Below are 72,089 nucleotides of genomic sequence, written 5' to 3' on the forward strand. Positions count from 1 at the left end.
TGTGTTTTCACTATTTGTTATTGAGGGAGAATATCCGTGTAGAATGTTCTACAAGGTGTGACGGACGGCTACACACATTGTTCCCCTAAAACCAATTTTGAAAACAATTTCTTCTAAAAAAACATTATTTTAAAAGTAGAAGCGAGAATTAAAAATAGAAACGACAGAGTGAAATTCTATAAAGGATATGTTTGAATTGATTTCACTAATTAGTCATATTGTTAGAGAATAAAATCACTGTGAGAAAAGAATATGCTTCAATAAGAAATCCAACAACTATAATAATTTAGTTTACTAAAAAAAACTTAAATTAAATCTTATTAATTGAACAATTAAGCTAATCACTAAGAGTTTATATAGTCATAATCGCCACAAAGAAGATTCAAATGATTAAAACTATCACAAATTTATGCATGATTACACAATAAATCACTATAAACAAATAAAATATAGAAACATGTGATTCTAGAAAGTGATGAAGCATAATTCGTGCAAATCTATACTAAAATTTTTAAAAAGATAGGGAAAGGGAGATCCATGCATCGAGTTTATATGGTTCAGTGTATTCGTCCTCATTAACGATTAGTCCTGCTTCAGTGGAGAACCAATGAAAATTCGTTAGGTCTTCCACTATTTTGCAAATGAATATACAAGAGTTTTGGATACGAGGAACAATCAAGAAAACATTAAACACTTCAACCCAAACGATGCTTAAGCCAATACAAGTTTGAATCTAGATTTCCCTTATGTTGTAGTAGAACAATAAAAACTACCGAATTCAGTATATTTTCACTCGATTTGGAACTAACTTCCTTCAAATACCTATATTCACTCAACCCTATCGGAACTCCCTTGTTTAGGTGTGTATTTTACTAAAGAATCTTGGAAACTCTTGGCTTTGTCCGCACCATGATCAAAAGTCAATGATCTTTAACTTAATACACACAAAAATCTACACAAAAACATTAGATTTCTTAATGTACCTTACCATTCACACTCAATCTTTAGAGTTCAGTGTGACACTCTAAAATCCCAAATTCTATTTAATAATTTTTTTCAAAAAATATGACTTGAAAAATATTTATTTCATATAATAAAATAGGGCATCACATTAACTTAAATAACATAAACATTATCATTTATGAGTACTTGATTAAAACATAAGCCAAACATAATAATTTGAAAAAACATGAATACCGACCTCGATGTCACAATACCAGAGCACTATAACAAACTAAATGTACTAGCTCATTTGACAATTCAACATACATAAATACAAAAGAAAACCAACGAAGTGGTCTTCGATACCATCCTTAATAAAAATAGTTCACTATGACTATTCCTCAGTCTCAACCTGAGGATATCTGGCACATGACTCCCATCATAGAAACATAGAAATAGAGGGTGAGAATACATTCAACAAAACATAAGGTGTAATAATAGCAAGAGGTAGCACGATTCATAACACATAATCACCATCATAATCATATGACATCATAATAAGTCATACAACAATGCAAATGTTATACGGTGTTATGAAATATACACGTAAATTATCATGCAATGCACTATATTATTTACTCCATATGCATGTGGTACCAGTCACTAAACTTATGATATATTCTAGAAGTACATGCGGGCTATGTTCTGTAGCACAACACTCTTCCTTAGTTCTATAGTTTATGAGTATATATGAGCTATGTCCCGTACCAAAAAGATCTCTCTAAACTCAATAGTTTAAGAGTACACGAGAGCTAATTCCGTACTACAATACTCTCGCAAACCTTAAGCCTACTCCTACTCTAGTATGATGCATGATCACACATTCGTCAATTCCACCCGAACCTTATTCTTCTTTTGAAGCACACTTATTTTTATTTCCACATTAGAGCTTCACAATATTTTACGAAGCTTGTATTGCAACATTCACATTAGGGTTTCACATTAGCTTTACCAAATGTTGGACCCATGTCTTACTTTACCTCATAAAAAAGTGACTATGGGACCTGCATGTGGTTTTATAGATACACTCCTCTCAACACCTCGAGAGAGAAAATATGGAAAGAATATGCCAACATAAAGTTCAAGAAAACAGGAATAAAGAAACCTTTCCTGATTAGGGAATCCTCTCGGTCTGACAAGTCAAATTACTATTGTTTCCATAAAAGTAACGACCACAACACGGAATACTACATGCAGCCGAAGAGCGCAATCAAAAGGTTTATCAAGAGAGGTTGTATAACCGTGTACACTAAAGATGACAAAAGAGATAGGATGATTTCCCAAAGAATAGGTATTCATCGGCCAAAACAATTGATGTCATGATCAAGAGTAAGGAAGCAAGCAGCGGAGAAGAGGAGGTGCATAAAGAGATGCACCAACTCATTGCATTCATCACAAGAGGCGCCGCACGAGCAAATGTCTTATTCAAGGAGACGATCAAATGAAAAATCATTGAACTATTGGTCAATTGAACTAATGGTGCCGCGCGAGCAATTACACTATATACTTTTGAATTGTTCATATTTGAAAGGAATGAATAGTTGGAAGTTTTGTGGGATTTCAAAAATTCACTTGTACTCAAATTGATCTGTAACATTTTGTTCTTATATTCAAAGTGTTGTAAAATATTGTTATTCATGGTTGTTGGAAACAAGTGTGAGAGTTGAGAAAGTAGGGTTCTTTCTCATTATGTTGTAAAATAGAAGAAGTGGGGTGTACTTATTTGTTGTTGTTATAAGATTGTTGGAGAAGTCTTGGTGTGAGTCTTATACAAAGATCTAACAATAATGAAAATCTCTCACAGTATGTGAGGGGACTAGATGTATCGTTGGTTGATAAGGGGAACTAGTATAATTTCTTGTGTTCATTTAATTTATGTACTTTAGTTTTTTGTCATACTTTATTCAAAATTAGTTGTGAAGATTTACTCATAACCAGAAAAATTCAAAAGAAAAAGGAACTTGCATAAAACCGTAAAAGTTCGGCAAGTCTAATCCACCCATTCTTGGATTACAATCCAAACTAACAAAGCGTTTATAACTTTAGACGCTTTACGATAGACCCTTCGCTACATCTTTAGACGCGTTGGGATCCCCAATTCACCTCAAGCTGAAGTTTCTTAATATCCATGTTGAACCAGTCACGATAAATGCCAGTCTTTCTGGAGCAAATAAAATATACCAAGCTTTGCAACATGGCCTGAAAAAAGAAGAGTGCAAGCTCTGGAGATCGATGTAACCTCCTTGACCGGTCACTTAAGAGACATGAATATTTTCCCTCCCATAGGTAAGACATGTCACTTTACCCAGACAAGAAAAAGTTATTATTGGAGAAAACTATAGGTCGCGGGTGCTCCTCGTAGGCCAATAAGCGTCGGTAAGTCCACTTGGTTATTTTAATAGTTTTGTATGAAACTCAATTATGTCATCATAATGTATCATGACTATTTTGATTTAAAAAGTGTTAGAATCCAAAATGTGGATAGTTTGTTAATAACTTTTGTGGTATTTCGATAACTCTTTTCCTTACTTTTGATTCAATTACGGTTTATAATCGTGTAAATAAATAAAATCGAGTTTTAGTAGTAAATATGTTATTTACTAGTTTTTTTCTTGTGTTTTGTAGGTGTTTAGCATTTTGGGAAAGCTTTGAATGTTATATGGACAAGATGTCACTTTGGAGCGAGTTTGAAGTCCTTTTTGAAGAAGTGATGTTGAGCAAGGGCCGCTATGCGGCGGTCTAGCACATAGAAGAAGAAGAAGAAGAAAAGAGCAACAAAGCTCCCAACCTACAAAGCATGGGCAAGGACTTGGGGGCAATTATTTTTGGCCGCCCAAAAGGCCCAATAACTACAACCAAGAGAGCAAAATGGCTCATCGGACTGCGTTCGAAATATGGGCACTATCCTAGACGAGAAAATAATGAATTTGAATCCAAAATAAATCAAACAGATGTCCGCATCTCACGCCGATAAATTAACAAGATGTTGTAACCACCCTACTATATAAAAGGGAGCACGTGCAATTTCACAGGTAATTTAAAACAAATCTCATTCACTTCATCTTACCTCTCATACTGACTTAGATGTTGGAATGTTAACCTTGTTTGTCATCCTCTCCTCCATTGTACTGGAAGCTTGAGTTCACCGTTGTAGTGTCCGTTAATAACTCACAAATTAATTCTAGTTCATATACGAAATAGAAAGTACATCTACTATCTATTCATTAATAATAGATTGACCAAATTGCCTAAATTACCCTTTCACCAAATTTTATTTGCACTAATAAAAGGTCATTTTTGTAACTAACAAATTAAGTATTCACTCTTTCAACTTTATTGAATGGATGCACCAAGTGTTAGCTTTTCATTGGTCCAAATTAAATAACATTTTCCCTACAACTTTATTGCATGAATGATGACATCACATGTAAGCCATGGATGATGGAAGTCATATTTAAATTTCTTTTACATTTCATTTTCCCACACTTTCTTACTTTCATTTTAATTTTTCTTAATTTATTTATTATCACAAAAAATATTAATAATCTATTTTTAAATTTTAATCTTACTAAAAATTTCAAATTTCTTTCGCATTTCATTTTTCCATACTTTCATTTTAATTTTTCAACATTTATCTATTATCGCAAAAAATACTAATAATCGATCACTCAATTATTATTCCCAAAAATATTTAATTATTTCACGGGCCACTATCAACTCAATATTTAATTTTTTTTAATCGATCATTACACATTTTCTCTATCTTAATTAAAATTTCAAATTTCTCTCACATTTTTTCACACTTTCTTACTTTCATTTTAATTTTTTCTCTATTTATTTATTTATTTATTATCTCACGGGTCACTATCAACATAATGTCTATTTTATTTTAATCAATCATTGTATTTATTTGAGAGATAATAACTTTATTTTTATTTTTTTCTCCATCTCACGATTTTTTATCATTATTTAATACAATTAAATTTCCATGATTATTGTTTATTTTACATTTGTTTTTAAATATATTTTATATCGCATCAAATTATTTTTTTATTTCACGGGTTATTATCAACATAGTAGCTATTTTATTTTAATCAACAATTACTATTAATTGAGAGATAATTTTTATTTTTAAATGTTAATATTTCATTTTTATTATCTCCATCTTATTGTATTTTTTATATGATTATTTAATATAATTGAATTTATACGATCATTTTTCATTTATAATTAAACCATAGTGATCTATATCATTTTCTTTTAATTGTTGTTGGACCGTCAATTATTAAATTATCTGACCCAATTTTGCTATTGTATTCTTAACCTATCTTAAACATTTTTTTGTGGATCATTGTTTTCTATATAATTATTGTTAAATTTTCAATTAAGTAAATTATTTTATATTTTTCATTTATATTTAAAATTTTACATTTGCGTTTGTTAAAATATTATTTTTTTCTCCAACTCACATGTTCTTTTTTATATGGTTCTTTATTACACACAAAATTAGCACATGAATACGATAATAATGTTTAATCTTAAGGGCCACTTTCAATTCAATGCCTATTTTATTTTAAACAATAATGACTTTTATTTGAAAACTAAAGTATTTATTTTCAAATTTCAAAACGATTCCTATGGATATTCGGTTTTCAAAGAATTAGGAGTATAACAGAGCAATCAATAAAACTCAAACTCTATTCAAGTAAAACAATTCCTTTTAATTATGCATATTGCTTATAATTTCTTTTATTTATATTATTCATATCATTACAAAAATACTACACCAGAAAAAAAATCACCCGTGCGGAAGCACGGGTCTCTGACTAGTAAATATATTGTAATTATAAATTTTAACATAAAAAAACGGAAAGAAAAAATGAAAAATTCGATTGTATTATTACTTTACAAAATTAGTATCCATGTTTGAGAGACAAGAACTATCTTTAATATTATTTCTATAAAAGATATTAGACAAAATAAATAAAAATATAATATATATGAAATGACTCAATAAACCATAAAATTTAAAAATTCTTAAGTTCCCAAATGGAACAAAAAAATCAGAAATTTTCAAATAAAAAAGCATTAAAAAGGATTGAAACTAATTAAAATGAACAAAATATTCAAATCTAAAAAACTTAAAATATTGAAAACTAAAAAGATAAGTTTTGCGATGATAAACAAGTTCCATGCGTGGGTTTCAAAATTTGTGAATCAACAAGAAGAAAGAGTCGTTCACACACACAAAAAAAAAAAAATATAAAACATAATTGAAAGAGATTAAAGTCAAACAAAAAATATGAAAATAATGACTCTTCTCTAACAAATTAATATTGGTAAGAAAAACTAAAAAATCAACATTAAATAATTTAAACTAATTAAAAAAAACAGAGTCGTTAAATGAAGAAAGTATTTAATTAGAAGAAAAAAATGAATTTAACGAGAAGAGATAGAAGAAACTATAAAAAAAGAATGATTGTGAAAATTTTGCAACTTAGAATTTTGATTAAACTTAATATTATCTAAAAGTAGAACTAAAATATAAATTCATAAAATTAAAAATTAAAATATAATTAATTAAATTTAAAAATAATAAATTATAGGGTTAAATATGTTTTTAGTCCCTGTAAAATTATCCAGAATGACTTTTAGTCCTTATAAAAAAATATTGACTTTTAGTTCCTATAAAATTACTTTTGCACTCAGTTTTGGTCCCTATAAAGAGACCAAAAGTGAGTGCAAAAATAATTTCATAAGAACTAAAAGTCAATATATTTTTCATAAGAACTAAAAATATTTATAGTGATAAAAACATATTTAACTCTAAATTATATTAATTTAAAAATAAAAGTTAATTTGCATATTTGAGTTGAAAATGGAATGCACATGTAATCTTATTATTATCTTATTATTGGTGCCATATCACAAAAATATTTTGCCTCCAAATTATGTGTAGCCTAGGAAATTAAAGAGGAAAAAGAAGAACCTGTGGAGAATTGTCATACGGCTACCACATTCATTATCATCAAATCATTAAATAAAAAGGTAGGATATTGAGACAAGTGTCCAATACAACATTAATTCAACCAACAACTACCACCCAATTTTGATGCACATTCACCAAGAATTCATCAATCTTCTCATATTCACACTTTATCTTATTTTCTATATAAACCCCCACCCACAAAGACATTACACACAACAATCAAACAAACCAAGAAAAAGAATTGAAAAGAAGTAAAACAAAAATGGCAAGAAGCATGAAGCTAGCATGTGTTGTTTTGGTGATGTGCATGGTAATTATTGCGCCTATGGCAGAAGGTGCAATCTCATGTGGAGCTGTAACTAGTGATCTTGGTCCATGCCTTACTTATCTTACAGGTGGTCCTGGTCCTTCACCACAATGCTGTGGAGGAGTGAAGAAGCTTCTTGCTGCTGCCAACACCACACCTGATCGTCAGGCTGCCTGTAACTGCTTGAAATCAGCAGCCGGTTCCATTTCAAAATTGAATACTAACAATGCAGCTGCTCTCCCCGGCAAATGTGGTGTTAGCATTCCTTACAAGATCAGTACCTCTACCAACTGTAATGCGTATGTCTTATCATATCTTTCACTCTTATTTTTCTGATGCTTTATTTTGAAGTATTAGTTACTGACTAGTTTTTTTATTTGTTATATTGACAGCGTTAGGTTTTGAAGATGATGGTGCGGTTTCAAGGTTATCATATGGAAACATCTCAATAGTATATGAGAGTTTAATGTTAAGAATAATAGTGATATAGGATCATCTTACATGTGGTCCTATTCTCTTGTACTAGATACTGTCTCTTACTATGTTGTTGTATCAATATACATATATAGTGACGTATTTTAATTTGAGTTTTTGATTTTAAATTTCTGAATATATATCAACGATATTATATTAAAAAAAATATTTATTACCGAGGGAGGGATAATGCATAAAAACATAAAAACAAAAAAGGCAAGAATAAATCTCAACCATTCATTATTACCACCACCCCATGATTCCTATTAAAAAAGAAATTAAATTAAAAATAAATTAAAAACTTCCCTATAATATAGTAACATGTGGACATTCTTGCATTTCTTCTCCAATTTCCTTCGTACTAAATAGCATTACTCTTTTAGGAAGGACAAATCAGAACATTTATTTTGAGAGACTAGACAAGGAGTATTTTATTTATAAATTCTGAAATTCAGAGATAAAATCAAAGGCACATGAGAATAGTATTACTGGAAAGAATAACATACAAGTATAAGAGAGAGTAAAGTCATAAGTAACAAACTCCTCATAATTAGCTAAGCTTTTACGGTTTGTTTAAGTTGCAAGTCACATTTGCAACACTTTTAAATTGTCACTAACAACAATGTTCACAAAAGAATTACATTTGTTATGCACTTTCTAATTCAAATTTCTTAAGTTCCTCATTTATATTAATCTTTTGAGGCCTTCAATTCTAGTTTTATTCATGGGTTTAGTTAGATGCCAACTAATAACTATTCAGTCTTGCAATACTCATTCTTCAACCTTTCTTTACAAACTTGATCTCTTAGAAAATGGTTTTTTTTCTTTATCTGCTTACTTCTACCATGATTCATAGGATGGTTTGCTAAATCATTAGCCGACAGAATTGTTCACTAGCATCTTGATTTTCACAATATCACTAACGTCTAACTCTAACTACAACAAATGATATATTTTATGACAAAATTATCAACTCAACCAATAAACAACTGAGATATATATCATAGGCATACCACATTTCAATTTATTTAGAAAAAATACTAGCTATTTTCTCGTTTGAGCTAGAAACCGAGGAGGAATGATTTGATCAACCCCATTCAAATCCCAACAACTGTATTTTATCATATTTTATTTTATTTTTTTTATTTATGACCTATTCCCTCAGTTAAGTTGGCAACCAAGGAGACAGATTTTGATCAACCCCTCGAATCTCGGGTCAAGATCCTCTCCATTTTTCTCTTTCTCCATTTTCTCCATTATTATAGTTTTGTAAATAAATAACACGTATTTTCATGACATGTGACATTTAGTTCACATTTATTTAATTTTATATACTTCAAACTATAGTAATGGAGTCTTCCATTTCTTTTAAGAAATGGAGAGGATCTCTACCCTCGAATCTCAGCAACTGCATTTTAGAGCATTTAATTTTTTAAACATTCTACTTATTCCCTCTTTTCCAAAATAAATGTCACATTTGAAAGAAAAAAAATTTGTCCTAAAATAAATGTCACAATCAACTTTTTATTCAAATAGTTCAAATATTACCCCTAATAATTATTCTATTTTGTTTTTGTAGGATAGCTTTTTTTTCAAGATATAATTAATAAAAAGAAATAAAAAAGAACCTTGAGCAATGCACGTATTTATTATTTGTAGTCTTTACATGTAAGGTACTAATTACATATTTCATTGTTTTTTGATATAGAGTAACGTTAATTTTTTGGTTTCTATATAATTAAAAAAAATTATGAATAGTATACAGCATCCTTACTCATAGTTCTTGAATTAAATTGAATATGAAAAAAAAAATGAAAATCATGAAGTTGAAAGAGATGCACATGAAAACAAAGAAGATTTTGAAGTTGAAAGAGTAGAGGATTCTCTAGATTTTGAAATAGATGCAGAAGAAGTTAAAGAAGATTTTGAAGAAGTTGAACAAGTGAAAGACTCAGGTGAAGATAATGAAGGTTTTGAAGTTGCTATAGCAGAAGACAATCCAAATTTTGAGAGAGAATATGAAGAAAATAATGAAGATAATAACATAGCACTCTTGAACATTGATTTAAATGTGCTGGCACATCCTGATTTTGATTTGAACGAAATCCCAGAAGAAGAAGATGAAGTATTTCCAGAAAGAGGAGTATTTGATCCAGAAGCAGAAATCAAAGAAGAGGTGAAGAAACTTATAAAAATATGGGTTCCAAGATTTTAAATTTTGCATAATCGTGTAATTTGGTTTTCATTTTCTATTGCTGCTAAGTTATAATTAATCCTATGATTTTAATTGTCTATTTTTTGCCAAGTTATAATTATAATTATGATTTTTATTTCCTATTTTTGCCAAGTTATAAGTATGATTTTTATTCTAATGTCAAATCCATCTTGTGACGCTACTCGACAAAATTCTTCATCATGAAAATCAATGCGTGTTCTTGCATTGTCTTGTTGAATAAATATTGGAGATCCCTTTTCTTCTATTGGCCATTTTTCCTTGATGGCAGGTAAGATTTTCTCAATCAAGAATGTCCTTATCACATGTTTATTAACTGAAGTAATCGGTTTAGTTTCTAAAGTTCCGGCAACTCTATTAATACTATTCCTTTTAGTCGGCTCTTGTGTGACCAAGGGAAATATACCAATCTTTCCAGAAAAAACTTCTTTTCCTTGCGCATCAATCCTTGGACGAGCTATAGCAGCTAAGAACATGACTTTTTCAATGAAGTTTTTGCTTTTACATGTACGTAACAGAACTTCTTCATCTTGTAGTAAGTAGTAGTTCTCTGATTTCTTTGTCATATAGAACCACTTTTCGTCGATATGAATGGTGTTATACATACCTAAAAAAGTTGGATCATGTGTCAAGCTTGAACTATCTAGCATTGATAAACAAAAACGCAATCTATCTTTTTCGTTTTCTTCCTTTAAAAAGGCTTAATGGCATTTGAATGTCTCCATAGGACTCCTGACTTTAAATATCTATGCAATGTGCTCTTACTAACTTTTGCTGCAAATGAAAGAGATCTAACGGTGGTTCTTTGACGTAAAGGAGTCTCACGAATTCGGTCATAGTCAACTTCAATTCTTTTACGACCACATTTTTTTGTTCTTTTATGAGACACGTCGACATGTATACCACTATTTTTTCCTTGCAACTGAAAATTGAGATGCAACTATTTTAAGTACCCCTGGTATCAACCTTCCTTCAACACTCTTATCTAAAAGAAGATTGTATATGGCCCTTCTATCCATATTAGATAAATTGTTTTTTTTTTGTGTTGTCAGAACCTCCAAAATTTCTCCATCATCAACAATATCTTCTTCTTCTTCTGTACATAGTCATATATTTAATGAGTTAAATTAATGTGTAAAAAAGAAAATATTAAAATTTTTAAACTTAATTACCTGTGTCTGTTGGCCAAAAAATATAGGATGATGAAGAAGTTGGAATTTGATTGATATCACCATCTAAATATTCAGTAACACCAATAAATTGAATTAATAGAGTAATAAATTCCTCCATTATAAGAAAAAAATATTCTACCATAATTAATTAATGGAATTGAATAACGATAAAAAAATCTTTAGTACCAACAAATCAAAAAATTAACTTGCATGACTATTTTTCCATTTATTCAAAAAGAACAATGAATAATGAAACATCAATGTAGCGTTAAATAGAGGATTAAATATAACGTACCAAATTGAAAATATGACAACAAATAATTATTCTTTCATTTATAAATAGGAGAATGATGAATAATGAAACAATAAATAGAAAAATAATGAATAAAAAAGAAATGAATCATTCCATTTATAAATAGGACAACAATAAAAGATTGAGTTGAATAGAGGACATCATCATGTATACCAGCATTTTCTTCTAAATCAGTTGAGACCATATTTTCTACAATTATATCATCTTCCATGTATATCAACTGTCAATGAGATGTTTTAATTTTGTTTATGTAAATAATGAAGTCTATTATCAACCCACTTTAATTTTTATAGAACAAATTTGGTGGGAAATTTTAATTATTTGGAGGGAGAATAAATGTTTTGTTCTTTTAGTTTCCCTCTTTTTCCTTTAGTTACAAATTTCAATCTGCTAGCAGCCGTAAAGTGGTATCCTAGAAACTAGGAAAACATTTAATGTGCGGGAATTGATAACTAGGAGTAATAACAATAATTACAATTATTAAAAAAAACATTAAAATTTAAAAAGAAAATAAATATAATAAGGGTAATTTAGTAAAAACAATATTCTCTTTCTTCACTTTATCACTTTTTCTTAACCTGTGTGAACTGGTCAACTGCGACATATATTATGGGACGGAGGGAGTATGACCTATCTCTTGGTTGAGCTGAAAACATAAGATAAACTATTTTAGTGCCTTTTCTTTATCTTTTTATTCATAAGTAACAAATTTGTTTCGTTCATTTATAAAGTAACATCAGTCAAGGCACTGTCAGCTCATGAATTCACATGAAACATTAGTGATATGCATGAAACTCTCACAAACCAATCATAACGTGAATACCACAACAATTTATCTTTGATGCAAATTGTTGAAATATAAATTTAATATACTGAATGTGGAACTATGTGCTAGCAGGTATAAATAGAAAATGATCAAAGCTCATAAATAAGAAAAATATGTTGGTGATTGTGTTTGACTTGAAGATATCTCAAGTCTCATCCATAAGAAGATTAAAGTAAAATGCTTATATGATTAGTATATCCAGCAAAAAAGACTTGATGGTTTAGAATGTGATCTACTGATCGTGTATAGTAGAGTGATTAGTGTTTTGTAAAAATATAAGGTAGTTTTTGTAAAGTAGTATGGTTAAGTCACACACGCTCACACTAAAAATGATTTTTGAAGCCTCTTTTTTCAAATAAAACCACCTAAATGTTTTTGGATGATGAATTAAGACTAGGCCTCTATAAATATCCAATGTCATCTTTCTTCCCCTTATTTTTTACTTTTCTCTTATTTTCTTTATCTTTAATTTTTCACTACATATCCAAACGTTTTTTAGAAAATATTTTCAAACTCTGATTTAGAAAATAATTTTTTTAAAACTATTGTTGTTCAAACATACACAATTCACCCCCTCTTGTGTATGGAGTCACATGTTCATCAAGTGGTATCAGATCCTAACTCGTGTTCAAAGAATAATCGTCTCAGGAGGAGAATGACTTCTAACAACGCTTTTAACAAAAGAACTTTCCTAAACACACCTCCACCATTGATTGGTGATAGGTTTGAACTATGAAACTCTAAATTTAAAATATTATTTATAACCTCACGGAGAATTAAACCAATGTACCCAATTCTTCGGTGTAGAACCACTAATTTACACAATAATTCTCTAATTCCGTAGTCCAATTCAAAGTTAAACCATGAGTTCTAAGTTCGTTAACTCAAAAGCCACAACTTACAATTATCTATTCATAGTTAATTACTAAGTTAAAATAGTTTTTCTAATTCAATTCGGTAAACATGTATAGTCATTAGGGTTTCAACTTTTAAAAAATTTATTACATGTTTATGTACCAAGGAGATGGGAATTGATCAGCCATCATTAAAGAATCATCCATAATTAATAGGCTAACTACAAAATATCCAAGCAACACGAAATTAATTGCCATGGAGTTTAAACGCCTCAAACCCTGAAAAGCATGATTGCCAACGAATTTAAACAACCGGGAATACGAAAAAGGAAAATTAAGCCTATGCAATGCTTGCGATACTTTGGACTGATATTATATTACTAGACCTAAAATGAGAATGGTCCATGATGGAACTAATGGTCGAGCACTATAATGAAGCTCGGTCACTCTAGGAGTCCTAAGTTTAGCAAGTCGGCCAAAGCCCATAAAGCAAGGTTGGCGCCTAAAGAACATTCTAGGTTCTCAATTGTGTTTAATCTCGAAATCCAAAATTTGTCTTAGGTACGCATTTGGTTTATGGGGTGGCTTTGGAGAAACAAACTAAAATGTTAATAAAGAAGGACAACCGTTTCTTCTTAACGATTTATGGAAGACTGAGCCTTCTCGACTCCGCATTTCAAAAAATGAAATGAGAAAACCTTTTCTCACTTCTAGCCAAAACTCAAAGAATTTTCAATGAAAGTCAAATCGAAAAAGCCATTAATTAATTCCACAAAAATCAGAATAACAAAGTCTCTTGCAATCCTCCCAAGTAGACTTTCTCTTATAATTGTACTTTAGAGTACAAGAATTTTTAATATATATACTAGTAAGATACCCGTGCTTCCGCACGGGTAAATTTATTTAATATTGTATAAAATTTAATTAGATACGTATAAATTAAAAATGAATGGTTTAATTATAAATGAAAAATGATCATATAAAATCAATTATATTAAATAATCATATAAAAAAAATACTATAAGATGGAGATAATAAAAATGAAATATTAACATTTAAAAATAAAAATTATCTCTCAATTAATAGTAATTGTTGATTAAAATAAAATAGCTACTGTGTTGATAATGATGACCCGTGAAATAAAAAAATTATTTGATGCAATATAAAATATATTTAAAAACAAATGTAAAATAATTAATAATCATGGAAATTTAATTGTATTAAATAATAATAAAAAATCGTGAGATGGAAAAAAAATAAAAAAATAAAGATATTATCTCTCAAATAAAGACAATGATTGATTAAAATAAAATAGACATTATTTGATAGTGATCCGTGAGATAATAAATAAATAGAGAAAAAAATTAAAATGAAAGTAAGAAAGTGTGAAAAAAATGTGAGAGAAATTTTAAATTTTAATTAAGATAGAGAAAATGTGTAATGATCGATTAAAAAAATTAAATATTGAGTTGATAGTGGCCCGTGAAATAATTAAATATTTTTAGGGATAATAATTAAATGATCGATTATTAATATTTTTTGTGATAATAGATAAATATAGAAAAATTAAAATGAAAGTAAGAAAGTATGGGAAAATGAAATGTGAAAGAAATTTGAAATTTTTAGTAAGATTAAAATTTAAAAATAGATTATTAATATTTTTTGTAATAATAAATAAATTAAGAAAAATTAACATGAAAGTAAGAAAGTGTGGGAAAATGAAATGTAAAAGAAATTTGAAATTTTAAGTAAGAGAGAGAAAATGTGTGTTTGGGAGAAAAAGTTGAATCATAAACATGCAATTGACACTTGGCAAAAAAGTTGATTTTCATTGGACAATAGAAAAGTGGTTGAGTGATTTTGTTAGTTACTATTTTGTCCAATTTGTAGTGTAATGTTTTTTAGTGGGAAGGGGTTGAACAATTTTTTAATATATTTTTAATGAAATAATTTTAATAGTAAATATGTTCCCGTGAATTATAATTTATGAATATTTGACTGAGTAACTGTACCGCCAAACAAAAACTAGTCTGCAAAATAGTACTCCCTCCGTCCCATATTATAAGCAAATTTCACCTTTTTAGATTCATTTAATAGTTAATGTATCTAGTCTGTATATAGCCTAGATACATTAATTATTGAATGAATCTAAAAAGGTAAAATTTACTTATAATATAGGACGGAAGGAGTACGTAACAGTGTGAATATGAATGGGTAACACAACATGGTAAACCCCCAACCCTGGTATTATGAATTCGGTGCCGTAATTAAGGAACACTTATGGTGAAATTTATTAGCTTTGCCGACGACACACACTATGGTCGGCAACCTTCCACATTGCGGTGCCTGTTTTTTTTATTATTTGATCTAAAAGGTAATTTTCAAAAATAAGTGATGTTCAAACTCCTTTTTCATCTTTTGAGTTTATAGTTACGATTAAGTTCATATTTAAATTTACATTTACCGGCGAAGTGAACACGCCAACATGAAATTGAACTTTTAGTTCTACTCTTCTTTTTGCACTCTCCATATTGTTCTTTGCTAAAATTGAAAATGTTAAATGAAATTCTTCATGGGATGAGTCACTCTTTCATCACCACTCCACAATTTTAATAAACACTTAAATCACCACAACTCATATGATCTGATGATAGTTGGTCAAAATACGATTTTACGCAATATAGTTGTTATCGATAAGATATGTTGATCAAAATACATATATTTGTTATCATAGGAAACTAACGAGATTGTTAGAAATAAAGTGGGTTAAAAAAATTACCCCTAATTTTGATCTCAATGATAATAAGATATAAAAAATTCCTTTTTTTTTTTTTTTTTTTAAATAAGAAGAGACTAAGCTACATACGAGAAAGAAACTGAATAACTACAATATGAGGTGAAAAACATTCTTACTAAGAGTCTGTTTGGTAAGACAAAGAAAAGAGCTTTTAGCTTTTCAGCTCGTATTAATAAAAAAGCTCTATTGGTAACTCTATTTTAGCTTTTAGTTTTTTTACTAGCTTTTAGCTTTTTTTTCAAAAGTTATTTGAAGTAGCTTTTGAGCTTGTAGCTTTTAGCTTGTGAGTTTTTCTTCCATTAATACCCTTATTATTTTAACTAAAATATATTATTACCCTCATTAATTAAAATACCATTAATGTCATTTTGTATCTATCAGCTAATGAAACAGCTAATTTACCAAACACTCACATTAGCTTATCAACTATCAGCTACCAGCTACCAGCTACCAGCTAAAAGCTATCAGCTATCAGCTAGTTTTACCAAACAGAGCCTAAGTAACACGGCGAGATCCTCGAGACAATCTTCATAAATCCGCAATTATTTTGAAAATTTCTTTACCCACCTCCCTATGGGGGTCACCCCCAGCGAAATTCGCAAACTACCCCTGCTTCGGAATAGAACTTCCGAAGCGGTTTTTTTTTAAAAAAAATTTCCTTGATTCGGAAGTTCATCTCCGAAAACACCTCATGGGGGGTGCGTTCGGAGATGAACATCCGAAAACACCTCATGGGGGGTGAATTCGGAAGTTCATTTCCGAATTATGCAGAAACTGTGTTTTTTTTTATGTTTTTTCTTAAACGCAACCGCATTTTAATAAAACGTTACCGGCAAATAAAATAAACAATAGATAGACTGAAAACACTAATATGATAAATAAACAAAAAAAAAATACTAATATGAAAATATTATATACAAACCGAAATAAATAAAAATAGTGTGCTAAATATACAATCCAAAATCAAAAAATGAATAAACCCCACCACTACTGGGTGTGCCTAACCCGCTCACCCTGGGCCCTCCTCTGCCGCCTGTACCCCGCCGCACGGCCCGCATCAGTGACGATGATCTCCATCACGGCGACTGCCTCTGGTCCGCCCTGATGAATGACACCTCGATCCAACGCGTCCCGCCCAAGCATCTCTATCCGCTGGCAGATCGGAAGGAGATCAATGGCGTGGTCATCCTCCGCCTGCCGGTTCTCCAGGATCTCCTCGTGTGCTGGCCTAGGAGCGCCGGGAACATCGGGTCTCAAGAGAGGATGGGACACCCGGTAGAACCATGTGACGTACCCCTCCACACTGTGCCAGTCCTGGGTGACCCGCATGCGACGGTACTCCTCCGGTACCACATGATGCTGCCACTCCTCCCATATGGCAGTGAGCTGCACTCTGGTCACTGTGTCAGGAGCAGCCTCGAAGGGTGACCTGGGTATGATCTGCACGAACCCAAACGGCCGCATGCACCGCTCCGGGAGATACCGGACCATGATGCCGGTCCCGCATGCCAACCAACCTGAATATAGAGCAACCCTGTCGAAGGGGACAACCTGAGCATAGTCGGCGAACGGCCTCCAGGTGACGTCGTCGTGCATCGTGCGGTCCAGGTACAGGCGGTATGGTCCCACCGCATCGTTCCCCCTCTGGAGGGCGTATCTGGCGGCCCTGGGCATGGCGTCAACGTACGCAGGATCGATGTGGAAGCCGTGGATGCGGGAGAAGTAGGAGATGATCCAGCTCTGAAACACAAATACGATAATGTATTAAAAATAAATACGAAACATAAATAAATAAATAAATACGAGAATGTGTTAAAATCAAACGTACCGTAAGCAGAGTGCAGGATCCGACCAGCTGCCTCGTCCTCCAGTTGGAGGCCTCATTCAGCTTCTGGTAGAGATATGCCAGAGTAGCTGCCCCCCAGTTCCACTGGTGAACGGTATCCAGGTCCATGAAATAGCGGAGGTAGGTCACGTCGACGTACCTGGCGCTCTTGTCCACAAAGCATGCAGCGCCTACCACATGCATGTACCAGCACCGGAGAGCGCAGTCGCGGTGATAGTGTGTGAACAGCTCGTTATCCGCACCCTCAGCCTCGGCAGCCGCGTCCAGATGATGCTCAAAGTAAGTGCTCAGTGTGGTGAACCGGACATGAGGCCCAGAAGTCGTGGCGCACTCATAGTGAGCAACCTCGTGCTCCATGCCCAAGTAGAGCGTCATCCACTCAATGGCCTCCACCCTCTGGATCTTGGAGTGGGTCAACAGCGGCCCCCTAATCGGCAGGTGGAGAAGACACTGCACGTCGTGCAAGGTGATCGTCATCTCCCCAACCGCCAGGTGGAAAGATGACGTCTCCTTGTGCCAGCGCTCCACAAATGCCCCCTGCATGCCGGTGCTGATGGTGGTGTACCCGGTCATGCAGAGCCCGCTAAGCCCTGAACCTCGCACGTGGTCGTTAAACCACTGAGCTGCTGGTTTAAACAGACCGAAAATCTTCCTGGAGTGGTTCACCATTTTCAATGGCTCTCTCTCCTGTTAAAAAAAACAAATAAGCGAGAAATAAACGGTAAAATTATAAAAAATGGTGACAAATAAACTGCTAAGTTAAAAAAAATACCTCTCCCTCCCAGATCCGCCGAGCGACGTGATCCTGGTAGTGAATCAGCAGGGAAGTGTCTAAAGGCCGTCCCGGAAAGCTATCCACCTCCTGCTCCTCCTGCTCCTCCTCCTCCCCGACTGGAGGGTCAACATCCGGTATGACCTCCTCCTCCTCCTCATCCTCATCCTCCTCCTCTCGCTGGCGGGAAGAAGATACCCGAGCCAGCCTACTCCTAGAGCCTGAAGCAGATGAAATCTCCACCAAGTCCTGTGGAACGCGGACACGGCGTCCCCGTCCCTGGGTCGACGCCAGCTGCGCCGCCGCCCGCTCGCGTCTAGCCGACGCAGTCTGGGACTCTCTCCCCTGTCTGATGCGTGCTGGCTGGTCTGACATGATCCTGTAAACAATCGAAATCGATTAATATGCGAGACAAATGAAAAAACAAAAAAAAATGAACTTCTGGTACAGTTCGGAAGTTCATTTCCGAAAACTGGGATGGAGGTGTTTTCGGAAATGAACTTCCGAAACACCCCCACGCAGAGCTTCTCTGCAACCTCCAATGGCAGACCCAAAAACCTAAACCAAATCCATTTTTTTGCCTACTAAACATCCTAATATCAGTACTAAGCTATCTTAATGTCATTTTTTCAGATTCTAAACACCCTAATATAGTTTAATCAAATAGATCTAAAACTTGAAAAAACAATGATAAACTTACCAATTAGTGTTTAATGATGAGTTTGGTTGAGTTTGGAAGAAGAGTTTGGCTACTTCACACTTGCTTCTGCAGAAATTTCGCCTATGGAAGTGTTTGATGATGATTAGGGTAAATGATTTGGGGGAGGGGGAGAGTTATGCTTAATCTGCAGAACGCGTTTTATTTCGGAAGTTCATTTCCGAAATTGTAGTTTCGGAAATGAACTTCCGAAATAAGACATTTTTTTCAAAAAAAAAGGCGCTTTCGGAGATGAACTTCCGGAAACACCTTTTTCATGCATTTCGGAAGTTCATTTCCGAAGTCAGGGGTATAATGGGGTTTTCACCAGAGGTGGACTAGAAGATAGGGAGGTGGCCAAAGAATTTCTCATTATTTTTCATGATTATCCTCGTTTGAAGAGTTGAGAAACTAACGCAGTGTAATTTAGGACCGTTTGTTTTGACTTTTTTTTAAAATGATTTTTATAGTGTTACATAATTTTGTGTGAAAAAATTTTATAAAGAATTTTTTTATAAAAACTTTAAATGAAAATTCGGTTTGAATAGTTATTTTTAAAATACGATTTTAGGTATTTCATTTATTTATGAAAAAAAATTGATATCAAAATTTCAAACAATCACTTAATTTTGAAGCTATTTCAAATAGATTTTCATAAAAATCATTTTTGAAATACAACTTTTTGAAAAAGTTGTGATTTTAACTAGGTTTTGGCCTTCAATAATGTATGTTTATGTTATAGGATGTCACAATTAGTGTTTCATTTTAGAAAAAATGAATACAAAAAAACTTGTAATATTTTAGAAAACATTTTATAAAATCTATTTTTAAAAATACAAAGAAAAAATTCATTTTTTTAAGCTGAAACAAACATACTCATAATTTAAAAATAAGTTTGAGAACTTGAAAGTGTCAGATGTTGTTGTTCGGTGATAAATGGTGTATAATTTGTATGTTATAGTGTAATGAATGTGTTAATGGTGTAAGGTTCTACATGATGTGTTGCTACAATACTAATGTTAAATGCTTGTAATGCATGAATATATGATCGGTGACTATTTTAGTGTGGTGCATTGGTTAAGGTGAAAGTCATTGTACGTGTTGTTGTTGTTTTTGCATGTCATTCATAAATCATGTAGTATGGTGTTTGGACAGTGGTCTGCTTTTGGTGAGCCTCAATCCTATGGAGGATTGGGTGCGAGTAGCTGGTTCCAGGTGAAAAATATATAATATAAATTATATTAACTAATATTAACTATTATTTCATTTTACCTAATAAGAAATTTTACAAAATAAAAAATATAATATTTCAAAACAAATTAATATTAACTATTTTTTATCATTAAATAACATATATTATGTTGTCTTAATAATATAATATGTATTCTGTTTTATAATATATATATATATATATATATATATATATATATATATATATATATATATATATATATATATATATATATATATATATATATATATTTGTTTAAAATTAATTTGTGAAATTTTAAAACAAAAAAATATAACATCTAAAAATCAAGCAACAATCTAAGCAATATATCAAAATTAAAATTACAAAAATACCTCTTCTTTAATCTTTTTTGTCCAATCTTTCTTTAAATCTCTTCAATATTTTTCAATCCTTAAAGAAAAAAAATTAACAGAAATTAAATAACTAAATTAGTATAAATAATATTTGAAGAAAATAAAAAATACAGCTAAAAGAATATTATAAAAGTATCATATCTTTATAGAAACTAGTGCGATACCCGTGCATGCGCACGGGTACGTGTTGGTGCCGTGTCATTTGGGTCAATTAATAATTATTTGTCTACCTAAAATTTTTGTAAATATTTTTGAGGGTTTGATAAATATTTCTTTGAATATATTTGGATTATGCATACCTATTAAGCTTCCATTTTTTTTAATTGTATTTAATCCTGGTAATAATAATTTATTGTGTAAAATATTAATTTGTGTACCAAAAATGTAAATATGTTGTTATAATTGTTTGTCTACATGATGAAGGGTCCATGCATCACAAATATATCACGTGTGTTATAATTGTTAAATAATATATTTAATGAATCCCAACAGTTATAGAAAGTTTTTGGAAACATAATAGGATACCAAGAGTCAGTAGTGGTACACTGCATTTTGTCTCTTTTGTTTACAGACTTTAGAAGTACTTCCGAAATAGAAGGTTCCTAGGTTGTTTGTCATTTTGGAACCGTTTTGCTTACTACTTCGCAGAGCACAACAATGGCGAGGTCCGATCGCAAAGTGGAAGATGAAAGGTACTTCTATGGTGTTTTTTCCATTTCTAACAGTGACACTTCATCTTTCTTCTTGCATGTGTGTTTTGGTTCTCGATTTTGTTTTTCCTGTTAGTTTTAGAAGGTCTGTAATATATAATCGGTATTAGAATATGGTAGTTGTTCATGCATTATTTTTGTTTGGTACCCATTTGTGTGGTGGGTGTTGTGAATTATAATAGGTATTAGAATCTGGTAGTTGTTCATGCATTGTTTTTGTTTGGTACCCATTTGTGTGGTTTTGTTGTTTTTGTAGATTTACCAATTATCTAGTTGCTTGAATCACATTGCTAATAATGTTTGGTATGCATGCAGTTGCTCATCTAAGAAGGTTGTCAGTATGTATGATTCCAAATTAAAACAACTATATGATGACTACCTTTATTATGAGGAAGAGCTTGAGGAGAAGACTGGGAAGAGGTCTAAGTCGATCTCCTTTGAAGATTTTTGCTCTATTGTGGAACCTATTTGTGTTGATAATACTAAGGATGGCGGTGATGACATCGCAATGAATAAGGAAGGAGAAGCTGTTGTTGTTGTTGGCAAATCAGACGTCCATACATCCGCACCTGGTGATTTCAACTGGTAAATCATTTTAAATTAGTGAGTTTTGAATTTAAAGGGTTCCTATTTTCTGTGTTTTTGTATGTTTTGATATTGTATTTATGTTATCGTGATTGTTTTTCATATGTAGTTATTTAGAAGCCGATGGCGGGCAGGGAAGTGGTGAGACTGTTGCCGGAGAGGGTTTAAAGGCCAAATCGAGGAAGGCTAAATTTGTGTAAGTATTCTGTTTTAGGACATTTATTTTGTTAATTTGAAAGACCGTCATTAATGTTTTTGATGATACTCCAAATATGTTAGCTCACATGAGGAGTATGAAGGTCTGTTTGAAAAATATAGTGTAAATCAGATGAAAGTTGTCAAATTATTGAAGGATCCTTGTGTCGATGACCGTAGCTCTGATTCGGAGAGTGATGAGTTAGGGGATGAAGGATATGATTTTTACCACAGTTGGAAGGTTGAGGTTAAAGACGGACAGAGCATGCAGACTAATGTGCAGGTAATACTTTAGTACTGTGAGTTTATATGTGTTATGATATAATAGATACGGTCAATGATTTTACAATTATATGTTTTCATTGCAGTCTTTTCCTGCCTGTGTTTCAAAACACTATCTGCTGTGGAATCAAAGAGGCATTGAGCTTATAGATGAAGATACTCGGAGGAGTTATTATTTGGAGATTGGATGGTCAATGCGAAACAAAAAGGCGTTTAAGAGGGAAAAATTTATGGGTGGAGGATGCACGAGTATGTGAAGAATAGGGATGTCCAAACTGGAGATACCTTGTGGTTCACCATAGAGACTCCTCCGAGACGGCTATATGTTACGTTGGTCAAGGGGTAGGGTGTTTTGGATTTGGACTTGTAATATTGACTGTGTTTAGTTTTTTGGTAATATGTATGGCTTGAACAGTATGGTTGGTTTTATAGTTGTTAATTTTTGGTGTGATACAGGGGAAGTTTATGTTTTTTTTTTATCTTCCCGTGAACAATCATATAACAATTGTGAATGAAGTTTTTTTTGTATTAAATGATAAGATACATGTGTTATCCTTATGGTAGTGTTTTTGTTTTGAATGAATTATATTATTTACTGAAGTTCCGATAGATTATTGTTCTTGAGTAATATAAAAAGAAGTTCTAATAATACTATTACATTTATCTGTGATATTTTTATTGACCTAACATTGGAAAGATAATTTGTTAGTTTGGGAATTATTTTTATGTTCTAAAGATTTTTATATTGTTGTAGTTATTTATTGGTGTGTTTATTAGTTTTAACATAACGTTTAACGTTTGGAATTAAGTTTCTATTGAAAAGAATTATCACATTAAGTATTTCGGTGGTTGTAATAGAGGAATGGTCAGGTGTGAGTAGTAATGGGCTTTTAGTGTCATTAGTGATGAATAGAGTAATATATTACTTCTTATGACGTAGGAAACGTTTTGTTGGTTTCTATACGTTACGTTGTTTCGGTTTTTAATATAAGGTTTATGCCCTCAAAGATTTTACGACTAGTTTTTCAGAAGTTTGGTTGAGGAATGAGTGAAATGGGTGAGAACAGTTCAATGATTTCTGGTGGAAGGTGATTTCCTGCGTGTAAATTTGATTTGTAATGTAGACGGGATAATCAGCTAATGTTGATACACGATTTGATATTTCTATTTGCATGTTCAATCGATGATTCACGTTTTATTAGAAATTATATACTGATTCTGAATAGTCTTTGTTTAGCAGGAATGCAGCAAAGATGGAATTTGAAGAAACATGGGATATGCTGAAAAATGAAGTTCTCATAAAGAGGGTGTTGGAGGAGAGGCGGATTCAGAAAGAATGGAAGAGAAGTTGGGAAATGCTGAACATTGGGAGTGAGGTGAATGGGACGGCTGGCAGTGGTCGTAGAAGAAATGCTCGTTTATGGAGCCAAATAACTGGGAAAGAGGTTGTCGTTGAAAGATCCACTGATGGGAAACATGATAACAGTTTGGCGAGTGGAGATGTGGCTAACACGAGGTTTTCTCCTGTTATGAATGCAAAAGAAAAGAGGAGCAGGAGGGTGGAATCCATTGATACGAAGGAAGAGGATGGATACAAATACTATTCCTGGTGTAAGGTTATTGATTCTGTTAAAGTAGCTTCTGAGAATGTGCTTGTAAGTATATTAAGTTAGTTATGTTTGGGTTAAGTTTTTTCAAACATTCTGGTTTATGAATTTCCTCTACTTCTATTTAAGTTGTATGGTTAAAGATGATAGATTATATGCCATTGTTGCAGCAATTTCCTCAAGAAGTCGTCCACAACTGCTTGGACAAGCACTATACGCGCGTCTTGTTTCGTGATTCTGACTTCAAAAGGGTATTCAAGTGTGAGCTTCATTATTCCAAGAGGGAGTATTGCGTTGAGAGATATCTTTGGAAGGGTTGGTGCGATTTTGTGAAGGAAGGAGGCATTCAAGATGGTGATCGGCTGAGATTTGTAATCTACGACAAACCTTGTTCATCAGTGCAACCTGGGACACAAATGGTAGCTGTGGCAGTGGTTAACCGATCCCGGTGTGGATAATTGTGGTTAAATTAAAGAGCAAGATGGCAGTTGAAATATGAGTGTGTTATGTAATGATAGTTTTAGTAATGATGGTGTGACAATAGTTATGTATTAGTCGTGGGGTTGTGTTTGTTTTATGTTGTTCGAAGCTTGATGTAATTTTAACACGTTTCTTTATGTTTCATGTCAGTTGTTGGATAAGTCCTATAATATTTTTTATGTAATATTAAGTTTATTGTGTGGTTATTATATTAATAGATGTGTTTTATAAGATAGTTTTTAATGAATGTTTATAACCGAAATTAAATGGGAATGTTACAATATTGATACCATATATGTTTGTTGTTCTATAAATAGACAAAAAACCTGATTGAAACAGGAATAGTTTGCAGTGTTTTGAGTATCATACAAACACAAGTTGTGTCTTTGGTTTCTACTAAATGGATAAAACAGGAACTCTCATTCATTCCAGACAGATTGATTGTTTTTTAATTGTGAAAGTATGTTCACAGGTATGTACAGTAGTTTCCTGAGTAAATAGTTAAGCATTGGTTTTATGTTGTTTATTATGTTAAAATTATCTCCACTCATAAATTAAGTATTGTAAATTTCAAGATGTATTTTGAAATTGATCCAGAATTCACACTGAATTACGATGACGAATTAAACAAAGGTTGGACAGTGCTCAACAACCAAGGTGTCCCCCATGAGTTGATCTTTAATAAAGTTGGCGATCATCCGATGATAATAAGTGGGTGGTGCTTGTTAGAAGCATATTATGCTTTTCCTGCGGGCGTTATTGTTGAATTTGGTTATTATGGGGACAATAATTTTGGAATAAACTAGTTTAAAGAAGTGGGAGATTGGGTGGATTTACCGTACTTTCACAGCCGATACACATTTGATGACAACATTCATTTGTTTGTTGTTACAATTTCTCAGTCTTCATTAAATGAGGGAAAATTAGTTTAGTAACTTATTCTAATACTTTTCAGTTTTTTGGGTTAAGGTTTAATGAAGTAATTGTGTGATTTAACAGTTTGTGTTTGTATTGCAGAAGTTGGGGTTAAATACTGCAAGAATCTTGGGAAGTTGTGGGTATGAAGCCCTTGTTTTGTGTGGGGACAGCGGTATGTCCACAACAATGAAACTGTCAAACATTCATGATCCTTACAATATGGAGTTAGGTCCTGGGTGGGATATGTTTTGTAGATGTCATAAAATCGATGTCGGTGAATGTATTGTATTTAGAGTTGATGCCCAATGTCGTTGTGCAATATGTTACGTTTATAGGTTTCCAGGATAGTATATTGCAGTAACTGGCAGCTATCACTATAATTGCTTTTGACGTTTTTTAGTGTTTATCTGTCAGTAAACCTTAAAAGGGATTGAAATTTAAGAATCAGCATAATAAAAGCAACAAATACAGGAATTATATATTGTCGAAGATCTCCTTGTAAACTACATTTGTAGTTGTTGTTTTAACTTTGGCATGTTGATCATGTATTAATATCTTGATTCCTTGTTTTGTTGTCACTCTTGATAGTGCAACATATATTTGTCCATGTGTAAAAACATCCCTTGGTAGGTATAGACCAACAGTATCCAAAGACTGTCCTTGGGATTTGTTAATTGTCATGGCATATGACAGTATAATGGGGAACTGTCTTCTGTTGAGCTTGAACGGCCATGGTGATTGGGAAGGTGACATATCCATTCGTGGGATGTAAACCTGATTGCCACAGCTCTTTCCAGCTATTATCGAAGCTTCAATAACATGTGTCCCCAATTTTGTTACTATCAACCTTGTTCCATTACATAGTCCTTCTGACTGATCAATATTCCTCATGAGCATAATTGGTGTTCCAACCTTTAACTTTAAATGATGGGTAGGCAAACCAGATGTACGGAGGGAACTGAGAAATTTTGGAGTTAGGATATTTACCACTGTGTCGTCATTGATTTCGGACTTATCAACAGAATTGGAGCTGTAGTAATCCCGCATGTCTCCTGTATGAAGAATATAATGAGTTAAGTGAAATTAATCTGAAAAGTTGATTTTCGTAAAGGGTAGTGAGAGAGATGTAGACCTGGGATTAAGTCAAGGATATGATTGTTTATTTGTTCCACAATTTCTAATGTTGAAGCCAGAATTGCTCGATCCTTAAGGTATTGGATTGAATGAAAATTGTGAATAAAGTCAGGATATGTAGCATCAACAATTGCGACGATTGGGTCTTCGAATTGTGTTATCAACAGGTCAGGTGGAACTTCAAAATCTGTCACACCGTCATTGGGCTCAGATACTTTTCCTTCGCCAATTCTTAACAACCATTCCGAAAACTGTTGCATTTCATTTTTATCATTTTGGGTCAGACCGGATTGCAGGCGCGTGTTTTTGGTTAATGTTAACACTTGAACATAATTCCATATGTAAGACGCATTTATGGCAGAATGTACAATATCCGAACGGCTTCCTCGAGGGACAACAGGTAAAATCTGCCTGAAATCACCTCCAAAAACAACAACTTTTCAACCAAACATCTCCTTTGAGTTACCGTATTTAGACATTACGTCTCTGAGCGTTCTATCAAGTGCTTCAAAAGTATGCTTGTGTACCATTGGAGCCTCATCCCAAATAATTAGTTTAGTTTGTCTAAGAAGGTCTCCCACATCATCATTGTACTCAATTTTACAAGTAGAATTATCTAGCGTTGGCACTGGTATCTTAAATTTTGAATATGCAGTTCGACCTCCTGGCAACAATAATGACGTTATACCACTGGTTGCAACTGTCAGACATATATCATGCTTCGACCTTAATGCTGCCGCCAGTGTTCTCCACATGTATGTCTTACCGGTCCCACCGTAACCATGTAGGAAGAAGACTGCACCATTCTGCGACTCAACTGCGCGCATAATTTTTTGATACATAGCTCTTTGTTCATTTGGGTCAAGGTGATCAGTAAGGTCTTTCACAAAATTGGGTTTCTTCAATAGCATAACTACCGATATAGTTATTACGAATCTCTAAACGATCAACCAAACAAACAGTAGTATTATAAAATATAGTTAATAATATTATCAATGGTTTACCTGTAAGTCCACCAAAGAGATTTGTGAATTCTGTCTTTGTTTTTGCAATGTCATAATTGCGTTCGTCATATATCAGTCTATTACCTAATTGTTGCAGAACATATCCATCTGGATAAGGGATTGGTTTGAAATCTTTTAGTGTCCTTTTATTTTCTTGAAGCAGCTTTTCGATTTCAATCAGGGTCAAATTTTGCAATTCGGCTTCTGTGAGAACCAATTCTGTTTTTCAACATTATAAAGAAGAAAGTTAGGCATTGGCTAATAGAAGAGATCAATTTGGTTGTAATTATATATATAGATAGATAGATAATATAACTGCAACAATAATTTAGTATATATTGTTTAAATTTAAACTCTTAAAAACCTGTATTTAAAGCCAATTGCCTTTGAGCATGTAGGACACCATCAGATAATAGCTGCCATGAATCCTTCCAAACGTGTGTTGGGCGATTAACAGCGCCTAACAATAGCATCACCACAAATAGTTTTCGGACAAAATGTCCATAGCCCCATTCACTAGCCTATTTGGGAGCACCAATATATTCTTTGTCATCTTCCAGAAATCCCAAGGCGAAGCATGCATCTCTAAATGCTTCATACTGGTTATTACCGACCTTGCGAATTTCTTCATAACTTTTTGGTCGCTTGGCTACCGTCAACATCATCCACAGGTAAAAAAGTTCACCTGTTGTTGGTGGAACCCATATCAATCTCCCAATGGTGAATCCCTTTTTGCGGGGCCTCCACTCCCTTTCTTTTTTGTGGTAAACAAATTTAGATACAAATTGACCATAAGTGAGTGACTGTGCCTCAGTATACTTTGAGTTTGCAGATAGCCAACCAGTAAACATGGAATCAGTAACACTTGCATTCTCCAAAACATTTTCCATTCGATCGTGATCAGTGTAGTAAACAGCCTTTTCGCCTACCAGGTGATAAAACATACGTTCAACTGCCGGTCTTCTACCATGAATGTGAAAGGAGTAAATTCTCCAGCATGCTTCACATGGTGAGATATATCTGCAATCTAAGTATTGTTTTATTTCATCAACCGGTTCATTGTTGTTGGTTGACACCGAAGCTGTTATTCTGTCATAGCCTTTGCTAATGTATTTGAAAAGATATTTGATTGAAGTGCTCTGGTTACACCATTCTATGTTTATATGTGCGTTATATTTGAGGAGAAATCTTTTGTTATAAGGTACCACATGACGGTTGTCCAATGTGATACCATTTTTTTCAATAATGTGGGTTTTTGATCTTCTCCTATAGAGGGGATAACCTTCTGCATCAACAATAGTTTCCTCGTTAAACTTCTTTGGAAAGTATTTAGAGCATTTACCATTTTTCATACAGGTTGATGTCGTGCGCGCCACTCCACATGGCCCGTGCATCATGTTAGATTTAACCAACGCATACAACCTCGGATGAACAGCAGGGTCTGGTATTTCAGCACAGATGATGTTGTCAATGTCCGATGGTGTGGGGTATTTGCTCTGAGAATGTAAGAAAATCAAAATATATACGTGTGGCAATCCCCTCTTATGAAATTCAATAGTGTACATAACTATAAATGTACCAATTAGTTAATATGTAATTTCAATTTAGGAAGAAGATGTTAATTACTTAAAAGAACATAAAAAAGCATACTTACATGCCAAAACTTTCCCTAGAACACGCTTTTTTGTTATATATGCAATGAGTTCGTCAAACTTGATTTTGAAGACTTTAGTAATAATATCTGGTCGATCGTGCGGTTGTAACCCAGTTTCGGACAAGGCACGGATAATTTCGGGCCATGTTGGATTCCAAGTAAATGTAATGAATAGGTCTGGAAAACCCAATCTACTTGAAATTGCCATTCCGTCAAAATACAGTTGATCCATACATCTTTTTCCCCCAACAAAAGATGACGGCAAGACAACTCGCTTTCCCCGTTTTTGTTGTTGTCTGCCATCATCGTTATTGCATTCATCTGTCAACCTGTTATATTTTCCCACTCTTAATTTTGATTGATTATTTCGCAACCAGTTCAGCCTTTCAGATTCCATCGTACAATAACCATCGACCAAGAACTGTTGAAACAGACGGCGTGAGTGTAGCAAAGTTTTTGCCTCCTCGCTACGGTTTTGTAACCTGTATGAAAGCCAGTCCTTGATGCTCTGACGATTTTGTCGGGTAACCTCAGTTTCGTGGCGATATCTATGCAATATATTTTTCATATAACCATCTCCACCATACACAAATATGAGAGGGTATTGATATGCCAAATATGCTGGATGAAACTCATCAATACGTTGCAAACCACCGTTGCGTGCTTGAATAATAATGTCCCTATTACAAGCAGAATCAATGTCTCCCACAATTAGTGCAGCAACTTCTGAAACCGTTGGTCTGTTATACACGCGTCCATCCTCAGGTCTATCACATATAACCCTCAGGTTTAAGTCTAAGAATGCATTATCGTCCAGGACATCCCTCGCCATTCTAAAAACTTTAGCATGAATATTGAACTCATCTAACATGATCTTCAAATTATGAACAGTGTTCTTGTCAATTTCAGTATTGTCTCTGCGCATTTTATGCGACGTTAAAAATAAATATAGGTAACAATCACGAAGAAATGAACTATTTGTGGAATATTAGAAATACCTGAAACACTTCATTCTATTAGTAACTTCATTATCTATGTCAGAAATATATAGCTGAGCATATTGCGGACGGTCTCCAGTTTTTGGTAGTAGAGTACCTATTCGATGACAGGTTTGACCGTGCAGTCTCAAAGTTGGTGGTCCTCCTTTCTTTGAATATGTGGTGTCAAATTTCATTCCAGGAGAAGTAAACGAAAACATTGAGTTGTATGTTCTAATATTATTTCGATAATTTTTGCTCTCGGTAGATGTTTTATTAAACACCAGATGTCTCAACAGTGGCGGTGGCTCTTCAAGTAAAGGTACAACAATTTTACCACCGCGACAACAACGATGGAATGTTGGAACATGTCCCTTTTTGGTTTTACTGGCACGTTCTTGAAGCCACATGTGTGCATGACAATATGTACATTCCCATATTTGATCCCCTATATCAGAATATTTTGCTGATTTAGAAATTAATAAGTGACATTTGTGATCTAAATATTTGATATGCCGTTGAAATGTTTATTCTTTGTAACATTACCTTGTAAGTTTGAATCTGCTAAGGGTGCTTGTTCCATATCATCCTCAGAGTCTGAAGTATTGGATGAGCTGCAATCATCCTCGGAGTTAGACAGTGGCACTTGGGAATATTGTGTTTCAGGTTCTATGATAGAAAACTTCCTATTTTCCAATATAAGCCTTCTTTTCTTGCGAGCATCAATTGAATGAGCTCTATCTTGTACATTTGGAATAGAAACTGGGGAGACTGTACTTGGGGATGGGGCACTGCTGGGATGACCACATGATGATTTCTTATTTTGCAATATCAGCCTTCTTTTCTTCCTTGCATCACTTACATCAGTTTTATCTACCAAGTTTTGAGAATGATCTGATTCAGTGCATTGTGCATCTCTCTTCTCCTTCATTCTAAGTCTTCTACTTTGTCTAGCAATAGAAGAGTTAGTATGACTGGTTTGTTCATTAGTTTCTAGCATATTTCCTAAAGATAGCTACGATGCTAGTAAGTAGTTCTAAGAAGAATATGAGTGGACCAATTATATAGATCAATTCCAATTACAATATTAAACTGTATGGATTCTACAATATAAAACTGTATGGATTCACATTACTCAAGTGATAACAGTTGTTATGAAACAAACAAATATAATATTAATGGGGTATGTTGGAAAGTTGATTGGGATGAGGCAATAAGTGAAGCATTATCTGCTATATACTTTATACAATGCAAATGGAAGGTCTTGTCATTATAATTTCAAAACGTTATGTACAATTTTTATATTACCTATTATAACAGTCCTTATTAATGAGAACATGAATGGACATTAACATATTTCTAACTCTCATGTGTACCTTTATTTAAATCAGTAGGTGATCCTATTCAATCCAATTGCCACAGGTGCTCAGATAAATGTCAACAAATTTAAGAGAATACATACAATGTCATATGCGCAAATATATTAATTTTTATTATTTATAACATTCAACGGAGCATTTGGTCGGTGCATGTTAGCTGTGTTGATTTCTCAGCATAATTGCAAGTTCCATTTCATGTTAGGAACTTTTTAATACGTTTATGACATTCAACGGAGCATTTGATCGGTGCATGTTAGTTGTGTTGACTTCTTACTAAAATTGCAAGTTCATTTTCATGTTAGTAACTTTTGAATAAGGTTGTATGTGTCTTTTACCTGTGTTGTTGTAACCAATATTGCAAATTGTGGTTGTTATTAGTTTTGACAATATGTTTTTACAATAGCATGTAATGCTAGTTTGAATATTGGAGATGAGTAAAAAACAAAGTATATCATAGCAGTTGAATAAATGATTAAGAAAAACCAGAAAAGTCTTATATTAAGATAACAGAAATAAAATTACATAGTTGTTAACAAACCAAAAGAAACAGACTTACAAGTTTGATTTGTTTATGCGGCAATACAAACAAAAAACAAATAAAGTGGAAAGGAAATAAAACATGTCCACACCATAAAACAAAAACACACCAAAACATACATAAAATTATGCAGGAACTACTAATCTATCTTCTCTATTTTTATAATTTTCTTGAGCTTGTTTGATGAAAGTTCTCCATCACATGTGGCATCTGAGGTTGTTGACTCGCTTTATGCGCCTGGAAAGTGTCTTTTTCCAGTAGGAGTAAGTGGATCTGTGTTGTGCGTCGAACTCACATCAAGATCCTGTTACTTAAGTGAACAAACATCACACAATATTAATATTCAACAGTACATTAAAAGTGGAGTACATTTCACTACAGTAAACGTCCTTACGACGACAAAATTAGGTTCGGATCGAACAGTGGTCGTTGCTTCAACACCAGGTTGTTTCATCTACAAATCATTAGAAAGATATTAAAAAATCATAATATGCGCAAAGTCAGTTTATAATGATTTAAGTTGCATAAGACATGCAAAGATTAAATTCAAATACTTCATCTGTGTCAAATTGATCAGCAAGCTCTTTCACAAAAGGGTCATTCTTCAATAGCATAACGACCGAGGCATTCTTCCATCGTGATTGCCACTTAACTTTGAAAGCCATCTTGCAATCCAACATCTGATCCAATGCCAGTGGGAATTCCAAGGGATCGTGAATGCCAGCCTGTAGGAGAATGCAAGGAAAAGATCAGTTAAGTCTGGCATAATTGTCTATGTTTTTCCAACAGTATGTAAACGAAAATACCTTAATCATTGTATGACGCATCTGAGAAGCAGACAATCCCAAAAGTAACTCACACTCTCGGTCCCAAAATAGAAAGTTACAGCTATTCCCGACATGAGTAACTTCAATCTCAATCTTATACCTACATTGGCAGTATACATAGAGCACATAAAAAGGTCATGTTCAGTACCTTGACGATCACACATATAAATGAAATAACATAAAACATGTGACAAGTATGTCAACCTAAAAATCTCTGCCTCAGTGAAATGTCCAGCCTCACACTCAAACGGAGCTCTGTCACCACGCGCAATACATGAGCAAGCATGACAACCACGATAATACCAACCATACGGAGAGGACACCAACATTTTAGTTTCTCCAACAGCCGCACAAAATGTAATCTGCAATTATGGAACCAAAAGATAATACGATACACAGTCAAATGCAACGGAAAAATGGCAATATATACTAAATTAGAATAAATGCCCAACAACTTCCAAACATACAGTTCTAAGTTTTATGATATCCCCAATAGGCATTACAACAGCCTTTGAAAGCAATTTCTGAACAGGAGTCAACTGTTGATTTTCAGAGTTCTGTGCCGAAAGCTGGGAATTGGAACCCTCCTGGCCAGACAACGTAATCATGGAATCCTTCGGAAAGCTGTAAAAGGAAGACAGTAATGTAACAATGACATTGCATAAAAAGGAAAACCACACAAGAGAAAATCCAGGGAGCATACCTTTCTATAAACTCTTTCATCGGCAACAAATCAGTATTCAGACCAAGCACGATAAGATTAAACGTGTTTGTCACGGACAGTGGAAACTTTCCTATACAAATAGAATGTTACATAACTTTCTATATCAAAATACAAGGATATCAAACACCAAACTTGATCAATTACTAATCCTGTTCCTTGACTTTAGCATATTGGATCATGACAAAAATAGGCCCAGAATCATCTTCGTGCTCCTGCTTGAACTTCATGAATTATTCAGCATAGGATTCCCAAAGCGTGCAATTGATAGTATTCTCACTGAAGAAACAATACAAACCATGTCATCTACATAGTCACATAAGATATGTTTGATAAATTATACAATAAATATAAATACAAACCCCCCGTCACGCAGCATCATGTTAATTTGCTATTTCCGGGCACCTGATGTGGTCTGAGAATACCCAATACTTTCCACCATACCAATGACATCTAAAACACATACATCCAAAAAAACCTTAAAATGAAACAACACATAAAAAACAAATCCAGTAAAACAGAATACCGGTAAAATATTCTACCTATTAGCACATCCTTGTTAAAGTTGCCGTTTATTATATCAGTAAATTTAGTAAACACCAGCGGCTTTGGAGGTATATCCGCGTTGTTATCATCCGTAACCGTTGTGCCAGCAGTAAACTTCAACATAAACTTATGAGACGAAGGTCTGAAAACCGCAACATTAGCCTGAACCTTAAAATTGGAAACAGTGTAACTATGATCCAAGACAATTTTTTCAGAAAATAGAGATACATGCGGTGCAGGAACAACAACATGTATGTCACCACCCTGGAAAAAAAATTAAAATCAGACATACAACAAACCAAAAACAATATACGAAAAAACAACCAAAGAAATCACTTCATTACCAATACATCAACAAAAATCATCTCAAAATGCTCCCTCTTGTTCGAAACAACTGTCCATTTGTGGTGCACACGAACAGAAACTTTCCAAAGTTCTTTGGTGTCATTGATGTCACATATTTTTGCTAATGGTCTTGCCATATTGAACACTAGTATGATACTGCAGAAAAGTGTAGCTAACCAATACTATAAATAACAAAACCATGTAGGAGTTACAAACTCTTCATTACACTCTTCATTACATAACCATAACCGATGCTGAAGCTGAATGGAAAGAAGCATATAAAGTCCTCATTAAGTTCTGCTTGTAACACATAATTATGGAGCATAGAAGATGCATGGACAAAACTACCTTAATGCCAATTTTGTGAGACATCAATAGTGGAATATGGAACAACATACCTTCATAAATCATCAAAAGTACACATGGCGCATCAAGAAGAAACAATTTCTACTCTCAGACTAAGCCACTTGGCAGCACCACATAAAAAGTTCAAAAAGATAGAACTTTCTTATATTATAGATTGTAATGGAAGAAAAAAAAAGGAAATGGTTAATGGAAGAAGAGCAATAGTGAGAACTGTGAGGGGAAGAAGGAGAGAAACGTGAGGGGAGGAAGGAGAGAATTATGAGTAATGAAAATTTTCTGAGTTATGGAAACGTTGAAGAGGGTTTATATAAGATTAACAGCGACATGAGACTCATGCCACAGCTTTCCCAAGTGAAACCCACGTCGCAAATCTTCTAACAGTCAATTAATTAATTGTTTGACCGACGTGCCTTTCCCGTCGCTATTTTCTGACATGTCATCTACGTCGTAACCCACCCAACGGTAAACGGCATTTACTTTCCCAACTACCACCATGTGCCATGACCTGGCAAAAGTCATAATTAGCGACGTGGGACTCACGCCGCACTTTACACACGTGCCTTCCACGTCGCAATATGCTCAACGGTCAAAAAAAGCATATGTATTTACTTCTTCTCCCTGCCATTATCGGCACCCAGTCAAGTCAAGTGTATATTTTTTCCCTCTGAAAATGTTGCGACGTGCTATACACGTCAGAATTAGAAATTTGAAAATTTTAAGTTTTCCACCCTATATGTAGGTTACAGATTTTGTTTCTATTTTAAGTGTTGCGACGTGGTCCCAACGTCACAACCCCTTTTTTAAAAAAGTATTCTCTGACAATATTTTAGTTTTGATTATTAAATATGAAAAAATTATAGTGACGTGCTTTTCACGTCGCAACCACACTTTTTATGCCACATTTTCCCCACGTCACAACATCATGTCGCTAGGAGGCATTTTTCTTGTAGTGCTATAGTGATGGTAATGATTTTTGGTGTGCTTCATTCCTATGATGTGTATCGGGAGCGAATGAACTTGAGAATTCAGAATTGGTACCAAATGCATTGAGTCATAGAGTTTTGTCTCATTGCATTGCATTGTATATATGTATGTTGGGTTGGGTTGTTTGAAATGTGTGAAGTGAGACTTGTTGATTGGATAATCATATATGTGATATTGGTATGCTTACATATTATTATATATTCCTATTATATGATGGTGATTTCTCATCCCTTCTGTTTGAATGTTGCCTCCATATAAGTAACGTGCATATATTCAGGAGTAGAGGCATGAAAGTTAGCTGAAGAGGTTACTCTTCTTTATCCATTGGTTAAGTCGGTGTCTGCTCTGATATGTAATACTGGGAGAGAATGCTTGTTTTGTTTATATTGGGAGGAAACCATATATTATACCCCCGTTGTTGGATAATTTTTATATTTGATAATTCTTTATGATTATTGTGGTTATAATTCAGATTAAAGGAGTAAACTTAATTGTTGTTGATGTTTTCTGCTGCAATAAATGTGAAGTTAGACCTATTTATGTTTATTATTGTTATTATATATCTTAAAAAGTTGTATGTGTTACATGTCCTATGATATGAGCATATTTTTGTTGAAAATGTGACATCCTAATTGTGTGAATGTTTTAAATTACTCTGATTTTATTTATAATTATGCTGGGAAAAATTAGGGTGTTACACTTTGGGTCACTAGATAACAAATATGGGAATCTAGCTTTCCTAAAAAGAAGAGTGCAAACTAGTCGACCAACTCAGAAGTAATGTCGAATTGTTTTCTTAGGACCCCTACGACATCCTAGGCATAAATACCAGAATGGTGGGTCATCACCTCTCTGTCGACCACACTATGAGACCAGTGTCCCAAAGAAAGCAAAAATTTATAGAGGAGAAGAAAGACTCAATCGACAGAGACGTGAATAAGTAAGCAAGCATTGGCTTCATCATTGAAATAAAATACCCAACCTGTCTGGTCAACATTGTCATGGTAAATAAATCATCAAACAAGTGGTGTGTAAAACCCCAAATCTACCCCACAATTTAATAAGAAATCAGAGTGCAAAATCTCAAAGACAACAACACATTTGAGGCGCACATTTTCAACTTAAACAAAATCTCATGCAAGCTCATTAATAAAGATACATAACACAATCAACGGAGGAATCATAATCCAATCGTCATTCAAAATCAAAAAAACTGTTAAACATCGCAGCCAAATTCACAAAACTTATAGACTTCAAGTTATAACATCATGGCCAACATGCCAACAACAAATCTCCATAAAACAACATCAATTCAAATCATGACATATCAATATAAGAAAAGACAAGCAAACATCCCCCGAGTGCTACGTATCAGAGCATAAACACCGACTCGAGCTACTAAATGTAACGGATACTCCTCGTCGTTACCTGCACGTTACCCACAAAGGGTAACATTCAAACAAAAGGGATGAGATATCAAACAGTATAAAGGAATGTATGATAATATTCATAGAAAGGAAAAGATCATACACCGTTCATTACTTCTCATCACAAAACTACTTTTAAACGGAAACAAGGTTATTAACCAATTATGACAACATAATCGAATTCACAAGTATGTTATCAACACGTCACAACAAACATCTCATCATCTCAACAATTCAAATGAAATTCATATGAAATTCATATGCGACTCAATTTATTCAAATGCATGTGGTACCATTTCGATTAAAACTCTCATCGTCTCAAAAGTTGCCATTGGGCACATCGTCGCTTTTTGCCATTTCAGGCCATCGTCGCTTTTTGCCAATTTCAGGTCATCGTCTCTTTATGCAATGGATGTTGTAGCGGTAAAAATGTGACTCGACGCGTTTTCACGCATTCGAAGTACAACAGAGTCGCCACCGAACTTTATTTATTCCAAGAAGGAAAGGGAAAATATCAATAAAACCCACGAATAGAAAAGAACGGGATAAGATGGCCATCGCAACCAAATTTGGGTTCGGGAGTCGGTTAAGCAAGGGGAAGGTATTAGCACCCCTCACCTCCATCGTACTCGATGGGACCCATTTAGTTATTCTTGTGATTTATTGTTAGCTAAATATTTATTTGCGTTATTTATTAGGTTGGAAAAAAGAAAGGAACAAAAAAAGAGGTTTTTTATTATTGTGCTCGCCAAGACATTTGTATCTTGTGCCTACGTATTCCCTAGTGCAATGGGAAAGTCAGAGCAATCGTAGTTCGGGCTAAAACTACGAGTTTGTTGGTTGATTTTAGTGAGAGGTACTCGATCGCTTTCAAATGGATATACTACGCGCACATGGATATGAGATCACTACAAGAATGGACGACTAAATCAGGATAAGACAAGATTTTGGCCATCATCGCATTCGAGTGGAAGATATTCGATCTTCACATGTGGAAGTATATTCGCATTTTAAAATTGAATAAGTGTCTCGTTTTATGAAAAAAGGTTTTAAAATTAAAAGGTGTGAATAAATTTGAAGTTTGTTTGTTAGGAGAAATCAAACATCTAAACAAAGGCATAACGGCCATCGCCTAAATGCTTGAAAGAGAAAATTGTACAAGTACGTACAACCTCCTCGTAGGTGATGAAGATGATTTGATGAGTTGAAAGACATTTAATTGGATCCAAGTATTTAAACAAAAGCTTAACGGCCATCGCTTAAGATACTTGAAAGAGTGTTTGTTAAATTGATTTTTATAAAGTCTTTAATGGAGTTTAAACATCCAAACAAAGGCTTAACGGCCATCGCCTAAATGTTTAAAGAACAACTTGTACAAGTACGTACAAACCCTTCTTTCCATTGTAGATAAAATGATTTGAATGTTAAAAGAAAGCATTTTTGTTAGAAAGGTGAACTAAATCGAGTTTGAGAAGTCTTTAATGGAGTTTAAACATTCGAACAATGGCTTAACGGCCATCGCCTAAATGTTTAAAGAACAAATTGTACAAGTACGTACAAACTCTTCTTTCCATTATAGAACTCAAGACTCGATTCAATTAATTAAAAAAAGGCTATTTTTGTATCATTTTGAAGTATTTGGAAAGGAATTCAATATGTACAAAAGAATATATATTCTTTGTCTTTCTGTTTAAGAAAATAAAAACTTTTAATTAAAATAGAATTTAAAACTTGGAACAAAATACTTTGAAAGTAATTGAGAAAATAAAGATTCAAAGGAAAAGAAATTAATTGGGCCAGATCGGGTTGGGCCAGGTGAACCTGGATCCGGCCATTTAACACACAATTGGGTTTTGGTCTAAAAAACCCTAAACGAAAGAATGAGGAACGCTCATGGCTCCTTCTCCAGCAAATACCAATCGGCCTCTCTCTCAGATCTCTCTCAGCTTGCCATAGATTCGTCTCTATCTCACATCAACAACAACAAAAACTCTCTGTTTCTTTCGGTTTGATGCCCTCTCTTTCCCGCTCGCGCTCTCTCATTTCCGTTCTCTCTCACGCATCTCTCATGGTCTCTCGCGGACCTCTCGATTTCTCTCGCTCTGTAAACGAAAAAAAACAACAGCAACAACGAAATAGCACAGCGGCAACAATCAAAGCAATAAAGCCCTTATCCCAAACGAAACCCTAAACCCCAAATATGATTTTCATTATGTTCATCAGAGTTACAAGTTTACATGATTAAGACATAGAGGAAAGGGATAATACCAGTATGCTACAACAATAAATCAGTAACAGAAATCGAAGATGAAAATAGCTCAGGTACGTTATTCTTGCTCGATTTACCTACTCTCTCGCTCTTGATCTACTTCTGCTTTGTGTGCGTTTCGATGAAAATATGAGGAAGAGTGAGGTTTTGTGTTTGTGAGGTTATTGGTCGTGAGTGATGGTAAAGATGAGTGGTTGAGGTGGTTCGTGATGACGAGGGGTTGAGGGTTGAAGGTGATTGAATGAGTCGAGGTAGAAGTTTTGTTGTGATTAAGTGAAGATTGTGTGTAGTATGTTGAAGGTGATTCGGTGGTGGTTATGAAGGATGAAGGAAATTGAGCAGAGGTTCTGTAGAGTGATTGTCCCCCCGTTTATTGTTGAGATGAATGTGTTTATATAGACTGAGATTAGGGTTTGAATGCAAAATTGGGGGGAAAATTAGAGTTCAATTTGAACAATTGTGGTTACTCTGAATTGTTACTTTTGTATGCAGGTTTTGGTTTAGCCATTTTGGTGAAAGCTTTGGACTGGCTTGTGCATATTTTTGGACATGAGCTGCAGGCTAGAGCAGGCAAGGTGGTGTAGCAGAGTTGTGGAGCAGGGGAAGCAGAAAGTTTGGACATATATGCAGAATTCTTGGACTGTAATGGCATGGCTTAGTGCAGAATTTTGGAGTGTTTGGACAGCTATCAGAGGCGTGGGATAGAGGAAAAGCTGAAGCTAAAAGATTTTTGTATTTTTTGACTTTGTTGTATTGTGACAAAAAGAAATGGGCTAACAAAATAAAAGTAATAAAAACAATGGGCCCAAACTATATATATAAAAACGTTTTGTTATATACTCTTTTACTAAATAAATAATAATAATTAAAAGGATAATAATAATAAAATAAAAATTAATCTAAATATAAATTTAAACTATAAAAAGGAGTATGAAAACTATACATTAACCTAAATAAAATATAAAATAAATAAATAAAGTAATATTAAAAAAATGAAAATTAATCAAACTAAGTCTAAAACTAATTTGTATTTAAAATGATGATGGTAAAAAACTAAAATCTATGGAATGTAAAAAGTAAAAAAAGTTCGATAACAAAGTAACTTGACTAAAAATATGCAAAAAATGTGAAATATAAGCTGTTTTTGTTGACTTTGATGAAAGTCGATATGCAACGATGCGATGAATGAATGATGAATGCGCATGAAACATGAATGTGATTTGACAAAATGAATGAAATATTGTAGGTCAAAAATTGGGGTGCGACAGATGCCCCTATTTAAGTTTCTTCTATCGAAGATATGAAGAGACTTAAATACAAAGTACACAATTTTTTGTCCTTCATATGCAAATGGAATGCAATGCATGGACTCTTTTTTGTTATTTTGAATGCAATATGATATGAGACATTCTGAATCCTGTGGGGAATATGGTGTCGCAAGAGACAAATTAAGGATGGAGAGACTTTTAAACAAGGGATTAAAATTCTGGGTAGAAGGATAGTACGAATGTCTAAGGGTGGCATTAGACGATGTCAATAATCAGATGAATTCAAGAGCGACGTTGAATGAGGTGAAAACACTTTACTGGGGATTGTGACATCCAATTACTCGCTTTTGGATGACAACAAAAACATGACATTAGATGATTGGCTTTGAATGGCGGTGAAAGGTTATGACATCCGATAACAGGCTTTGGATGACAATGAAGATTTATGACATCTGATAACAGGCCTCAGATGGCAATGAGAGATTATGACATCCAATAACAGGCTTTGGATGAAAGAAAGGTTATGACATCTGATAACAGGCTTCAGATGGCAATGACATCCAATAACAGGCTTTGGATGACAATGGAGATTTATGACATCTGATAACAGGCTTCAGATGGCAATGAAAGATTATGAATCCGATAACAGGCTTCAGATGAAGGAGAGATTATGACATCCAATAACAGGCTTCGGATGGCAATGAAGAAATTATGACATCCGATAACAGGCTTCGGATGGAAGAAAGAAAAAATGACATCCGATAACAGGCTTCGGATGACAACGAAGGAAGCATGACATCCGATAACAGGCTTCAGATGAAAGAGAGGTTATGACATCCAATAACAGGCTTTGGAGGGCAACAAGGATATGACATCCGATAACAGGCTTCGGATGATAAGAAAGAAGATTTATGACATCCAATAACAGGCTTTGGAGAGCAACAAAGAATGACATCCAATAACAGGCTTCAGATGGCAGAAAGATTATAAATCCAACGACTAGCTTTGGATGAAGGGGCAAACAACGTTTCGGTAGATGCCAAGTAAGTTGGGCTTTGATCTCAAGGTAAAAGATGTAAATGTGTATGAATTTTGTTTAGATGCATGATTTTTTTGAATTTTCTATGCATGATATGTGAATGATGAATGTAATGCAATTGGTTATGAGAGCTGAGGTAGACTCTTTTGTGAGGGAAGATTGGAATTCTGATTCCTCAACACAAGCACATTGCCAACATGGTTTTGTAACATCGATGATCCCTTTGAGAAGGACTGATAAATTGCTTAGGGATCGCTGAAGAAAACTTCCCCTGATTGACTGATTGTTTCCTGATCGTTGCTTCAGTGCTTGAAATGAGTGTTGGGAGCACTTGTCCTAATATAAGTCTTGAACAACAGGATCTTGAAGTAGCATGCCCCTGATAGGATCACTAATTAAGTCTCTTGAATTTGAAACTTCCTTGAAAGATGAGTACTTGCAAATAAAATGTTTATTCGAAATGGTAAATTTAATGCAATGCTCAAAGCATATTTTGAAATCAAAGTCATTGTAGGAAATGTTATTGATGTAGAGAAAAATGAATCAAAGGTCCAAACACAGTTGTCTAGACATTCAAATTGATGGATAAAGCAAAAGGTATGGTAAAACAAACGATTTGCAAAGATCTTTAGGAGTCAGGTTAACGCAACCTTGTTGTAATATGCTTTCAAAATAAACCTCGCTTCAATTAGGTCTTTTGAAGGTTGTAATGTGGCTTGGTTCACGGTTTTAGAAACAAAGGAAATAGGCTCAAAGTATATTTGTACCCAACCCATCCTTCGTGATGATCTTCCAATCCTACGCTCAATTAATTCAAATTATGCATTTAGGTTCCAAGAGACTTTGGAATTGCACCTATTCATGATAATGACTCACGAGTCAAGGGAATTTTTGAGATGGCAGTCACTTCTTCCTTTTGATAGTCACACCATTTTATGGTTGTTCAAGGAATTTATTGACTTATCTTTTTTTGCTTTATATCCCTAACTTTTGCCTGAACTGTTTCTTTTTGAGATTACAGTCAGCGGGATGCCCCAGTTTTGCCTAAGTCTCCTTCGCAGGTTTTGACTTAGCGGGTTTTTTCTTTGAATTTTTTTTTTTTGAAATTGGAAAAAGAGTGACTGCCTTGATAACGATTAATGATAACCATCTTGGTCACTTTTGATCAAAACCCTTATTGAAAGGTGTACTTAATAATTCTCGTGAAATTGAATGCACAACCAAATTAACTGAGAACTACCCTGCCCAGGTTAAAATTGCGGGGTTTTTTTGTTTAAAAAGAAACTCCAACTTCGAAGGCTCAAAGGGGTTGACTAGGGATTAACTTCCTTATTTCTCCAGTGTTTGGGGATTGAAAACAATGCCTGTACATCATCAGCAAAATTTTATTTGAAAGCATACAATTCAACAGCTTGGGTACTTTTGTTGTCATCATCCTCCCTCCAATCTTGGATAAACAAAAGCTTGATAAAGAAAGTGGACAAGAGATATATTTTTTTTGTTTTTTAGAAAGATAAAACATAAAGATAAACACAGTGGATGTAAGTGAATTGATTCAAATATGTAATGCTCATTTCATTAAAACTAACATTCAGGAACAAACAAAGTTCAATGCAGTACACCATACAAAACAAGGAAATTGCAAACAGAAGGAAACAAGGCCTAGTGACTAATCAGTGACGAGGAAGATCGATCCTGTCTGAAACACTAGTAACTTGTCATTCCTGACCCAGTTGATTGATCTTCTTCTTGTTTAAGCTCTTCCATAGTTTTATTGAAACATAATTCCAGTCCCAAGTGTTGAGGAACCAGCTTGACAGTGGATAAACAACTGTGAAGATGAAGACAGACGATATGAATTGACAACTTGAATGTATGAATATGGATGCATGAAAAAAAAATTTGTTTATTATTTTTTATGCAAAAATGAATGCCATGTCATGTCATGTATGGTTTACATGTAGTGGATTTCAAATCATATGGAACAAAAAGATTCTGATATCTCGGCACAAAGTGGCACACAAAAGGATAGTTCTAAGGTTTGTACGACAAGGTTCTAGACACGGTTCTCAGAGTTACGAGCTCCTTTTGAAAACTTGATCATCTAGCAAATAACTTCCCACACAACCATGTTTTCAAATGAAGCCTATTCTGAGTGTGGTTTTCGCACTTACTCACAGTAATAGTTACGTTACGCAAGTTGGGTGCGAAACCACCATTTCCTAAAAAGTCATGGTTTAAGGGTTTTTCTAAAGGTCCCTAGAGTTAACGATCCAAATTGAAAACATCATCGCTCAAGTAAATAACTTACTTAACCAAAGACATCTTCTCAAAGGACCTACTCTAGGCGGGGTATTAGTATCTCCCACTTGAAACTACGTCAAGCAAGTTTAATACTAAGCCACCATCTTATCTTATGTGTTTCTTGAGCTCGGGTGTAGAGCTTTGTCCACAAAGTGCCAAAAAAACAAGATATTCCAACCATAAAATAAGAAATCAAATAATAAAGGCAATAAATAAACAAATAAAGCTAACAATAATACAAGGAAAATAACTAAACTAGGGTTGACTCTCTTAGGTTATCCCCAGCAGAGTCGCCACTTTCTGTAGCGGTAAAAATGTGACTCGACGCGTTTTCACGCATTCGAAGTACAACAGAGTCGCCACCGAACTTTATTTATTCCAAGAAGGAAAGGGAAAATATCGATAAAACCCACGAATAGAAAAGAACGGGATAAGATGGCCATCGCAACCAAATTTGGGTTCGGGAGTCGGTTAAGCAAGGGGAAGGTATTAGCACCCCTCACCTCCATCGTACTCGATGGGACCCATTTAGTTATTCTTGTGATTTATTGTTAGCTAAATATTTATTTGCGTTATTTATTAGGTTGGAAAAAAGAAAGGAACAAAAAAAGAGGTTTTTTATTATTGTGCTCGCCAAGACATTTGTATCTTGTGCCTACGTATTCCCTAGTGCAATGGGAAAGTCAGAGCAATCGTAGTTCGGGCTAAAACTACGAGTTTGTTGGTTGATTTTAGTGAGAGGTACTCGATCGCTTTCAAATGGATATACTACGCGCACATGGATATGAGATCACTACAAGAATGGACGACTAAATCAGGATAAGACAAGATTTTGGCCATCATCGCATTCGAGTGGAAGATATTCGATCTTCACATGTGGAAGTATATTCGCATTTTAAAATTGAATAAGTGTCTCGTTTTATGAAAAAAGGTTTTAAAATTAAAAGGTGTGAACAAATTTGAAGTTTGTTTGTTAGGAGAAATCAAACATCTAAACAAAGGCATAACGGCCATCGCCTAAATGCTTGAAAGAGAAAATTGTACAAGTACGTACAACCTCCTCGTAGGTGATGAAGATGATTTGATGAGTTGAAAGACATTTAATTGGATCCAAGTATTTAAACAAAAGCTTAACGGCCATCGCTTAAGATACTTGAAAGAGTGTTTGTTAAATTGATTTTTATAAAGTCTTTAATGGAGTTTAAACATCCAAACAAAGGCTTAACGGCCATCGCCTAAATGTTTAAAGAACAACTTGTACAAGTACGTACAAACCCTTCTTTCCATTGTAGATAAAATGATTTGAATGTTAAAAGAAAGCATTTTTGTTAGAAAGGTGAACTAAATCGAGTTTGAGAAGTCTTTAATGGAGTTTAAACATTCGAACAATGGCTTAACGGCCATCGCCTAAATGTTTAAAGAACAAATTGTACAAGTACGTACAAACTCTTCTTTCCATTATAGAACTCAAGACTCGATTCAATTAATTAAAAAAAGGCTATTTTTGTATCATTTTGAAGTATTTGGAAAGGAATTCAATATGTACAAAAGAATATATATTCTTTGTCTTTCTGTTTAAGAAAATAAAAACTTTTAATTAAAATAGAATTTAAAACTTGGAACAAAATACTTTGAAAGTAATTGAGAAAATAAAGATTCAAAGGAAAAGAAATTAATTGGGCCAGATCGGGTTGGGCCAGGTGAACCCGGATCCGGCCATTTAACACACAATTGGGTTTTGGTCTAAAAAACCCTAAACGAAAGAATGAGGAACGCTCATGGCTCCTTCTCCAGCAAATACCAATCGGCCTCTCTCTCAGATCTCTCTCAGCTTGCCATAGATTCGTCTCTATCTCACATCAACAACAACAAAAACTCTCTGTTTCTTTCGGTTTGATGCCCTCTCTTTCTCGCTCGCGCTCTCTCATTTCCGTTCTCTCTCACGCATCTCTCATGGTCTCTCGCGGACCTCTCGATTTCTCTCGCTCTGTAAACGAAAAAAACAACAGCAACAACGAAATAGCACAGCGGCAACAATCAAAGCAATAAAGCCCTTATCCCAAACGAAACCCTAAACCCCAAATATGATTTTCATTATGTTCATCAGAGTTACAAGTTTACATGATTAAGACATAGAGGAAAGGGATAATACCAGTATGCTACAACAATAAATCAGTAACAAAAATCGAAGATGAAAATAGCTCAGGTACGTTATTCTTGCTCGATTTACCTACTCTCTCGCTCTTGATCTACTTCTGCTTTGTGTGCGTTTCGATGAAAATATGAGGAAGAGTGAGGTTTTGTGTTTGTGAGGTTATTGGTCGTGAGTGATGGTAAAGATGAGTGGTTGAGGTGGTTCGTGATGACGAGGGGTTGAGGGTTGAAGGTGATTGAATGAGTCGAGGTAGAAATTTTGTTGTGATTAAGTGAAGATTGTGTGTAGTATGTTGAAGGTGATTCGGTGGTGGTTATGAAGGATGAAGGAAATTGAGCAGAGGTTCTGTAGAGTGATTGTCCCCCCGTTTATTGTTGAGATGAATGTGTTTATATAGACTGAGATTAGGGTTTGAATGCAAAATTGGGGGGAAAATTAGAGTTCAATTTGAACAATTGTGGTTACTCTGAATTGTTACTTTTGTATGCAGGTTTTGGTTTAGCCATTTTGGTGAAAGCTTTGGACTGGCTTGTGCATATTTTTGGACATGAGCTGCAGGCTAGAGCAGGCAAGGTGGTGTAGCAGAGTTGTGGAGCAGGGGAAGCAGAAAGTTTGGACATATATGCAGAATTCTTGGACTGTAATGGCATGGCTTAGTGCAGAATTTTGGAGTGTTTGGACAGCTATCAGAGGCGTGGGATAGAGGAAAAGCTGAAGCTAAAAGATTTTTGTATTTTTTGACTTTGTTGTATTGTGACAAAAAGAAATGGGCTAACAAAATAAAAGTAATAAAAACAATGGGCCCAAACTATATATATAAAAACGTTTTGTTATATACTCTTTTACTAAATAAATAATAATAATTAAAAGGATAATAATAATAAAATAAAAATTAATCTAAATATAAATTTAAACTATAAAAAGGAGTATGAAAACTATACATTAACCTAAATAAAATATAAAATAAATAAATAAAGTAATATTAAAAAAATGAAAATTAATCAAACTAAGTCTAAAACTAATTTGTATTTAAAATGATGATGGTAAAAAACTAAAATCTATGGAATGTAAAAAGTAAAAAAAGTTCGATAACAAAGTAACTTGACTAAAAATATGCAAAAAATGTGAAATATAAGCTGTTTTTGTTGACTTTGATGAAAGTCGATATGCAACGATGCGATGAATGAATGATGAATGCGCATGAAACATGAATGTGATTTGACAAAATGAATGAAATATTGTAGGTCAAAAATTGGGGTGCGACAGATGTGACTCAATGACGCAAAATCCACACAAATACAACATTCACAACATGTCACAACAAATAAACATCATCAATTCAATATTGAAATTTAACGATAATAACACAATCATCACTATTCATAGTAATGCATCACTTCACAATTACGTCGCTATGTTATATCACCATACAACAATATCTCGCTTCACAATATCAAACGATACATTTCAAGAAAAACTTTCAAAAGGTTTCTAAAGTATTTTCAAACCATTTTCATTAGATAGACATTTATTAAAACTTCACGGAGGTTCAAACGGAACTTAAAAAGGAGTTATAGATCAAAAGATACATCAAATAGAAGTTTCAAAAAGTTTTCAACAGCAAGGTTTGCTTGGCGGACTCAAGCGCGCTTCGCAGAACTAAAAACATAAGCGAACCATTTTCGCGTCTCCGCTTAGCAGACCAGCTCAGGTTAGCGAGCTCGCGAATTTTCAAATTTGTTCCCAGGTGTCTCTTAGCGTTCCAAGGTCCGCTTAGCGGACACGCAATTATGCAGAAAAACAACAGCGATAACATATATGCGTAACCATCCTTCAACCACCCAAAACCATTCTCCAACAGTAATTAAAGGCACATACAATCATATTCTAACATCATTCACTAACAATCTTCACCAAGAACATGATTTCAAGCATAATTTCATGAAAATCCAACATAAACCCTAAGATTCTACAACATACAACCAAGGCTACTACTCATACAATCAAAACCCACCATAAACATCATCATACACTCCCTTATCATGAAAGAATCCCACCCTTACCTTGGGTTTGGATTGAAGACAACTCTATCTTCAATTGGGAACCTTAACCTAGCTTCTCCTCCTTTCTTCTCTTTTTATCTTCTTTCTCCAACTGAGGTTCTAACTTTATATTCTCTAAATTCTCTTGTTTTACTAAACCTTACTAACTTGTCATATTGCTAATGGGCTCTAATTAGCACCTCTCAATTACCAATTCTACCTTAGGCTCAATAACTAATAGACTTACTGACTCATGTTACTTACTAATAATTCCCATTAAAATAACACAAAACCAAGTAATCACATAATTAACACATAAATAGCACAATCATCAGTTAATTCACATAGAACACTATAACATAAAATACTTAAAAGAAAAACGGTTGTTACATGATACATCTGCATGGATTTCACCGACCTCTCATACATCCTATCCTAAGGACCTTATCCCCTTCGAGATATTAATCTCCAGATCGGTGGGTCCTCGGGCTACATGACCCTAAGTTTCTTGGACACCTACTCGTGATACAACCAGATTAAGATGGATCCACTTGCTACACCCAAGACTGCGTTCATGTCAAACCACAACAACTAATATTATAACTCCATGTTATTTGGCCTAAAGAATGTAGGTGCCACCTACCAGTGATTCATGAATGCACTATTCTCCTAACAAATAGGGTGAAACTTGGAAATCTATGTTGATGCCATGATAGTAAAAAACGTTAGAAGCACATCGTCACGTAGTTGATTTAGAAGACTTCATGGGATTGGTTAGGAACATGCGCCTCACCCCGACAAGTGCTCCTTTAGGTGCAGGAAGGAAAGTTCCTGGCTTCATGTTAACCAAATGGGCATTAAAGAAAACTCGAATAAGTATCAATCCTTCATCGACATGAAAGTCCCCATCAACTTCAAAGGGGTCAAGCATTTAACATGGAATGCGAAGAGGCATTATCAAGAATTAAAACCTTTCTCTCATCATCGTTTATAATGACTCACCCAAGAGTTGGGTTTCGATTGCTCCTCTATTTTTCAGTCACAGGTCAGGTGATGATTTTAGTACTCATCCAAGAGGAATACAAAGCATATGTCCCATGTATTTCATAAGTGTCATACCCCAAAATTTGCACATCATATTTCAATATATCTTGACTCATATGATCTTCAGTTAATCAAGCATATGCAAGAATTTGGCACACTTACTTATCTCCTAAGCAATCAACCCACAACTAGGGTTTTGTTTCTCTCGAGATCAAATCAAGTTCTAAGACCTCAAATGGATCCCATGGCCTCTCATATGCTTCAAAGGGTCCTCATGCCATTTTTCAAGCTCTGATTCATAGGATTGCTCAGTCAACAACTCAAATGGTCAATAGTCGACTAATTTGACCTAAAAGTCAACTATGGTCAAAGTACAGTCAAAACTCTTGATTTTTGGTCAAAATCAACATTTTAATGTTAGATTCATCATTTTATCAAAGGTTGATCATGATTCATCAAAGAGAGCTCAGAAATCATCAAAAGGACAAGTTTCTAAATTAGGGTTTCTAGGAGAAAGTCAACCCAACTTTGAATGGTCATATCTCTCTCATAATTTATCATAAATTCCTAAAACAAAACTCATTTTCAAGGAAATTTGATTCTCTACAACATTTATGTTGGGCCCAAGGTCAATAAATGCTTCCGCATAAGAGATATGAGCCAGAACATTACAGGTCCTTCTAGAAACTCGCAAAAAGTTGTTTTCTTCCAGGAGCCATATCTTCAAGATAAAATCTTCAAATGCAAAATATGTTACAAATTGGCTTATAGAGAGCATCTTGGGCTTTCCAAAAAGTCATAGAAATCCTCCATATATTAAAAATTGAGGGAGATATGCCTTGTCAAAGTTGGGCAATTTCAAAGGGAAAAATGTGAAACAATAGGCTTCAAATTGAAGTTTCTTGCAAAGGAGCCCAATATTTTTTGGCCCAAGCTTGATCCTCAAGTTATCTAAAACTTCAAAATCCAATTCCCACGAATTTATTTGATTTATTATGGATTTTTATTCATTTAAAAAGTGATTAAAATCAAATAAATCAAGGAAAAATCAAAGATTTAATTTGGCTCAAGGTTCTAATCAAATCCAATCAACATTAACTCCAAAAATCAATCAAATTTCGTGCCCCAACTTATTAAAGGAAGATTGGATCAATTTGGCCAAATTTAGAAAATTTTACAATCATATTTTCAATCAAATTGTCCATGAACAATGATTGATTTTTTCTAAATCTATTGACCTAATTTTTGTTCCCTGTATATACTTCATAAGGCCAGACCACAAAAAAAAAGGAGAGAAGATCCAAGCATACAAGGGTTTCAAAGTTACAAAAAGTTCGAAACTAGGGCACGAGCCATAGTTCTCTCCAACAAGATTCAACCACTTCTGAGCATCAAATCTTATCCCTGAGGCTTCCAGGAACCCAATCCAGCCATTGTTGAAGCGTGAGGCACCCCGTATCGTCCGCATTCACATTACACCGGTTGTAATAATTTCTTCACTTTCAAATTCACATGTTACACGATATTTATTACATTCATACGCATATTAGTGATCATAATGATGTTTAGGATAGTCCTCATCTGTCGTTTGTGAGGTTACACGCATAAATTGAAGAATGCCATTGTTAGGGCATCCGAGGTTCTCTGCTTCGAACCTCCACGTACAGGCAATTTTAGGCGAAGACGACGTTCCCATCGTGATCGTAAGGTTCGATTTAGGGGGGAAGGGTATTTATTTGACTGTTTGTTCGCGAGATCTTGCAGGTTTGAGTTTTTGGTCATCGGAGAAGATGACCGGCGCCGCCCTGGTGGTGGTTGGACTGGGACCTAGGCTGGTATGGCAATTCCTTGCAATGTGATTCGTCGGTCAACAAGTCTGGATTTCTTTGTTTTTTTATTGGTCCTTCAGAGAGTGTGGGGGCCATGCGTTGACTATGTCTAAAAATCCCATTTGGATTCATGTTTTTGTATTTAATTTCTCTTGGTGATTCCACTAACAACAAACGTGTGCAGGCTAATTGGTAAAAGGCGTTGAATGATTCATGTGCAGGGGCCTGGGTTCGAACCCTACCCCTTGCACTTAATTTTTGAATAATTGTTGGAGTCTCTTGATTATAGATCCTACGCTGCACACTCATACAAGTCCACCGTACGCCCTCCTATCATCACCGTTGGATCTCATGGACGTCCAGATCTGAAGGCCCAGAGATGCTCCTTATCGTACACCTTCAGGACATCATCACACTGAACCAAAAGCTAAGCTTTCTAAGTCTTTTATTATTTTAAATTACATGAACACTTTTGTTTATTTCTTTTTCTTATTGCTTTTACTATAATTCTTTTTATTTATTTATTTGTATTTATTTAATAAATTAGTATTTATATAATCTTTTTTTTATAATAATTATTTATATTTAATCGAAAACATACTTTTGCCGATTTATTTAATTAGGGTAAAACCAATAATTAATTAACTTAGTTTTTTTATTATATTAACTATGGTTAACTTGTGCCCTAATCAGGGTTGCGAGGGTTGTCATTAGATCACTCATGCACTAACATTTTTCTTCTTCGTGCCTAATTTTCAGGGTTAATCAAAAGTCTTTCAAACACGCACCGTACCAGATCGAAAAGCTAAGTTTCCAATTCTTTTTTTGTTTAAACATCATTGTATTTTATTTTGCCTTTTTTGTCTAAAATAGGGTTTGCCTCAAATAGTCAATGAATCTCTCCTACACTCACCCCTTATTATTTTCCTTTTAATTTTCAAAATTGATCGAGGGCTCGAGGAAGATCATGGCATTCAAGATTTTGATTAATTATTGTTCCCTCTTATTTTCTGCCTTTACTTTCCGCCTTTTAATTTCCACATTCCCCTAGGGGTTTTTATTGTAATCCCCTTCCTTGCAGGTGTTTATTGTAATAGCGTAGGACTATTAAACTGTTTTACCTTTTTGCTGTGGTTAATAATCTTAGGGAGTGCAAGCCTTGAATTAACATAGCTCACTAATTACAAGATAAATAACTGAACTGAACTCACGTGATTGTTACACACACACACACCTTTAGGGTACTCCCTCTTGTTGCCTTTGTTGCCTGTTGCCTTATGATTCTGTTGCCTCTAATTATACTAAATAATAGTCAAGTCCCTCGATTTCGAGGATACCTAAAGCAAGGTTGCCTAAAGAGATTGAAAATCATCTAGTCCCTCGAAGTTGCCTCGGTAAAAGATGATTGTCCCAATTGCCAAGGTATCCTCGCATCATGCCTAAAAAGATTAATGACTATTCTATCCTTCCCTAAAGACTACCTACCCTCTATATGGTAGGGAAAGTCTTGTGGCGAACGATATTACTTCGATGACCCGCACATCCCATTGAAAGACTTCATGCCCTCTCATGGTATGGATAGACCCTTTCACCCTGAAAAGCTAAAAGAACAAATTTCAAAACTTAGGGTAGTTGCTACTAATTGCTTGCTCTAAATTCAAAATCTTGTTCCCACTCTTTTCAAAATCAAATCCAAAAAGACTATGCTTATTTACAAGCTAAAGTTCTTCTTCGAAATCTTTTCTAAACACTCATGACACTACAAACATTTCAAACAATTTAAAAGTGAGCTAAGCAATTAAGAGCCCATGGAAAACCATGGATACAAAGGGTGCCTTAAACCTTCCCTTTGTATAACCTACCCCCCGAACTCAAAGTCTTTTCAAAGGTCTTTCCTATTCTTTTAGCCTTTCCAATTGGATAAAATAAGGTTGGTGGCGACTCATGCTTACCGCAACATTGCTTGCTTAAAAAAAATAAAAGTCAGTTCACCGTATTACAATAAGCAAATTGTATAAAGGAATTGACGCCTCATTATTAGAATATCAAGAAATTAGATTTTATCGATGTAACTACAACGAGGAAGCTCCTACGCTATTTCCAAGGTCATAAAGTATTCGTAAAATCCAACTACCTTGTCAGGCATGTCCTCAAGCAACTAGACATAGCTAGAAGAATGGTGTCTTAGGATGTATAATTGTCACAGTATGACATCCAAAATGTTCCTAGAGGAAGCATCAAATCATAAGTCCTGGAATAATTTTATGTAGAGTTCAACCATCCAGTATAGAAGAAGGCGCTCCTAGATATTATTAGAAGGATCGTGAAACTTACTGATGAAGCATTCATTAATATTTGAATTCATGGCTAGCAACAACCAAGCCAAGTATGAGATCCTATAGTCGGTGTGGTCTTTAGCTTAGAAATGGGTTCATCAAGACTAAAGCTGAAGAGTGATTCCTAACTTGTAGTTGATCAAGTCGCCGAAGAGTACCATACAACTGAGCCTTAACTCATAAAATATCTCCCTATGGTGGAGGATTTATCAATATGTTTTGAGTCCATCAAAGTAAAGTATATACCCAGGGAGCAAAATTACAAAGCAGGCCACAAAATACATCCTTTTTACAGGAAAAATCAATAACATGGTAAAAGCTTCCTGTATGCTATGATGCCTAGGGGAGCACAAAACCGCTTTAGACCTTGCCATGTTCATCAAAGACACGCAGTAGCCACATAAGTGGTCGGGCTCCCACCTACAAACTACTGAGAATCATCTAGTAATTTCCTCACATAATGAAAGAAAATATGATGTTCATTAAGATATTTGACATATTCCAAAGAAATGGCGATGTGCACAACTCTACGACCGAGCTCCTTCACTTAATGACATGCTCATGACGATACTCTCAATTTAACCGTGAAGTGAATGAGATAGGGTTGAGGTGCATTGTCAATCTAATTGACAGAAATAAAAGATGTCTCCCTAATCCCGGAGTTCGCCATCGCGTAGAGGAGGGCTAGCAGATACAACTCTAAGGTAATGCCAAGGGGAATGCAGAAAGGGAACTTGTTGTTAAGAAAAAATTGTTGTGCTTTCTCAATAGGGAAAATTGAGGCACAATTGGGAATAGACGTATCACATGTTCTATAAGCTACCATATGGAGCATATAAGCTGGAGGAATTGGATGGACGACTCATCTCCAGGACTTAGAATTCCACCTGCTTAAAATTCTAATTTAGTTTAGTTATTTTCAAGTATTTAGAAGGGCGTGTTTCCCATTTATGTATGAATTTCTGAATATTTATGACTAAGAGGAATATTTTGGTTTCGCTGTTAAGTATGCTGGATTTCCATAGGAAGATCGTTGCCACGTCTTAAGGCAATACATGAATGTTGGACTTCCAAAGGAAGATCCTTGTTGCCTCCTAAGGAAATATATGAATACTATACTTCCATAAAAGGATACTTGTCGCCTCCTAAAGAAATACATGAATGTTGGACTTCCATAGAGAGATCCTTTACGCCTTCTATGGAAACATATGAATGCTAGACTTCCACATGAATATTATTGACGCCTCCTAAGGAAATACATGAATGTAGGAGTTCCATAGGAAGATCCTTGGTGCCTCTTACGACATTACACAAATTTTGGACTTCCACCTGAATATCTTAGTCACTCATGGGAAAGTTATATGTGGGGGGATCACCTCATCTAAGCACCTTTCCTGAGGGATTCAACTAAGATTCTTATCAGACATGCTCATCTAAACCCTTCACCTAAGGGTGTCGACTAAGAGTCTAATTAGACAATTTCGTCTTAGCGCCTCACCTGGGAGCTAAAAGTCTCATTAAAGAGTGTGATCTAAATGCCTCATTGGAGGGACTCGAATACAAATTTCATCTGATAGACTCATATAAACACCTAACACGAGGGACTAAGAATTTCATCAGATAGGCTCATCTAAACGCCTAACACGAGGGACTAAGAATCTCACTATATAGGCTAATCCAAGCACCTCTCTTAAGGGAATTGACTCAGAATCTCATCAGACGATATCATATGAGTGCATTTCCTATAAGCCTAGGCCCCCTACATAAAGTCAATTAAACCATTTGTCCTTTACCAAGCCCTCGTGCTTGAAGGACTGTGTAAGGGTATATTTGTAAAGATTAACAAGGAGCCACATGATGGTTTTGCTCGCATATTGGAGACACCGCCCACGATCTATATTACTCGTTTAGACTGGGAGGACATGGGAAGTGACATGTCGTGGTCATAAGTGGCGTAGAGAAAGAGTCTAGGAAATAGTCTCCCTAGGAAATAGCGGTGTCAACAGTCCACTCCCCATTAGTTTCTATTTTTGAGAAACCCTAACCCATAAGCCTCGATAAATACTTTGATTAGAGGGTGGAAAAATGACACTTATATTCACAGAGAATACCCCTAAAAACAAAGCTTTTCACATTCATGTGTATGTTCTAACCCCACAAAATATTAAAGCCTCTGCAATCCCTGTCAGCTTAGGGTTGATACGCATCTGTACTTTTTTTAAGAAGTACAAAACTATAATCCATATGAAATATCAAAAACACTTGTGAGTATGTTAATGTTACACTATGTAATTAAATAGACCAATTGATAGTCATCTCATCTACCGATATACAATTGTCATACCCCAAAATTTGCCCGTCTTATGTCATCTTCAAGGGTTCAAAGCTCGATGGTTAAACTCAAGTCACTATCTCCTAATCAAAGGTTCAAATCAGGGTTTTTTAACAAAAAAGTCAACTCAACTTTGACCGGTCATAACTCTCACATGGTTTGTCATAAATTGTCCAACCAAAGCCTATTCTCAAGGAAATTTCATCCTCTACAACTTTGATGTTGGGCCCAAGATCAAGAAATGCACCATTTGGGAGATATGGACAAAAACATTACAGGTCCTTTTGAGAGTCAATTAGAAGTCATCTTTTTCAAAGGAAGCATACATGAGCATGGAAGCTTCAGTGGAGATGAAACCAAAAGGAATGTTTAGAGGACACTTTAAGCTTTCTAAATTGATCAAGAGCACCTCCAAGGTGTTAAAATTGAGAGAGATACAAGGTGTACGAGTTGGGCAATTTGGAGAAAATACACAAAAGCCAACTTGAGCAAAATCACTTATTTTGACCAATGGGCCTAAATTTTGATTTCTAAACATGATCTTAACATCACCAAAGGCCCATAAATCCATTCATCTATATTTTGTGGTTTTATTTCATTTTATTTTAAGATTTATTCATTTAAATTTCAAATTAAAATAAATAAATCATGATTTAAAGGTAAGAATTATGTGATTGATGTCTTTTATATTTAATCAACCCAAATTGATCTTTAAAGGAAGAAATATATGGAAAAAAGGTTGAAAAATATATGGAACCAAAAATAGAAACTTTTGGTTCAAGAAAATCAAATAATATTCAAAGCTTGATTCTAACCCTCATATTTTAACCTAAATGATCCATATATATAGAGAAGAGAGGGGCAGCCACCAGGGGGCGAAATTTTGGCATAACAGAAACCTATTCTAAGCTTCCAAGGAGAAAAATTGGAGGGCACGATCAAAGACGTTTTTTCAACAAAGTTCAGACCCAAACATCAATCCTACTCGTCTCCTGAGTGCCTACATAGTAGATCCAGGTATTTGAAAGCAACTGATTACGTGTGGGATCGAGCAGCAGGTTCACTTTCTTCGTCTCATACTTTGATTCTCGTGTTTTATGTATTCTTGCGTTTTTAACATGATTTGTTGGTATGTATGAGTTCATGTTGATCAATGGAGAAGTTATGAACCTTTATAGCAAAGCTTTGATGCATGAATCATGGGACACCATGGTTAGGGCATAGCCATGTTTAAGCTTCGGGCTACAAGATGCAAGACGTTTCAGAGGAAACAAACCCCATCAATGGATTCAGAGCATAATATTTAGTAGCTCTGGGCGCTCACATTATTCGTATAATACTGTTTTGTAGGTTTTTTGAGTTCTTGCAGGATTCAAAGGAAAAGTCGCAGGAGAAAACGCAAATAAATCCCCAAGTAAATCCTCAGGTATCTGCGGAGAAGATGATGAACAGTGTAAGAAATTCAGACTCGCATGCGTGGCACCGTTGGATAGGGTAGTCAGCGCGTTCTCCCTTGCAATCACGCGTGTATGAACATCAATGGCCAGTCAAATCTTCAACTCTCTCTCTCTCTCTCCGGCGCTGATTCGCTTATTCCAATATGCAAGGGCCCACTTTGAGTTTGTTTGACTTCTTTCCATTCACTACGTTTTAATATATTTATTATTTTGTGATTGTTTATTAAACAACAAAAAGCAGGCAGCTTGGCTGGTTATACGTGAGAATTGGTAACCACTAGGTCCTGGGTTCAAACCTAGGCTGGTTACAACATCTTTTTATCTTTATTTAGATTGCAGATTCCTTACAATGACCCTGCGATGGACTATCATGCACCCTCAGCTATTAGCCATAAGATATTCCATAATCCTAATCTAACGTGCCAGGATTGCAAGGCTTACCATGGACACTCCCAGGTTCATAACACAGGATTTCCTACCAGGTTTTATTTAATTGTTTTTTATAATTGTTCATATAATTGTATAATTAGTCTTAAATATATATATAATTAAATTTTAAAATAAAAATAATAGTAAAATGGAATTAGGATTAGGGCTATGTTAGGTTTTAGGATTTCCTCCCGATTATTTCGATTATATCGATTTAATCTATTTAATTAGTTTTAACTATTAAATCATAAAAACCCTAGAAGGCATTAGGGTTTGCCCAATCCCACTGCCCATTTGGCAAAGAACATTAATTCTTGAATAATTCTCTCCTCAACCCGACTAAAGCTATTAGTCGCATTAGACGAGAGATAAAAGAATAAAACATGAGATTTAATTACAAAATTAAAATACATTCAATTTGCTGCCCGCGACGATCGAATCTATCGATCAGAGTAACCAGCAATGCCCCATTAATTTGTTAACTATAATGATCAAACCTATTGATCATCGCAACTAACGGTGACATATTAAATCAGGGTTGTACGCCCAAATCTAAAACATTCAAACACACTAAACCACGTAACTACAGATTTCCATCTCTGCGATTTTCAAATCTACGATAAGGTAATTCAAAATACCTTCGAACTTCGCATTTCAAAACTACGATAGGCCATTCAAAAAGCCTACAAACCATATCAAATCAAATTCAAAGGCGTACAACCCTGTGCCCGAACTACGTTGACTCTGATTCTCCATAAGGAGATACGTAGGCACTTGGTAACAAGGCGAGTCCCCTTCCTCAAAACCTCCATTCAGTTCAAATCTCAATTTTCGCCCTATTCATTTCCTTAGCGATTAAACCTGAACATTTTAGCCATAAAACTGTTACCTTAGATTCAAAGCCATAGGAAAGGGTTAAGGGTGCCTAACACCTTCCCTTGACCTGATTATAATAATCTTACCCCGATCTCTTAACTGCGTAAGGTTTCCTATTCGCCTTGGTAGAATAGGTGGCGACTCTAAAAGTCTAGTTTTTAGGGCAGGTTGCTACAACAATAATGGTGGCTAGTGCTAAATATTATTGTATATTAAACCGCAGATAAATGTGTTCATGTCAACAACATGCCACTTCAAAACAAAGATTATGTGAAAACCATATTATCTATATTTAATTCGTAACTACCACAAGATCGGTCGAGTTTGGCGTTGTTCTAATCATATTTTTGCATGCAATATGTTTAGATTTGATTAGTCTAAGAATATTTGATAAAATTGCTATAGACATGGTTGAACCCAATAAAAAAACTACTAAATCTTTTCTATAATCATATTTGTGTTTAATAGAAGTTTTAAAATAATATTGATGAATTATTGTTCTTGTTAAGTTTAATTTAAGAGAATATTTATGTTGAATATTTATTTGCTAAGTTTACACTACCTTTAGATTCTAACATCAAAAATATACTTCAAATCATTGAATTTGAACAATATATTTTGCAATTTGAGGGAAGTTTGAGGGTTCTTTTTATTTTTGAAACAACAAAAATATATTACCAATACCCAAAGGCATGAGACATGCCAATATTCCATACAGTATAATAGGTAGGATATCATGCAGAAAATGCAGCCACAAACCAGCTGATTAGAACATATATCACAACCATAAAACACCATGTAACAGCATTAAATCACATCAGTTACACACAAAAAATTGAAGGATCACAACTAAAATACAAAAAACACCAAAACAGACTTGCTCCAATAGGCTAGGCATCTCAGAATTTGTTGGAAAGTCAGAGATTCTGATACACTACTCGCACCCTGCTGCGGACACCAAAACACCGAGACTCACGACCAACATAGAGCTCGAATTGCTAAACTCCATACCAAATTTACTACTGACTCCAAACAGATATAATACTGTCGCTATCAATCAAAGGAGCCTGCCTTGCGTTATGCTGCCACACAAGTTATAGAAAGGACTCCGACACTGATGTAGAACAGCTCACTGCGGCTGGTTCGCAGAGAAAAACCTCCAAAAATAACTCGGAGACCCCAAATCAAACCACCTAGATCTGAACGGCATTGCATTGATTCTCGCCGCCATATAGCAAACCAAGTTAATTGATGAATCGGTTGCACTAGCCGCGAAACACTACACTCACCTTGACGCCAAACACGGTGAAACATGAAAATCTCAAAACCGATCGACTTCGAGACCTCAAAGTCTAGGCTTGAACGGCATCGCGAAAATTTCTGTCGCTAGTTGAGAAAAACCAAGTGCGCACAAGAATAGCCTCTGATCCTAGATAGGAATCAGCACCTCTAGCCCCGAACCAGTTCTACAAACACAGCGACAGACGCATTCAAAAAGCTCCAGATTAAACATCGTCGACCAACAAACCTGCACCAGGAGCTGAATCTCCAATGTCATATACCACAATCTAACACCGCCACATGAGTTCTAAATTTAGATAGCCAAACGAGGAGAGGAAGACGAAGCAAACTCCAACTTATGCCCCTGTACAACGAGACAACCATACAGCCCAAAAGAAACAAAGGCCAAAGAGGTTGTCCTACACCCATCATATTCATGTTATGGCTCTATACAACCTAGGAAGGCTCTAGGATTTAGATACCACTGAGCTAAGTTCACTTTCATGTTCATTGATTTTATGGACAACCATCTGCGAGAATGTTCTTTACATCCTCGAGTAACTTTCTAGAGTCTATCTCCTTGTTGCGGAACATTTTGTCATTCCTAGTTTCCATATGTTCCATACGCACGCGAACCAAACCACACTGACTTTGGACACCATTTTCTTTCCGCCTCCAAGCAGCCCTTCAAACTGATTGAAATGCGTTGTTCCTTCTCAATGTAGTGCTGAGCATATCCTGAACCATTTGCACACATCCTGCCACAGACCTGGAGCAAATTTACACTCGAAAAACATATGAGATAATGATTCTTCACACCCACATCTCCCGACACAATTGAGCGAATCACTCCCAATTACACCCCTTTTTAGAAGATTGTCCTTCGTCGCTAATCTATTTTGAAACAACCTTCAGGCTAGGCTAGCAACTTTCAAATGGATATATTTATTTCAAGCCTTAGACCATAAGGGGTTATGTTGGTTAGGAACACTTTCGAGCATATCCCGATAGGTTTCTTTAACAGAGAAGAAACTAGAATTTTCCCATTCACCTATATCGATATCACTCACATCGATCCACCACTTTGATACTCTATTCCTCATTACTCCACCAAGGTCATCTAGCCTACCATATTTGCTTATCAAGGCATTGTACCACATACCACTCCTTTCCAATTTAATTCTCCGCTTCCATTTACCTAAAAGAGCCTTATTGAAAACTTTCAGATTTCTAACACTCAATCCCCCTTCATCTAAAGGCCTACATACCTTATCCCATTGAATCCAATTGTTTCTCCTCTCGTTGTCGCTCCCTCCCCACAAAAACTGTTTAAAAATATATTTGAGTTTAGAAATAATACATGTCGGAGCCTTAAAGAATGAGAGATAATACACCGGTAGCGCAGTAAGGACTGATTTCAATATCACTACTCTACCACCAAATGAGAAAAACGATTACTCCATCCATAGAGTCTTGATTTAACCACTTCTATCACAGGGTGCCATGTTTCTATTCTCTTTGAATTGGCCCCAATTGGGGGACCAAGATATTTGAATGGGGGTAGAGCCCAATTGGCAGTTCATGATCTGTGATGCTTCTTCAAGCCACCTTTGTTGAATGTTAATTCCCAGTATTTTGCTCTTGTTAAAGTTCACCTTTAGCCCAGATATTACTTCGAACAGCAAGAGATTTGCCTTAATTATACGAATATTTGACCAACTCTTTCCCCTATTATTAGAGTGTTATCCGCATATTGTAAGTGAGTAAATTGTTCGTCTCCTTTCTCGAATTTGAATCCTCTGTATTTTCCGCTATCCACCGCCTTTATCATTAGCATGTTAAATCCTTCTGCAACAATAAGGAAGAGAAATGGTGAAATAGGGTCTCCTCGTCTTAACCCTCACTCCATTCTCATTTCCTTAATCGGACTGCCGTTAACGAGCACTAGCGCTGATGATGTTTTAAGGCACTCAGCAATCCACCTCCTCCACTTATCATGGAACCCCATCTTTCCCATCACGTGATCAATAAATTTCGAATCCACCGAGTCATAGACTTTTTCGAAATCGACTTTAAACATTAGCAATTCTTTTTTCCTTCTTTTAGCCTCATCCACCAATTCATTAGCAATCAATATCCCGTCCAAAATCTGTCTACCTACTATGAAAGTCGTCTGATGCTCTAATATAACCATGCCAATCACTTTTTTATTTCTGTTTCTAAGAACCTTAGAAATCACCTTGTAGAGGGTTCTAATGAGAGAATTCATATACAACAGGGTACTGCAGTCATTATCATCAAATCTAACTGTGTTCCATATCATCATTAAATAAAAACAAAGGATAATGAGACAAGTGTCCAATAATTATGTAGAATGGACCATACATCATTAATTCAACCCACAACTACCACCGAATTATGATGCACATTCATCGAAATTTCATCTTTACACCTTATTTTATTTTCTATATAAACTCACACGCATTACCATATTCCACTCACCAATCAAACAAACCAAGAAGAAAAAAGAATTCAAAAGAAGTAAAAAAAAATGGCAGGAAGCATGAAGTTAGCATGTGTTGTTTTGGTGATGTGCATGGTAGCTATTGCGCCTATGGCAGAAGCTGCAGTCTCATGTGGAACTGTAACTGCTGATCTTGGTCCATGCCTTACTTATCTTACAGGTGGTCCTGGTCCTTCACCACAATGCTGTGGAGGAGTGAAGAAGCTTCTTGCTGCCGCCACCACCGTGCCTGATAAACAGGCTGCCTGTAACTGCTTGAAATCAGCAGCCGGTTCCATTTCAAAATTGAATACTAACAATGCTGCTGCTCTCCCAGGCAAATGTGGTGTTAGCATTCCTTACAAGATCAGTACCTCTACCAACTGTAATACGTATGTCTCTTTTTATAACTTTCACTCTCACTCTTATTTTTCTATTACTTTATTTTGAAGCATTAGTTACTGACTAGTTTTTTTTATTTGTTATATTGACAGCATTAGGTTTTGAAGATGATGTTGCGGTTTCAAGATTATCATATGGAAACTTCTCACTAGTATATGAAAGTTTACTATTAAGAATAATATCTAAATGAGAGTGATAGAGGATCGTCTTGCATGTAGTCCTATGCTCTTGTACTAGATCTATATACTGTTTTTACTGTCTCTTACTGTGTTGTTGTATCAATCTACATGGTGATATATTGAGTTTCATGATTTTAAATATATATATATATATATATATATATATATATATATATATATATATATATATATATATATATATATATATATATATATATATATATATATATATATATATATATATATATGTATGTGTGTGTGTTTTTTTTTTTTATTGTACCTTAAAAAGAATATTTATCAAAGATATCACCTGAAAAATTAATAATTAACAAACATATTTTATTCTTATACGCAAATAAACATAAAGATTATAAATACTAAGTATACTCCCCTAATCCCTTACTTTTTAATGAATTGAAATTTTTTATTATGATCAATTTTATATATATATATATATATATATATATATATATATATATATATATATATATATATATATATATATATATATATATATATATATATATATATATATATATATATATATATATATATATATATATATATATATATAGAGGGCATATCATATGAGAATGGCTTTTTTATATGAGAATGTGAGAATGAATCTGAACCATTGGATTTTAAAATAAATGGTGGAGATTATGTGTGAATATTTTTTTCTCTCTCCTCCATCATTAATATAAGAGATTGAAGAGAGATAAAAAAAGATTCACACATAATCTCCACCATTTATTTTAAAATCCAATGGTTCAGATTCATTCTCACATTCTCATATAAAAAAGTCATTCTCATATGATATGTCCTCTATATATATATATATATATATATATATATATATATATATATATATATATATATATATATATATATATATATATATATATATATATATATATATATATATATATATATATATATATATATATATATATATATATATATATATATATATATATATATATATATATATATATATATATATATATATATGAATTACTTTAATATAGAAAAAGTGTGCATATAAGAAATTAAGATCTAAAATTTGAAATTGTATAACTCATGAACAAATTCAATGAACATAAACACTTCATCAAATTACATGAAAAATCAAAATGTTACATATCAATCACCAAAAGTAAGTCGGGAACTTTTAATTACATCAATTAAATACAAACATCATATATCGGACAAATTAGTTAGTTCTTCACCGGGCTCAACCATGCAAGTCTTGATCTCATCAAATTTTTTGGAATGAATCGGGTTTGAACAAATTGCAGAATCAGATATTATTAAGGTGACATCTAACTCGGGCAGTCCTTTTATACTATACTAACCAAATATCGAGTACATGGTTTTCACTTCACCGTCATTTTGAAGTTCATGTTTGTGTAATGAGCATACCCATCATATATAGTCAAGACACGCAAACAGAAGGAACAATTGAATTACTACAGAGTAATCAATCAAGAGGGTATAGCACTACGAGAGAATAGGTAAAGCGTTACACTGCTCAAGTGACACTTGTAGAGTTTAATAAATAGAATAACCAAGGTTATGTATATTAAATTCAAGTGACGCGATTTAATATTCTCAGGAACTGGAAGATCAACGATTTTTTCCAATCAGATACTTTTCTGACGAAAACATCTTCTAATAAACAGAGAATTTTAATAAGATAAGATGACAACAATATTAACACAACATATAAGAATATAAGAATATTAAATGTGAAAAATAAGTTTTGTCATACCTTTTAACTTACCCTTTCTTCCTTCAGAATGCATGATGACTTTTCCAGAAGAGTTTTAATATGTTGACTTATGTTTTTCCTCTTTATTGAGCTTGTTTCTTCTTCATAATCTTATTGAGTATTTTTCTCATTGACTCTTCTTCCTTCCTTCAGGGACTTCAAATCTTGTTCTGACAATTTCTTGCATACTTCTGATCACAGCATTACTTGAGTGACTCTGAACTCCATATTTCCTGATTATTGAGTGGAGTCTAATATATTCATTGAATCTATCTTCCCAAGATAGCATCTATCAGATGGCTCCATAAAATGTTGTTTTCAACAGTTTTATAGCAACTAGAGTTTTTCTCTTCCGGAATCTCTCTACACAGTTAATTGTTTGATTCAAAAATAAATATAGAGCCGGAGCTCTGATACCAATTGAAGGTGGAGAAAAACACAAAAAATGGGGGGTTTGAATTGGGTTTTCAATAATTTCCTTTTCTTTAAAACTCTCGTGCAGAAGCTTAAAAGATTGTTATTTATCAGAAGCTATAAGCTCTCACTTATCAGAAGCTTATCGTTTCTCATAAGCAGTTTGTCATCTTAGAAAGTAAAGACTTCTTTGAGTTTCCGATAATTGGAAAACATTAAATATTAATAAATAAATGAACACCAAATATATCCTGGTTCACTTGAGAAACCCTCAAGCTAATCCAGTCCACCCTTCCGAGGTGATTTCGCCTTGAGCACAAGGACTTAATCCACTATAACCAAACTGATTACAATTGCAGGCCAATGGCTAACATTGCACATACAACCCTGTGATTAACAACCTTGCACTGGCAGCAGCCGGTGACTAATACCCTATGACATGTTCAGTGATTTGAATTAATAGATATAACATTCATTGTTTCCTGCACAAACCACCATTTGTGACTAACACCATTGCACAGGAAACCCATGTGACTCACTCCTGGACAAGCCACTGCTTGTGACTAACAACATGGCACAGAAACCAATTGTGACTTACCAACAGTGAAATGTTCAATGATTTGGTCCACAAATATAACATTCATTGACCCCTTTAGATTCCTGACCTTCACTCGGTTTTCTAAGAGGATTTCCCACAATGACCGCAGCCACTTTCTTCTTGAGCTTTTAACCTTCACCCGGTCACTCAAGGAATAATCAAACAACAATTTGATAAAGGTTTGCTTACAATATAATTCTTCTACACAAACTAGATGTAAACACTAAATTAAGCACATATTGTTTAACACATTTTTGAACAAAAGCCTGTTGAAATCCTTACTAGTTTAGAGTTGTTACACATCTAAACTTTTTTTATCAAGTACAAAAGTATAATCCATATCGAGTAGAAATGAACTCTAACTTAGTTGTATGATCTGTCAATGTTACACTATGTAATTGAATAGAACAATAGAATGGTCGTCTTATCTATTGTTATACAATGATGGTGGCTAGTGCTAAGTATTATTGTATATTAATTACCTGATGAATGTGTTTCGTTCACCAACATGTCACTAAAAAAAATTATTTGAGAACCATATTATCTATATTTGATCAGTATAGCTACCGCACGAACAATCGTCTTAGACATTATTCTAATCAAATTTGTACATACAAAATACTCAAAATTGATTCGTCCGAAGATATTTTGTTAAATTTAATTTAAGATAATAATTATGATTAATGTTTATTTGCAAGTTTTTTACTACCTTTAGATTCTATTATAAAAAATGTACTTCGAATCATAAAATTTGAGCAAAATATATTTACAATTTGAGGGATGTTGGAGGGTTCTAATGAGAGAATTCATATACGGCTGGGTACTACAGTCATTATCATGAAATCTAACTGTGTACCATGTCATCATTAAATAAAAACAAAGGATAGTGAGACAAGTGTCCAATAATTATATAGAATGGACCATACATCATTAATTCAACCCACAACTACCACCGAATTATGATGCACATTCACCGAAATTTCATCTTCACACCTTATCTTATTTTCTATATAAACTCACACGCATTACCATATTACACTCACCAATCAAACAAACCAAGAAAAAAAAATTCAAAAGAAGTAAAACAAAAATGGCAAGAAGCATGAAGTTAGCATGTGTTGCTTTGGTGATGTGCATGGTAGCTATTGCGCCTATGGCTGAAGCTGCAGTCTCATGTGGAACTGTAACTGCTGATCTTGGTCCATGCCTTACTTATCTTACAGGTGGTCCTGGTCCTTCACCACAGTGCTGTGGAGGAGTGAAGAAGCTTCTTGCTGCCGCCACCACCGTACCTGATAAACAGGCTGCCTGTAACTGCTTGAAATCAGCAGCCGGTTCTATCTCAAAATTGAATACTAACAATGCTGCTGCCCTCCCAGGCAAATGTGGTGTCAACATTCCTTACAAGATCAGTACCTCCACCAACTGTAACACGTATCTCTCTTATTATAACTTTCACTCTCACTCTTATTTTTGTGTTTGATTCTTTTGAAGTATTAGTTACTGACTAGTTTTTTTATTTGTTATATTGACAGCATTAAGTTTTGAAGGTGATGGTGCGGTTTCAAGATTATCAGATGGAAACTTGTCAGTAGTATATGAAAGTTTACTATTAAGAATAATATCTAAATGAGAGTGATATAGGATCATCTTGCATGTGGTCCTATCCTCTTGTACTAGATCTATATACTGTGTTTAATGTTTCTTTCTGTGTTATTGTATCAATCTACATGGTGACATATTTTAATTTGAGTTTCTGATTTTAAAAAAAATATTTATCATGATATCACCTCAAAAATTAGTAATAGTTTACATATTTTATTCTTTTACTCAAATAAACATAAAGATTATAAATACTAAGTACACTCCCCTAATCCCTTACTCTTAATTAATTGAAAATTTTTATTATTATCAATAGTATATATTTAAGAAATTAATTAAAGGATCATTTTAAATCAATCACGTATATTTAAGAAATTAATTAAAGAATTATGCTAATGAGTTATGAGTGCAGGGTACTCTTTAGAAATATTAAATAAAGTTAATATTATTTATAAAAGTTAATTATTTTTTAATTTTTTATGCATTAAATATACACATTGGTTTGTGGCGGTAATATTGTAGTTTTGATTATGACAATTGTCAAATATGGTGATGACATATGTCAAGAGATTTTGATTGTGACGAATATTTTCGATGATTCCTAATGATGCAATTCAATCAAAGAAGAAATGTCTTAAGCCTCATCATTCAAAGATAATAAATTCATACAAAAGAACTTAAATATTTGAAACTATGATCTTGAAGACTTGAAGTTGTGATCTCGAAGCTTGAAGAGTTAAAGGTGTAAAAGTGTGAAAACTCGTATCATCTTGCACTTTGGATTTTTCCTAGTTCTTATAAATTTAATTGTAAAAAGAATAAGAGTAAATCTTAAGGTGTTAAGGCAATGCAAATAGTACACACAATGTTTTCAAGCATCTCCTCTTTTGTTAAATTATCTCAAAACCAATTTGAGAAAGTTTTCAATTAATTGGAAGCTTGTTTAATCATTATGAAAGGTATTATAAATTGTCTAATTGATTAAGAGATCATTTTAAATGATTAAAATCAAAAGTGAAACGTCTCCTAATTGATTGAGAAGGATAATAATTGCTTAAGTGACGTAGAATTTCAATCTTTCCTATTTTTGCTTAGTTTATCAATCAATGCATATATTTAATTAATTAACTCATTAAAATGATTCATGAAATGTTTCATTTTTTAGCCAAATTATTTTCCTATATAAAGGAGGTTTCTCCTCATTTCAAAACTCACCAGTTTTATGAATATATATCTTATATCATTTATTTCTCTCATTCTTTTATAAATTTTGTTTTTCACTAAAATTACCTTTAGTGCCAAGAGAGTGAAAAGTTCCTTCTAAGAGTTGTTGTTTGGTGATGTGATGGAAGTATCCATTCAAGAGTATTGTCATCTTGTGATATGTTTGTATTGAATTTGAAGGTTGCAAGTTAAATCTGGAAAAAAAGTTTGAGTTTATTGAGTTGAGCTTGTATAAAAACTCAAGTAGGTGTTGTAAGGTTTTTGGGTTGATCGTGTACAAAAGTTCAATTTGTTGTGAAATGTTGTTTGGTTTGGCCCTATGAAAATATCAAGGAGAAACTCTTGGGGACTGAATAGGCCAAGTGGTTTATGTAACACCTCAGTTTTGAATTATTATTTTATTTGATTATTTGTGATTTATCTGTATTTCGATTTAATTTAATTATTATGTGCGATAATTAAATAAATATGGGTGATGGGGGAATGTGACCTAGAGGTGAAAGTGTGGAGATTAATTAGAGACTAGCAGAGCTTGATTAAAATTATTAGGTTTTATTTTAATAATTAATTAATAGTAGATTATTTATTATTTAATTGAAATGAGAAAATAAAGGTATATGGTAGAATATATGGTTATTAGATTAAATATTAAATAAAATAGAAATTTAAGGAAAATTGCAAAGTTAGAATATTGAGAGTAAGTGAGAATAGAATAGGGAAAATCAAATTATGAATTTTGTTATCATAAAAATATGAATTGAGAGAATTAGAGTTTTCTATCGGTATGTGAAAACAAGAGAAAAAAGCTAGAGTTTAGAAGAGGGGGCTAGAGGATGAAGGTGAAGAAGCAATCAAAAACTAGGAGAAAATCAATCACTACTAGGAAAATCAGGTAAGGGGAGAACTATCTAAATAACGGGTGTAATGCATGAGGGATAGAATTGAGGACTCCATAATCTTCAATAGGGCATTGAGTTTTGATTTAATTTTATAAATTGGTATGAATTTGATGATATATAATGTGATTGTTGATGAAATTTGTGTATTTAACTGATGCCAATTTCTGTTTTGATGTGTTAATATGTTTTCACCATTGTTGGAGTTTTGGGAGCTTTTGGGGTAAATGAAAAAGTATGAAAATACTTGATTTTGTTGATGGGAATTTGTGATAAATTGCGTATTTGTGGTTTTAATCATTGGATAAATTGCTGCATGAAATACATATTATTGCTGCTTTCTGGATAATTATGTGGAAGTACATAATCATTGTTGTTTATAGTTCGAAGGGGATTATAAGCATGTTGTTGTTGTTGCATCAATTGTGTGTCATGCATCATCATGTCGTTGTTGATGAAAGAGGAAAGTTGCAATCCGAACAGGGTGGATTGGTGACTTGTCTGGAATCTGGGCAGGGTGGACCCGATTCTTGAGTGAATCAATTGTTGATGATATGATACCACATGCATATGAGTCTTGTTGATGTCGTGAGTCTCGTTGCATAATTTAAATAATGAATATGTGATTGTTTTGAGTATGTTGATCGATTGGGTATGAAAATGAAGTTGTGTGAATGTTATATTATATGTGTAGATGTATGTAATTCTACCTTACAACTTATGTCGTTTATCTTATTGATGTAAATTCTCACCACATTTGCTTTGATGTTGTCCACCATGGGCATCTTGCAGATACTTAGAAATAGAGTTGTTTCTGTGAGTGGGAAATAGCTCTTGGAGTTATTTTCATTAGTTTATCGCAGTTTTAGTAATAAAGCTCTGATTTTGTAACACTAGGGAGCGAACAATGTTTCTTTTATTATTATGTATTGTTAAATGAGAGTTAGACGTTATACTCTCGATGATTGAATTGATTGTTAGTGTTGGAGATTTTTTCCATATTTCCTTTATGTAGCAGTGAAGTTGGTGAGACAAAAGCCATGGCAAAGACTTAGCTCATTTGTTTTAAACAGAGTCGCCACTGTGCTTTATTGTTTCCAAAAGGAATGGGAGAAAGAGCGGATAAAACCCACAGAAGTTTTTAAAATCAAAACTAATAAACTTAACAGAGATTTGGGTAAGGGGGTTTGTTATACAAGGGGAAGGTTTTAAGCACCCCTCATATCCATGGTACTCCATGGGAACCTCTTTGAAAATATTATTGTTTTTGTGTACATGTATTTTGAAAATCATATGTGAACTTGTTTAAAAAGAGTGTGGGGATGGGAAAAGAAGTTTTTTTTAAGTGAGCTTGACAAGACATCGCATCTTAGGCCTACATACCCCTTTAACAACAAGGAAGTCAGAGCTTTTGTAGTTCCTCTTAAAAAGGAAAAAAGGGGCCAAAGTGGCCAAAATCTTTTTGGGTGTGAGCTTTAAAATACTCACAAGTTTTTTTAAAAGAGGGTTAAGCTTTAAAATAATTAACAAGTTTAAAAGGGTTAAGCTTTAACAATACTTAACAATTTTAAAATAAGAAGGGACCAAGCTTTAACAATACAAGGTCAATGGGTTAGGAGAAGTTTCATCGGGAATAATTCTTCTCTTAACACCAAGGTTTTAAAACAAAGAGACCTAGCTTTAAAAATACAAATGTTAATGGACTAAGAATAGTTTCACCAGGAATAATTCTCCTCTTAGTACCAAGGTTTAAAAAACAAAAGGGTTTGGTTGAGCTTTAACAATACAAAACCATAAGACAAGTGAAAAGCTTTACAATACTTTAACACAAAAATAAAAGAGATTGGAAAAGAGTTTAAGTACCTTGACAATTTTAGTCAATACCATTCACATTCCTTTGGATTTTCAACAAACAACTTAAGCAAACAATCAATGGATACCTCAAGTGTGTGTGTGTGTGTGTGTGTGTGTGTGTGTGTGTGATAACATGTGTCACAAAAGGAAAAACAAGTAAGTATGATAATCATCAATGATAATGAACAAGGATATTTTTATATTTGGATGGATTCATATATGAATGAACGATGGATGATGAATTTTTAACTTATGCACAATGGTTAGATAAACAGAGTATGATGATAACAAGTACAAAACACATGGATAGAAAATCAACAAGTATATGTACAAAAGATAATGGTTAAGATAAACATATAAGTACAAAAGCATGGATTAAAATCAACAAGTATGTACAAGATAACAAGTTCATGAATAAC

At 34.2% G+C, this 72,089-nt stretch overlaps 6 protein-coding genes across 6 annotated transcripts; 3 read left to right on the top strand and 3 right to left on the bottom strand.

Annotated features, from left to right (window-relative positions):
• The first annotated feature begins 7,188 nt into the window (after positions 1-7,188).
• LOC131606500 (non-specific lipid-transfer protein 4) lies at positions 7,189-7,885 on the top strand. The gene is made up of 2 exons (XM_058878721.1): positions 7,189-7,597; positions 7,691-7,885. Exons 1-2 carry the CDS (start codon positions 7,254-7,256, stop codon positions 7,701-7,703), a joined length of 357 nt encoding a protein of 118 aa, XP_058734704.1. The 5' UTR covers positions 7,189-7,253; the 3' UTR covers positions 7,704-7,885.
• Positions 7,886-26,138: 18,253 nt separating this feature from the next.
• On the bottom strand, positions 26,139-31,433 carry LOC131604509 (uncharacterized). The gene is made up of 9 exons (XM_058876944.1): positions 30,980-31,433; positions 30,455-30,881; positions 29,457-30,373; positions 28,338-29,369; positions 28,167-28,262; positions 27,803-28,021; positions 27,326-27,711; positions 26,797-27,205; positions 26,139-26,716 (listed from the first exon to the last, which is right to left on the bottom strand). The coding sequence occupies exons 1-9, from the start codon at positions 31,431-31,433 to the stop codon at positions 26,139-26,141; spliced, it is 4,518 nt and encodes a 1,505-aa protein (XP_058732927.1).
• Positions 31,434-32,693: 1,260 nt separating this feature from the next.
• On the bottom strand, positions 32,694-34,926 carry LOC131604510 (uncharacterized). The gene is made up of 9 exons (XM_058876945.1): positions 34,789-34,926; positions 34,441-34,708; positions 34,304-34,351; positions 33,881-33,971; positions 33,645-33,801; positions 33,382-33,539; positions 33,157-33,277; positions 32,905-33,075; positions 32,694-32,804 (listed from the first exon to the last, which is right to left on the bottom strand). Exons 1-9 carry the CDS (start codon positions 34,924-34,926, stop codon positions 32,694-32,696), a joined length of 1,263 nt encoding a protein of 420 aa, XP_058732928.1.
• A 27,201-nt stretch (positions 34,927-62,127) lies between these two features.
• Positions 62,128-62,550, bottom strand: LOC131604511 (uncharacterized). Its single transcript, XM_058876946.1, has one exon. The coding sequence runs from the start codon at positions 62,548-62,550 to the stop codon at positions 62,128-62,130; it is 423 nt and encodes a 140-aa protein (XP_058732929.1).
• A 173-nt stretch (positions 62,551-62,723) lies between these two features.
• Positions 62,724-63,432, top strand: LOC131606501 (non-specific lipid-transfer protein 4-like). The gene is made up of 2 exons (XM_058878722.1): positions 62,724-63,122; positions 63,225-63,432. The coding sequence occupies exons 1-2, from the start codon at positions 62,779-62,781 to the stop codon at positions 63,235-63,237; spliced, it is 357 nt and encodes a 118-aa protein (XP_058734705.1). The 5' UTR covers positions 62,724-62,778; the 3' UTR covers positions 63,238-63,432.
• A 3,694-nt stretch (positions 63,433-67,126) lies between these two features.
• Positions 67,127-67,846, top strand: LOC131606502 (non-specific lipid-transfer protein 4-like). Its single transcript, XM_058878723.1, has 2 exons — positions 67,127-67,528; positions 67,630-67,846. The coding sequence occupies exons 1-2, from the start codon at positions 67,185-67,187 to the stop codon at positions 67,640-67,642; spliced, it is 357 nt and encodes a 118-aa protein (XP_058734706.1). The 5' UTR covers positions 67,127-67,184; the 3' UTR covers positions 67,643-67,846.
• Positions 67,847-72,089: the final 4,243 nt, after the last annotated feature.

The sequence above is a fragment of the Vicia villosa genome, linkage group LG5 (genome assembly GCF_029867415.1).
Source record: "Vicia villosa cultivar HV-30 ecotype Madison, WI linkage group LG5, Vvil1.0, whole genome shotgun sequence".
Classification (NCBI taxonomy): domain Eukaryota; kingdom Viridiplantae; phylum Streptophyta; class Magnoliopsida; order Fabales; family Fabaceae; genus Vicia; species Vicia villosa.

Excerpts from the sequence above, each read along its gene's own strand:
- LOC131606501 (XM_058878722.1), top strand. The coding sequence starts at position 62,779 with ATGGCAGGAAGCATGAAGTTAGCATGTGTTGTTTTGGTGATGTGCATG.
- LOC131606500 (XM_058878721.1), top strand. The coding sequence starts at position 7,254 with ATGGCAAGAAGCATGAAGCTAGCATGTGTTGTTTTGGTGATGTGCATG.
- LOC131606502 (XM_058878723.1), top strand. The coding sequence starts at position 67,185 with ATGGCAAGAAGCATGAAGTTAGCATGTGTTGCTTTGGTGATGTGCATG.
- LOC131604509 (XM_058876944.1), bottom strand. The coding sequence starts at position 31,433 with ATGCTAGAAACTAATGAACAAACCAGTCATACTAACTCTTCTATTGCT. Across the intron at positions 27,712-27,802 it reads TCTCTTTGGTGGACTTACAG|TTATGCTATTGAAGAAACCC; the intron begins GTAAACCATTGA and ends CTATATCGGTAG. Across the intron at positions 27,206-27,325 it reads TTTGGGATGAGGCTCCAATG|ATTTTACCTGTTGTCCCTCG; the intron begins GTACACAAGCAT and ends GATTTCAGGCAG.
- LOC131604510 (XM_058876945.1), bottom strand. The coding sequence starts at position 34,926 with ATGGCAAGACCATTAGCAAAAATATGTGACATCAATGACACCAAAGAA. Across the intron at positions 34,709-34,788 it reads TGATTTTTGTTGATGTATTG|GGTGGTGACATACATGTTGT; the intron begins GTAATGAAGTGA and ends TTTTTTTTCCAG. Across the intron at positions 33,972-34,303 it reads GTATTCTCAGACCACATCAG|GAAAGTTTCCACTGTCCGTG; the intron begins GTGCCCGGAAAT and ends CTATTTGTATAG.
- LOC131604511 (XM_058876946.1), bottom strand. The coding sequence starts at position 62,550 with ATGATATGGAACACAGTTAGATTTGATGATAATGACTGCAGTACCCTG.